We start from the raw sequence: 64,981 nt of genomic DNA on the forward strand, positions 1-64,981 counted from the left end.
AACTGTAGGCTTGAAGCTGGAGCAAGGTTAGAGGTAGGATGCAGAGTCAGGTCGGCCTGGCATTTAAGTACGGCTCCTTCCATTCCTCCCAGAAGGAGAATGGCAAGAGCAAAGGCTTAGCGGTGGGAATGGCACAAGGAGTTCTCGCCGGCCAAAGCACATGTCAGGCTCTGATGGTTTAACTTCTTAAAATGCAATACTGCCTCCCAGAACTTCCAGATCAAGGTCAAACTCCTCAGCTCTGCACAGGGGGACCTAGAGTCAACTTTCTAAGCTAGGAAAGTCATGGATCCCTTTGAGAATACAAAAGACAGTGGGCGCGGTGGCAGTGGCTCATGCCTGTAATCCCAACATTTTGGGAGGCTGAGGCAGGAGGATCACTTGAGCCCAGGAGTTCAAGACCTGCTTGGTCAACATAGTGAGACCCCTATTTCTACAAAAAATTTAGCTGAGCATGGTGGCATGTGCCTGTAGTCTCAGTTACTGGGGAGGCTGAAGTAGGATGATCCCTGAGCCTGGGAGGTCCAGGAAGCTGGAGTGAGCCGACATCTCGCCACTGCACTCCAGCCTGGGTGACAGTGACCCTGTCTCAAAAAAAAAAAAAGAATAAATATGTTATTGATCTACTCTTGACAAAAATGCTTGTGTGAACATGGACACACACACTCATCAACATTCACATTTCAAGGTTTTCATGGACCCTTTCCATGAGACTCTAGTGGTCCATGGACCCCCATGGCTGGAACACTTGCTCTTCCTCATCTCAACCCACATTTCCATGGAGTTGGACTGTCTGCTGCATGAGGACACAGGCCTCATTTGGTGTGTTCATTCACTGCTGTGTATCCCAGCACCCAGAACAGCACCTCACCTAAGGGGCACTCAGCACATGTGCAGTGAAGAGTCAGTCAGCTGGTTTCACACCTCCCAGTCTTTGCACCTGCTATTCCTTCTTGTGGGAATGACAGATTTCCTTCATTTCTTTTTTTTTTTTTTTTTTTTTTTTTTTTTTTTTTGACAGATTCCAGCTCTGTTGCCCGGGTTGGAGTACAGTGGCATGATCTCAGCTCACTGCAACCTCTGCCTCCCAGGTTCAAGCAATTCTCATGCCTCAGCCTCCCAAGTAGCTGGGATTACAGGTGCACACCACCACCTGTGGGCTGATATTTTTTTCTTTTCTTTTCTTTTTTCCTGAGACAGAGTCTCACTCTGTTGCCCAGGCTGGAGTGCAGTGGCGTGATCTCGGCTCACTGCAAGCTCCACCTCCCGGGTTCAAGTGATTCTCCTGCCTCAGCCTCCCAAGTAGCTGAGACTACAGGCGCACCCACCATGCCTGGCTAATTTTTGCATTTTTTAGTAGAGGTGGGGTTTCACCATATTGGACAGGCTGGTCTCGAACTCCTGACCTCGTGATCCGCCCATGTTGGCCTCCCAAGGTGCTGGGATTACAGGTGTGAGCCACTGCACTCGGCCATTTTTTGTATTTTTTTAGTAGAGATGGGGTTTCACCATGTTGGCCAGGCTGGTCTTGAACTCTTGGCCTCACGTGATCCACCCACCTTGGCCACCCAAAGTGTTGGGATTACAGGCATGAACCACTGCGTTCAGCCTCCTTCTTCATTTCTAATGTACTCATCCTTCACAACTCAGCTCAAGTTTCACTTCTCTCTGGAAGCTCTACTCTAGGCTGGATTCAGGGCCTTGTCCACATACCCCCCAAATACTCTGCTAACCTCTATGGAAGTCCCCACACTGATCTAGAATAATCAGCTTAGTTTTCTGCCCCCATCCCGCCCCATGAGATGTACATCTTGTGGAGGCAGGAACCACCACGTGGTAGGTGATTTGTGTGCCTGCTGCCTATCACAGGGCCTGGCGCCTAATAAGCTTGCGGCCAACATTTGTTGAATAAATGAAAAGGGAATGGTGGGAAAGGAAGCTGAAAAGGTAGGCTAAAATCAGTTTGGAATTACCTCTGGGAGGCCAAGGACTTTCAATCTTGCAGGGTAGGTAACAGGAAACTCCTGGATTTTGTTTTCTTTTGGTTTTGTTTGTTTTTAATGAAGGGTAGCGTTATCGTCAGGTTTTTGTGTTTAATTAATGGAGCATATATTGGAAAGGACAGAGACCTTAAAGCAGTTAGGAGACCACCATAATAGTTCACATTTTGCAGCCATAAAAAGGAATGAGGCCAGGCATGGTGGCTCACTCCTGTAATCTTATCACTTCGGGAGGTCGAGGCAGGCGGATCACCTGAGGTCAGGAGTTTGAGACCAGCCTTACCAACATGGAGAAACCCCGTCTCTACTAAAAATACAAAATTATCCGGGCATGGTGGTACATGCCTGTAATCCCAGCTACTCAGGAGGCTGAGGCAGGAGAATAGCTTGAATCTGGGAGGCAGAGGTTGCGGTGAGCCGAGATCGCGCCATTGCATTGCAGGTACATGGATGAAGCTGGAAGCCATCATCCTCAGCAAACTAACACAGGAACAGAAAACCAAACACCGCATGTTCTCACTCATAAGTAGGAGCTGAACATTGAAAACACATGGACACAGAGGGGAACATCACACACTAGGGCCTGTTGGGGAGTGGGGGTTGGGGGGTAAGGGGAGGGAACTTAGAGGACGGGACAATAGGTGCAGCAAACCACCATGACACACGTATACATATGTGACAAACCTGCACATTCTGCACATGGATCCTGTTTTGTTTTAAGAAGAAATAAAGAAAAAAAACAAGAAGAAACAAACAAACAAAAATAATTCCCATTTAAAATAATAAAAAATAGGCCAGGCATGGTGACTCAGGTCTACAATCCCAACACTTTGGGAGGCCAACGCGGGCAGATCTCTTGAGCCCAGGAGTTCAAGGCCAGCCTGGGCAACATGGCAAAACCCTGTCTCTACAAAAAATATAGAACAAACAAACAAAATAGCCAGGAGTGGTGGTGCATGCCTGTCATCCCAGCTACTCAGGAGGCTGAGGTGGGAGAATCACTTAAGCCTGGGAGGCGGAGGTAGCAGTGAGCTGAGATCGTGCCACTGCACTCCACCTGGAGCAACAGAGCAAGATTTTGTCTCTAAATAAATAAATAAAATAATAAAAAACAGAGAAGAGGACAGAGACCTAAGACATATTTCCATATCTGAATCAATAGGATTTATCAACCTTCTCCTCTGCTCCCAAAACTAATTCCTTCCTAAACTCTGTTCTCCTGACACTACTCATAGGTTAAGTATAACAGCATTATCACATTGGCTGTCATGTGGGCTCCTGGCTAGAGGCTGCTTCACAGCTTAATGGACAAGAGCACTGAGACAGGGTGGGTCTAAATCCTGGCTCTGCAGCTGATTATTTGTGTGATTTTGTCCAAATCACTCCATCTCATGAGCCTCACTCTTCTAGTCTGTTAAGTGCTGAAAATAAAAGTATCCAATTCAATTCATTATTTAATGAATTATTTAGCCTAACAAATAGCTATTATAAATATTTAGGCTGGGCACAGTGGCTCACGCCTGTAATCCCAGCACTTTGGGAGGCCAAGGTGGGCAGATCACCTGAGGTCATGAGTTTGAGACCAGCCTGACCAACATGGTGAAACCCCATCTCTACTAAAAATACAAAAATTAGCTGGGTGTGGTGGCATGTGCCTGTAATCCCAGCTACTCAGGAGGCTGAGGCAGGAGAAACGCTTGAACCCAGGAGACAGAGGCTGCAGTGAGCCAAGATCGTGCCACTGCACTCTAGCCTGAGCAACAGAGCAAGACTCTGTCTCAAAAAAAAAAAAAAAAAAAAATCTCTGCATGAAGAATGTACATAAAATGGTGCAGCCATTTCGGAAAACTGTTTGGCAGGTCCTCAAATAGTTAAACATAGAGTTACCACAATAGCCCAGCAATTCCACTCCTAAATATACTACACCCAAGAGAATTGAGAATATTTGTTAACACAAAAATGTGTATACAAGTGTTTATAGCTGTATTATTCATTACAGCTAAAAAGTGCAAACATCCCAGCAGTCCGTCAGCTGATGAACGGAGAAATAAAATGTGGTATACCCATACAATGTCATATTATTTGGCCATAAAAAGGAAGTACTGATACATGCTACAACATGGATGAACCTTGATAATGTTATGCTAAGTGAAAGAAACCAGACACAAAAGACCACATATTGTATGACTGCATTTATATGAAGTGCCCAGAATAGGCAAATCCACAGAGACAGAAAGTAGATTAGTGGTTGCCAGAGACTGGAGGGAGGAGATAATGGGAAATGTGGAATGACTGCTAATGGTATGGGGTTTCTTCTTGGGGTAATGAAAATGTTGTACAATTAGATAATGGTGATCATTGTAAAACTTTATGAATATACAACACACTGAATTGTATACTTTATTATATTTTTTTTTTTGAGACAAGGTCTCGCTCTGTCAACCAGGCTGGAGTGCAGTGGCACGATCTCAGCTCACTGCAACCTCCGCCTCCCAGGCTCAAGTAATCCTCCTGCCTCAGCCTCCCGAGTACCTGACACTACAGGCATGTGCTACCATGCCTGGATAATTTTTGTATTTTTAGTAGAGACAGGGTTTCACTATGTTGCCCAGGCTGATTTTGAACTCCTGGACTCAAGTGCTTCGCCCACCTCAGCCTCCCAAAGTGCTAGGATTACAGGTGTGAGCCACCACTCCCGGCCTAAATTGTATTCTTTAAAAGACTGAATTGTGTGGTGTGAGAATTATATCTCAATTAAAAAAAAAAAAAAAACCTTTGCGTGTGTCAGGCACTAGGGATTCAGTGCTGAATAAGACACAGACCCTATCCTCAGAGAACACAGAGCCCAGCAGGAGACAGCCACAGATGAATCAAGTGTTACATCATCTATAGGAAGTGCCATGGAAGAAAGACATGGTGCCATGAGAACATACGCTTAGAGAAGGGAATTTCATCTAGACTGGGGCTCAGGGAGGAATCTTTCAGGGTGATGCTTGTGCTCAGAGTTTTCCATGTCAGAATCAGTAGAATTTATCAGTCCTCCAGAGGAGGAAACAGCAAATGAAAAATCTTACAACAGGAGGATACAGAGACATTCCAAGAGCTGATCAAGGGCCGGTGTGAACAAAGCACATAGGATGCAGAGCCTGTGGTGTGAGGTTGCAGCTGGAAAGGTAAAACACTAATTACATTGGATCTTCTGAGACAATAAAGAGTATGCAATAATCTCAAATGACCGAAACTGACCTTCCTCCTCCCTAACTTGCTTGCTTCCACTGTTGCCCGTATCATAAAAGCACCACCCTCTTCTACCCAGTGGCTTAAGACATGAAACTCAAGTCATCCCAGGCTTTCTCCCCACCTCACTCTCCACATCCAGCCTATCAGCGAGCTTGTGGGTCCTACCACGTAAAGACTTCTCATCTCCAGCTACTACCATCCCCCAAGCCCAGATCACCATCAGCTCAGGCCTGGACTCCTGGAACCCTTCTAACCGGGTCTTCCCAATCCTACCCCCCGCACATGACCCCACTAGCCCATCAGAATGGACTAATCGAGTTGTAGATTTGATCAGGCCACATCCCTTGAAAGGCTTCCTGTGACCCTCGGGTCACAGGGGAAATGCACAAACTCCCAATGATGGCCCCTGAGTCCTGTGCCATCTGGGTCTGCCCTCTGCCCTCTGTGTTTTTGCCATGGTAACCTCCTTCACACCCATTAATACTCCATGCTCTCTCCTACCTCAAGTTCTTCCTGGGCTGGAACATTCTCTGCACTAGCCTAGCCAACTAACCCTTCAGATCTTTTGTTTGTTTGTTTGTTTTTGAGACAGTCTTGCTCTGTTGCCAGGCTGGAGTGCAATGGTGCAATCTATCTCGGCTCACTGCAACCTCTGCCTGCCGGGTTCAAGCAATTCTTCTGCCTTAGCATCCTGAGTAGCTGAGACTATAGGCACCTACCATCACGCCCGGCTAATTTTTGTATTTTCAGTGGAGGTGGGTTTTCACCATGTTGGCCAGGCTGGTCTCGAACTCCTGGCCTCAAATGACCACCCTCCTCGGCCTCCTAAAGTGCTGGGATTACAAGCATGAGCCACTGTGCCCAGGCAACACTTCAGATCTTAATGATCATTTCCTTTAAGTGCCTGACCTCTTGTAGTAACTAGCCTGACTCCAGCAATGAATCCTTTTGCAATGTAACCTATATAACATCTGAGTTTCCCTTTGATAAAACTCATCATATATTTGTTCCTCTGACAGTTCAGAGGGCAAGGGCCTTTGCCCACCTTCCTCACCACTATCCTCTCACCACTTAACACAGAACTCACCACCCACCATGCCTCCTGCCTGACAAATTCCTAACCATCCTTCAAATCTCACTCACCTGTTACTTTCTGGGAGGCAGTCTTCCCAGAGCACCAAGACAATGGGACACGTTCCTTTATACACCCTGCTGAACATCTCTTTTTTGAGGGGCGGGTAGAGATGAGTGTCTCACTATGCTGCCCAGGCTGACCTCAAACTCCTGGCCTCAAGCGATCCTCCTGCTTTGGCCTCCCAAAATGCTGGGATTACAGGCATGAGCCACTGTACCTGACTGCAACTGGTTTAGATTTTCTATCTTCTTTGCCCCAGCACCTAAAACAATGCTTGTCACAAGACTCCTCTTAGGTCAGCCCACAAGAGCTCTTATGAAAATCTCTAAAATTGTGGCTGGGCACAGTGGCTCACGCTTGTAATCCCCGCACTTTGGGAGGCTAAGGCAGGTGGATCATCTGAGGTCAGGAGTTTGAGACCAGCCTGACCAATAAGGTGAAACCCCGTCTCTACTAAAAATACAAAAATTAGCTAGGCATGGTGGCAGGCACCTGTAATACTAGCTACTTGGAAGGCTGGGACAGGAGAATTGCTTGAACCCGGGAGGCGGAGGATGCAGTAAGCTGAGATTGTACCACTGCACTCCAGCCTGGGTGACAGAGCAAGACTGTCTCAAAATAAAAAAGAAAAAAAAAAAAGAAAATCTCTAAAGTTGCATGCAAAATTCTACGTGCATTCAGGAGACAGGCTGTGACTTTTGTCAGATTTCCAGAGGCCTAAGATCTGAAAGAAGAACCTTTTCCCCAGATGCTGAAGGAGCTTTAAACAGCACTGTCAACACAGACTTCTACTATGAAAAACCATCCCCGTCTAGAATACAAGTTCCAAGAGGGCAAGAATCAAGGATCTTTACCTATTTTTTTCTTTCTTTCCATTTTTTTTTTTTTTTTTTTTAAATCGAGACAGGGTCTTGTTCTGTTGCTCAGGCTAGAGTGCAGTTTTGTGACCGTGGCTCACTGGAGCTTCCAACTCCCGGGCTCAAGTGATCTTCCCACCTCAGCCTCCTGAGCAGCTGGCACCACAGGCACGTGCCACTATGCCCAACTAATTTTTTTTTTTTTTAGTTGAGACAGTGTCTCACTATTTTACCCAGGCTGGTCTCAACTCCTGGGCTCAAGCAGTCCTCCCACCTGGGCCTCCTAAAGTGCTGGGATTATAGATGTGAGCCCTATGCCTGGCCTCTTTACCTATTCTGTTAATTGATGTATTCCAAGTACCTGGAATGGTGCCTGACACATTCTTGATGTAGGTGTAAAATGACTAAATATAGTCTCAGACAACCGAAACAGTTATGTAGATGGTATATGTATTGGTTATCTATTGCTGAGTAACAAATTATCCCAAAACATAGTAGCTTAAAACTACATATATTATACTCTATCTCAGGAGATAGGGTATAGCTTAGCTGAGTGTTCTGTCTCAGGGTCTCTCACAAGCCTGCAAAGCATCGGCCAGGGCTGCCGTCATCTGAAAGCTCAAGTGGGGAAGGATTTGTCTCCAAGCTCACCCATATGATGAGTGACTCAGTTCCTTGCTGGGTGGAGGCTGCCCTCAGTTCCTTACCACCACATGGGCCTCTTCATAGGTCAGCTCACAACACGGATGCTTGTTAGCTTGCTTCATCAGAGTAAACAAAGGGAAGGACAAGACAGTAAGAGAGTGAGAGAGAGGGAGAGAGAGAGAATGAGAGGAAGATCAAGAGAGGGAAACAAACAAGACAGACTTTACACTCTTGTAATTTAACCTTAGAAGTTGCATCCCATTACCCTTGCTGTGTTCTGTTTATTAGAAGCAAGTATCCAGGTGTAGTACACACTCAAGGGAGAGGATTATACACAGGCATGAATACCAGGAAGGAGGGATCATTGGAGGCCCCAGTGATCTTTGAGGTTGCCTACCACAAGACATTTACAGAATGTTTTCTCATATAGCATCCAATTCATCTGGGCACCCAGAGCAGAAGGCACACACCAAATGCCTACATGTCAAGCAGATCATGACAGCGAGGGAAGACATCAGTGATGGGAGGTTTGGCAGACAACTGAGCCTCTGCCCATCCACCATCAGGCTGATGCCGAGCAGGAATGCAGGTCAACTGTTGTCAGATCTTCCAAAGTTTCTTTTTCTTTTTTTCAAGGCAGGGTCTTGCTCTGTCTCCCAGGCTAGAGTGCAGTGGTGCAATCTCATTTCACTGTAACCCCTGCCTCCCGGGTTCAAGTGATTCTCATGCCTCAGCATCCTGAGTAGCTGGAATTAAAGGCATGCACCACCAGCCCAGCTAATTTTTGTATTTTTAGTAGATACGGGGTTTCGCCATGTTGGTCAGGCTGGTCTCCAACTCCTGACCTCGGGTGATCTACCCACTTCAGCCTCCCAAAGTGCTGGGATTACAGGCATGAGCCACCACTTCTGGCCCAAATTTTCAAAATAAGCTGACATCCTAATTCTTTGAGACATTCTCTGATTTTTAAAACTGATAAGCAAAAATGCACCTGAGGACTAGCAGTTTATGACTCCTCCCTATGGCAGAAAGTACCTACTTCATTGTTTTGTTTTCTTTTTTTGAGACAGGGTCATACTCTGTCTCCCAGGCTGGAGTACAGTGGTGCAATCTCAGTTCACTGTAACCTCTGCCTCCTGGGTTCAAGTGATTCTCGTGCCTCAGCCTCCCAAGTAGCTGGGATTACAGGCGTGCACCACCAGCCCAGCTAATTTTTGCATTTTTAGTAGAGATGGGGTTTTACTATGTTGGCCGGGCTGGTCTGAAACTCCTGGCCTCAAGTGATCCACCCTCCTCGGCCTCCCAAAGTGCTGGGATTAAAGGTGTGAGCCACCACCCCTGGCCGGCCTAATTGTTATTTCTTATACCCTTTTATGTGTGTTCCAGCCCTCCTACTGTCCACTCCACCCCCATCCCACTTGCTCATAGGGATCTAACTCACTTTGGGCACTTTCCACAGCTCTTCGCATGTAGCAGGCCAACAATATTGTTGAATGAAATATGAAACTCGACACATATCTCACTAGGGACCATTTCCCCAGTCCTAGAGCAGTGGTTAAAAGTGGCCTCTGGTGTCTAAGTTAGAATCCTGGCTGGACAACTTGCATGCTGCATGAACTTAGGCAAGTTACTAGCTTTTGAGAGCCTCAGCTTCTTCAGCTGGGAACGATTGTACCTGCCTTACAGAGTTGTTAGATGGATTAGCTGAAATAATACACGTGAAGAATTTAGCACAGAGCTTAGCACACAATAGCAACCCAACAAATGATTTACTGTCACTCACATCGTCCCCTTTCTCTCCTCACTGGCTTCCTGCCTCATCACCCTTCAGTGCTTTATCTTCCATCTTCTGCCACTGTCTACCTGGCTGGCAGCTCGAGTGAGCCACCAAAACGCAAACGGGTCATTGTCACTGAACGATTTAAACTCTTCAATAGTTTGCTGTTGTCCTTAGTAGGAGAAAATCCAAACTCCTTATCACAGCTCACCAAGCTCTTTTGGAGCGAAATCTGCCCAGCCTCCAAGCCTCATCTTCACCTCTCTTCACCTCACTCCAGCCACACTGAAGCTGAAGCTCTCCTTTCCTGAATGCTCCACCTCCACTTACTGCCACTTCAACAAAGCCTTTGCAAGTGCCATTGCCTCCAGCTGGAACATCTAATCCCCACTCCTGCCACCCCTTCTAGATGTTCTGGCTATGTGCTAACAGAGAATTCTTGATGTTTCTTGCTAAACCTGAGGGCATGAACAATATCGATTTTCCTCACCTGTCCTCTCTTTCAAGAACAAGGCCAGCAAAGAATAGGCAAATGATAAAATGTGCGGAATTGTCCACAGCAGTGCTGACCATGAGCAGACAGCGCCACCTGTTGACCAAAATCTGCACTTCAGTACCTGGAAAGGAGCTTTATTTCTTTCTACCCTAAAGACTAGAAATGGCTTTGAAGTTTTCCAGTACATCCGGTATCTTCACCTCCCACCAAACTTAGCAATGAAAAAAGCTAATGTTATTGGATACTCAGTGTATGCTAGGCACTCTCCTAAGTGTTTTGGTTATTAACACGTTTAATTTTTGCAACTACCTAATGAGGTGGGTAAACTTACTGTCATTTTATGATGGGGTAATTGAGGCACAGAGCAGTTAAAATGCCTTACTCAAGACCACACTGCTAGAAAATTTCAGTAGAAACTCAAAGTTAAGCAGTCTGGCTTGAACCTGCACTCACAAGCCCCAAACTCACTGCCTCTATTCTGTCTCCTTTACTCCAATGACCTAGTTACATCCCAGACACTTCTACCAGGAAGGCCCACTTTGAAGGTACTGCTGTCACAGTGGCACTGGTGTCAACCACAGTCCCATCTGGAGACAGCAAACGCAGCAGTCGGGTCTGGCCTCCATGTTATTGTTCTGCTTGTGTGACCTCCAGCAAGCTTGCTCCAGCAAGCAACTTAGTTCTTAAATCCTCAGCTTGCTCATCTGTAAAACAGGATTAGTCAGGGGGCTAACCCTATTTTACAGATGCGGAAGCTAAAGCACACAAAAGTGACAGGTGCAGGGCCACACAAAAAGCAGCAGACAGCAGGCAAACCTAAGCTGCCTTACTTTTTTTTGAGATGGAGTCTCACTCTGTTGCCCAGGCTGGAGTACAGTGGCACAATCTCAGCTCATGCAACCTCTGCCTCCTGGGTTCAAGCGATTCTCCTGCCTCAGCCTCCTGAGTAGCTGGGATTACAGGCACCCGCCATTACACCCAGATAATTTTTGTATTTTTAGTAGAGACGGGGTTTTGCCTTGTTGGCCAGGCTGGTCTTGAACTCCTGACCTCAAGTGATCCACCCACCTCAGCCTCCCAAAGTGCTGAGATTCCAGGCATGAGCCACCTTGCCCGGCCTGCCTTACTCTTAAACACTACATTAGTCTCCCTCTGCTGGTAGGGGCTGTGTCTGTTTTCTTTACTCTCAAATGCCAAGCACACTGCTTTGCACATAGTAGGTGTCAACAAACTTGTTTATATATATATATATATATATACACACATACATACACACACAGTCACATTCCAGTGTGACAAATACTCCTTCACCAGGAGACAGCACTACCACTCCGGGATCTTGAAGACTCTCTACAGAGGGCCTAGGCCTGGCAGTCTTCACAGATGACACCCAACAGGGAGCACATTTATTAAAGTGGGAAGGGGTGGGGTACACCCCAGGGTGTATACCGACAGGGACCTCATGCAGGCCCAGAGCTCTGCTGCACCCTCTTCATCAGCTCTTCATCCTGCATAGACAACTCTGTCAACTTTTTGCCCATCCGCTCATGGATGTCCAGGTACTTAGAGACACATCGGTCCAGGCACACAGACTCGCCCTTGGAGAGCTCTGCTTCCTTGTAGTGAGGAGGCACACACTTCCGGTGGCAGGCACTGGTCATTCTGGAGGGAGGGAGGGGCAAGGTCATGTCAGCAGCATCCTGTGACATCCCAGGAACCTTGACCATTCCAGCCCTGCTATATTGATTTCACCTTCCCCCAAGAAAGCACTGTAAATCCTCAGTTTACACCTCAACCACTGGAAGGTCCTTGCAAGTAGGAAACTTGTCTAAGTCCATGTATATGACTAACTAAGTAGAAACCATTTGTTAAGGACTGGCTACGTGCCAGGCATCATGCTAAGTGCTTTACCTGCATTCTGTTATGCAATGCTTACAATAACCCTAAGAGATATGTATCCCCATTTTACAGATGAGGAAATTAAGGCAAACAGAGGCTCAGTAATTTTCTAACGATCACACAGAGCTGGGTTACGAACCCAGGTCATCTGACGTCACAGTCTACACTTAAAAATCCTTCTAATTTATAGCCTTCAGGATAAACCAACCAATCAAGAGAGCTTAAGCCAATAAAAATAGCAGACATTTCACTAAATGTTGGGCTTGAGGCTAAGGGCTTTCATATATTTTTAGATTTAATATTTATGATGTCCTATGAGGTAGGTATCATTATGTCTTTTTCATAATGAGGAAACCAATTGTCGAAGAGTGCAAGTAACATGTCCAATTATACTGCTGGTGATTGGTGGAGCCAGGATTTGTTCCCAAATTTGCCAAATGGTTATGAGCACTAGTTGCAGAATCAGACTGAGGTGCTAGTTCTGGCATTGTTACTGACCAGCTGTGGACCCTAAGGAAGTTACTTAACCTCTAGAAGCATCAATTTCCTTATTTTAAGACGGGACTAATAAAATTAACCCACTGGATTATTTTGAAGATTAACAAGTGCCTGACACAGAATAAAGGGTTTTAAAATGTTAACTACTAAATGGGCTGGCTATGTGCTATTTGTCAAGAGGCAAATACTCAGCTTTTCTTGGAACCTAACCAGAGCCTGGATTGGAGTTTCTCTTCCTGCTTGGCTCCTGCATTGCCAGTTCCATCCCCATCTAAATGCCCAACTCATTCTAGTGACCCTTTACTGCATCTACATTAGGATCAACCTTGAAGGTGGGTGTGGGGAGGGTAAGTATGGGCCTCAGGCTCCCCTACATTCAGGAAGGAATTTGTCATAAGTCATTCACCTTCGATAAGGGTGACCAAGACTTATTTTCCAAGACAGGGTAGCACATAGTTCTCTTTACCTGTTGTACATGTCGGCCATCATCTCCACCTCCAGCTCCGCAGCCAGCTGTTGGGCCCTGAGAGGATCCATCTCAGCCTAGCACCGTGGAAGGGATCTCCTTCTGGCCTCCTAATCCTGGGAGCAGACATCACCATCAGCACCCACCGCCGCCGTTCACTCTCCTACCCCTGGGGCTAGAGAATACAGAGGACTCACAAGGCGCCAGACCACCACGGGCCACTAACCTCAGTGAGCTTAACCAACCCATTTCACGGATGTGGAAACTGAGGCCTAGCCCAAGGTCGCACAGGACGTCCATGGCGAGCCTGGAAATCGAGCCCCGGATCTCTGATGCCCCAGTCCCTGGAGGTCACCTCTATTCAGGAGATCGAGGAGCGGAGGAGAACGCTCTAACCCACGAACCTGAACCTCCAGGGCCCTGGGAATGGGATCATACGCTGAACAGAGGCGACCGGGACCCAGCCCAAAGGCTACACCTCTGAAATGGCGACGCCATCATCAGGGCCACATTGAATTCAGAGGTCATGTGTCACTTACCACTGCCTGGGACGGATCACAATGCCCACGGAGACCCCAACTTCTGACAAATACTATAACATTACCCGCCTCTCGAGAGGCTCCAGCGGAAGCACGTGGGTTACTTCCGGGAGGAAAGTCCCGCCTCTTCTTTGATTCAAACTCGCTTCCGGAATTAAATACCAACGAGACGGCGCCGGGAACTCGGCGATCATAGAGAGGGAGCGGCTGGCGCCGGGCGAAGAGGAAGGCGACTTGCCAGTGCTAGAGAGGACACCAAAGTACCATAGAGGCTTGGGCGGGGTGCAGAGCGTCTGCAGCCCGATCAGAATTCAAGTCCTTTGGGATGTCACCGAGCGGCTTCAGTTTATTGGTTCTGTAGGAAGAGGCGTGGCGACAGACACCTGTGAACCTCACCCCGGTTCCAGACAGCCGACTCCTGAGCGCAAATCAGGCGTGGAGAAGGAAGAACGCCCCCAAACAGCGGTTCTGTTTTTGTTTCGCGTTAAAATCACCTGGAACGTTTTTAAACATCCCAGTGCCCAGGACTCACCTCATTTCAATTAAATCAGAATCTCTGGGAGTACAGTTTAAAATTCCTCAGGGAGCAATACAATTTAAAATTCCCCAGGTGATTCGTATGTACAGCCAAATTTGAGAAGCAGTGCTCCACGGGACGTTGTGCGATTACTGCTGTGTGTAGGTCACACTAAGCCCCGTCTGGGGTTGCAAAGATAAGCGAGATAGGCTTCCTGCTCGCAGAAAGACAAGACGTGTAAAATATGTTTTCTTCAACAGTTAGAGGTCCTGAGCCACAAAGAGATTAATAAAAGCAATTTCGGCTACCACCAGGGCTAATATTGGGTGAGGAAAAGAACGGTACTGGTGAACTTTCCAACTTTCAAGACTTAATGTGTTCTTCAAACTGCACCATGCACTCATTCCCCACTAAAAAGAAGGAAACAAGGAAACAATACTCAGTGCCTTGATTTGTCACACAATTTCCTGGTAAAATAAATTTACAAGATGTAAATTAATGACGCAAGGGCACATTGCCCATTGGAAAAGGGGGGCTAGACATTTTATGTGTGGTCATCATAAGCTTCCCTAATTGTCCAAGACCATCCTAATTTTAAACAATTGACCTTTCTACTGCTTTGAAGACTCATCTTTGCCAAACTTGTGCCCTGATTTTTAAAGATTGGGGTATAACATTCATAAAGTGCATAAAATACACGAATGTTAAGCTTAATTAAATATATATGTATATATATGTACATTTGTATAACCGCCATCCAGATCAAGATATAAAATACTTCCTGCACCCCAAAAAGTGATCTTGTGTTCCTTCTCCATCAATACCCCCTCTCGAAGTTAACCACTATTCTGACCTCTATCACCATCAATTAGTTTTCCTTGTTCTTGAACTTAGTGTAAATGGAATTATACATTATTTTCTATTTTGTGCCTGACTTCTTTAGCTCAATGTACCTGTAAGATTTCCTCCATATTGTTGTGTGCATCTGTTATTCCTTCTGTTTTATTGCTGTCTAGTGTTTGATTGTATGAGTATGCCACAATTCATCTATCCATTCTCCTGTTGATGGATGTTTGGATTGTTTCCAGTTTTTGCCTATTATGCAATAATGCTGCTATGATACTCTTGTACAGATGGACATATCTTGCCTTGGTTTTTGCCTTTGAAAATATAGTCAACATTGGCCAGGTGCAGTGGCTCACGCCTGTAATCCCAGCACTTTGGGAGGCTGAGGTGGGTGGATCACCTGAGGTCAGGAGTTCGAGACCAGCCTGGCCAACTTGGTGAAACCCCATCTCTACTAAAAATACAAAAAAGTAGCCCGGTGTGGTGGCGGGTGCTTGTAATCCCAGCTACTCAGGAGGCTAAGCAGGAGGCTAAGGCAGGAGAATCACTTGAACCCGGGAGGCAGAGGTTGCAGTGAGCCAAGATCACACCATTGCACTCCAGCCTGGGCAACAAGAGTGAAACTCCGACTCCCCACTCCCCGCAAAAAAGAAACATTATGGAAAGTTAAGAAACTGCGTGGGGAAAGGAGATGGTTTCTTACAAGAGGAATCTTGCAATATCTACTGGGCCTGATGAAAGGTTGCATACTGTATGATTTCATTTAAGTAACATTCTCAAAATCACAAAATTATAGAGATGGAGAAGAGATTTCTGATTGTCTAGTGTTAGGGTTGATGGGGAGATAGAAGTGTACCTGTAAAGGGTACATAAGAGAGATCTTTGTGTTGATGGATAATTCTGTATCCTGATTGTGGTGGTGGTTACAAGAATCTACACAGGTGATAAGGTGTCATAGAACTGGCAGGGTGCGGTGGCTCACGCCTGTAATCCCAGCACTGTGGGAGGCCCAGGCGGTCGAATCACAAGGGTAGGAGTTCGAGACCAGCCTTGTTGGTGAAACTCCGTCTCTACTAAAAATACAAAAAATTAGCTGGGTGTAGTGGCGGGCACCTGTAACCCCAGCTACTCGGGAGCCTGAGGCAGGAGAATCGCTTGAACCCGGGAGGTGGAGGTTGCAGTGAGCCAAGATCGTGCCACTGCACTCCAGCCCAGGCGACAGAGTGAGACTCCGTCTCAAAAAAAAAAAAAACAAAAAGCCAGGCGCGGTGGCTCACGCCTGTAATCCCAACACTTTGGGAGGCCGAGGCGGGTGGATCACGAGGTAAGGAGATCGAGACCATCCTGGTTAACATGGTGAAACCCCGTCTCTACTAAAATAAAAAAAATCAGCCGGGTGTGGTGGCATGCACCTATAGTCCCAGCTACTCAGGAGGGCGAGACAGGAGAATCGCTTGAACCCGGGAGGCGGGAGGCAGAAGTTGCAGTGAGCCGAGATTGTGCCACTGCACTCCAGCTTGGGCGACAGAGCAAGACTCGGTCTAAAAAAAAAAAAAAAAAAAAAAAAGTCATAGAACTACTACACACACACATTGTACCAATATAAATTATCTGGCTTTGATATTGAATATAGTTATGTTAGATTTAACCTTTAGTGGAAGTTGGTAAAGGGTGTACAGGACCTCTCTGTACTATTAATGCAACTTCCTGTGAACCTATAATTATTTCTAAATAAAAACTTTTAAAAATCTCTACAAAAAAGAAAACAAATAAGATTATACAAGTATGAGTAAGAGCTGGCCATAAAGAAAGAAAGAAAAATATTTATATAAAAGATTGTGTAAGTAAAGTACCTAGTCCATGGTAGATGCTCAATAAAAATAAATCATTGTTTTCATTCTTTTTCATTTTTAGACTTTCATTGGGGCAAATTTATTTTTATTTTTACTTAGGATTTTTGAGGCAGGATCTTGCCTTGTCACCCAGGCTTGAGTGCAGTGGTATGATCAGTGCTCACTGCAATCGCGAACTCCTTGGCTCAAGCAATCCTCTTACCTCAGCCTCCTAAGTAGCTGGAACTAGAGGCGTGAGCCACCATGCCTGGCTAATTTTTTTTTTTTAAGAGATAGGGTCTCATTATGTTTCCCAGGCTGGTTTCAAACTCCTGGGCTCAAACAATCCTCCTGTCTTGGCCTCTCAAAGTGCTGGGATTACAGGCATGAGCCACCCCATGCCCAGATGGAATATTTAAAACATACAGAAAAGCAGAGAGAACAGGACATTGAGCTTCCATATATTCATCACCAGGACTTAGGAACTGTTAACATTTGTCCATATTTTCTTCATCTATTTTTATCTCTAACAGATAAAGCCCTTTTATTTATTTATTTTTTCCTTGAGACGGGGTCTCACTCTGTCGCTCAGGCTGGAGTGCAGAGACCCAATCATAGCTCACTGTTACCTTAAACTCCTGGGCTCAAGCAATCCTTCCATCTCAGCCTCCTGAATAGCTAGGACTACAGGCACAAGCCACCATGCCTGAGTGGTTTTTAAAATTTTTTGTAGAGATAGGGTCTTGCTATGTTGTCCAGGCTGGTTTCAAACTCCTGGCCTCAAGCGATCCTCCTTCCTCAGCCTCCCAAAGCACTGGCATTACAGGCATGAGTCACTGCACTGGGCCCTGCTTAACAAAATTTTTTTTTTTAAACGGAGTCTCGCTCTGTCACCAGACTGGAGGATAGTGGCACGATCTCCGCTCACTACAGCCTCTGCCTCCCAGGTTCAAGGGATTCTCCTGACTCAGCCTCCCAAGTAGCTGGGATTACAGGCGCATGCCACCACACCCAGCTAATTTTTGTGTTTTTAGTAGAGATGGGGTTTCACCATGTTGGCCAGGATGGTCTCAGTCTCCTGACCTCATGATCCACCTGCCTTGGCCTCCCAAAGTGCTTTATACACCGCGCCCGGCCAACAAATTTTTAAGTGCACAAAATAGTATTGTTAACTATATGTACCATATTGTACACAGATTTCTAGAACTTATTCATCTTGTATAACTGAAATTTTATACCCATTGAACAGCAACTCTCCATCTCCCCAGCTGCTCAGCCTCTGGAAAACCATTGCTCTTATTGATGATGATGCTATTGTTATGCTGATTATTTACTATGAGACTGTGTCTTTCCTCTATGTGGGGACCTACAGGTAGGAATCTCCAATGGTCCCAGTTGAATTGCTTCTTGTAGAAGACAGTTTAGATAGCCTCAGACTTTGAAGATATCCTTAGACTCCAGATATGTCATCCAAAGCTACTGATCTCCGTCAACACCATGCTGAAACTCTGGCTCCTCATTCTACCCTGCTGATCTCCGTCAACACCATGCTGAAACTCTGGCTCCTCATTCTACCCTGCATTCTACCCCTTCCCAACCTTGCAAAGGCGAGTTGTATATTTGTCATTCATCGTGGGTCAGTATTGTCCTCTTGGGTGGGACCCCAGCCCCAGAAGAAGAGATGCAGAGTTTTCATCTAGAATCACTTCAAGTGGGCCCTGACCACTCATGAGAGGTGCAGAGAATACAAAAACAGAGGTTTCCTGTAACCTCCCTTGTGATGAAATGGCTTACGTCATTCTATTCACTTGAAGAAAAAGCTGGCCCTGGCTTAATCACTGTCTGCACTATTACTGTTTCCCATCACTTCTTCTTACCTCCATGGCTGATACTGTGGTCCAAGCCACCACCATCCTGCACCAGGGTCACTGAGTTTGTCTCCTGACTGCTCTCCCCACTTCTATCCATGCTTCTTCACTTTATTCTCAAAACAGCATCCATCCAGAGTATATCTGCCCAAGATTGGCGAGTTTTTCCACATCTCTCTCTGGCTTGCTGGTTTTTTGTTTAAATTCATTTCTCTTATCCTACTGTCATTAGATATTGAAAAGAGCAAAATACTCTGGGCATGGTGGCTCATGCCTATAATCCCAGCCGGGTTTCAAGTATTACTAGAGCTGGCTGGCAACCATTAATATTGGACTATTTCATGACTAGTACCCAAACCTAGATGCACAGAAAGATCTCTCTTTCAGATCATCCCGGGCAAGACCTCCAAGTTCCTGTCATATTTCTGTTAATTAATTAGTTATTTCATTCAGTATGTATTTATCAAGTACCTAATATGAGCCAGGCAATTCTGCTAGGCTCTAGGCATACAGCCATGCGTATAGTAGATAAAATCCCTGCCCTCAGGGAGCTTAAAGCCTAGTGAGAGAGTCAGATAATAAGGAAATGAATAAGGTAATTTTAGATTTAGTATTATGAGGACAATAAAAACTGCTGAAATGATGGAAAGGAATTGAAGGTCATGGAAAACCTCTCTGAGGGAATGAAATTTCAGCTAAGTCCAGAAGAATGAGAGGGAGGCAGTCTTACAAAGAGTAGAAGGAAAAACCAGTCCTGAGTCTGAAAAGGGGTGGATTTATTTAAGGAATAGGAAGGAGGCCAGTGTGGCCCAGTGGTGGGGCTTGGGGTAGGAGGACTGCGGGGGCTCCCAAGCTTCGTAGGAGTGTCCTCTGCACCCATTCTCCAAAAGTAGTGCCTTTCTTAGACTGTAAAACACACAGAGAAAGTGAAGACTTTTTTTTGAGATGGAGTCTCTGTCACCCAAGCTGGAGTGCAGTGACTTGCTGCAACCTCTGCCTCCCAGGTTCAAGCGGTTCTCGTGCCTCAGCCTCCCAAGTAGCTGAGATTACAGGCATGCGCCACCAAGCCCAGCCAATTTTTGTATTGTTAGTAGAGACAGGGTTTCACCCTGTTGACCATGCTGTTCTTGAACTCCTGGCTTCAAGCAATCCACCCGCCTTGGCTGCCCAAAGTGCTGGGATTACAGGCATGAGCCACCATGCCCAGGCTTGTTTTGTTTTTTCTTAGCAAAATGTCAGTTCAGTATAAAAATGTGTTCAGAGCCTACTGTGTACCTGTCACTTCAGCTCAAAATAGAACTCAGGAGTTTTGTATTTTCCAGGCTCCGTCCAGTGATCCGTCAGCTTGTCCCATCACTTTTGCCCTCTCTGCCCCTCCCCCTCCAAATCTCTCAGTCAGCTGTGAGCCCCAAGACACATCCCCTGTGTTGGCAGCTGCCCTACTCGCCCCCTCCTTAGCCCAGCCTTAAGCAGCTGCTTTTGTCTGAGGACGAGGGAAAGGGGCTATGTAAGGAACGTGGCGGGGCGGGTGTGAAGGGAGCACAAGAGGCCTCGCCTGGGCTCTGGATGAGCAGTGGAGGCCAGGGCCATGCTCCAAATGGGTCCTGAAGATGGTTGTCAAGGTCCCTAGGGTTAGGAGAGTCCACTGGGGAGAAAGGTGACCACAGGACGGATGCTGCCAGGCTCAGGGCGGGAGGGACGTGCCGTGATTGAAAGGTGCCACCTGTCAGATCTTCCACGGGAAATCCGAGCCTCCCAGTCTAGGGTAAAGTGTTGTACCAACAGGCCAGTAAACAATGCTCTTCAGGCAGCCCAAGCCTCTTGAAGTGGGGGTGGGGTGGACGAGGGAGAGGAAGGGGGGAGGCGGGACCAAAGAGCTGGGGGCTAGAGGCCACTGGGGCTTAAAGGCAGCCTGGGAGTGAGGCCACTCAGCTGGAGGAAAGAGACAGCTCCCGAGCCACAGGCAGAAGCCCCACAGGTAGGAGAAGCCCTGGGACCCTTCCTAAGGGTCCCTCCCCATCTGCCAATTCTCACTCCCACCGTCCAAGGGCCAGAGCCTCCCAGGAGGGCCTCCCAGTTGGAGAAATCCAGGCTCCTTTCTAATTCTCTCCACCACAATGTCTACTCTCTTTAGATGCCTGGGGTCTCAGCCCTGCGCCAGAGCACCTACAGAGCAGACTGCAAGTGGCCATCCACGAGGAGGCCACAGAGCAGGGGAGGGGACCTTGGGAGTCTCAAGAGTCAAACTGGGTTGGGGGGTAGACTGTCTAAGCCAAGCCTGTCCAGCCCACAGGCTACCTGTGGCCCAGGATGGCTTTGAATGTGGCCCAACATGAATTCATAAACTTTCTTAAAACATTATGAGATTTTTTTTTTTTTTGCAATTTTTGTTTTAGCTCATCCACTATCATTAGTGTTAACGTATTTTACATGTGGCCCAAGACACTTCTACTTCTACCAGTGTGGCCCAAGGAAGCCAAAAGATTGGATACCCCTAGTCTAAGCAATTGAGGTCGGCCTCTCCAAGGGAGGGCCCCTGGCTGAGTGGTGTGAGCTCTGGAGTGGAAGTTGAGATACTTGGATTCTAGATAGAGCCAGGCCATTTGTCTTATAACTTTGGTCAAGGGACTTCAACTCCCTGAGCCTGAAATTCCCATTGGCTCCCTAATGGGGCCAATAACCTATTCTGAAGGGTCGGAGCAAGAAATGACCAAGAGAAAGCAGGGCCTCCGCAGCATAAGCTGTAAACTGCTGTAGGGCTGTGAATGCTGGGGGTGGGTGGTGGCGTCCTGGTTTCTCAGCATTCTGAGCATCTTCACTCCTTTTCTATTTGTGACAAGCCTGGAGGGTGGAAAGCTGAGGTGATAAACACGCAGGATAGCCGAGGTGTGTGTGCGCGTGCGTGCACCTACCCTTCCCCTCCACCACCCTAAGTATGCAGCGTGTAGACAGAAGGAAAGATGGTTAGAGCAGCCAGTCTCAGTGGCTCATACCTATAAACCCAGCACTTTAGGAGGCCGAGGCAGGAGGCTCACTTGAGGCCAAGAGTTTGAGACCAGCCTGGGAAACACAGCGAGACCCCATCTCTATAAAAAAAATAAAAAACAAAAAATTAGCCAGGTGTGATGGCGCACACCTGTGGTCACAGCTCCTCAGGAGGCTGAGGTGGGAAGATCCGTTGAGTCCAGGAGGTAGAGGTCACAGTGAGCTATGATTGAGCCACTGCACTCCAGCCTGGGCAACAGAGTAAGACCCTGTCTCTTAAAAATAAAAGATGACTGGAGCACTCAGCTATGTCTTAGCCAAATAGTGTCATACTTTGAGGTATAAAAAGGGCTTGTTATCATCCTACTGGCATTCAGTTCTCTCTGCCTTGACTCACTGATAAATGCCCTCAAGGCTGGGTCAGGACCTTGCCCTGGCACAGGGCTGGGCACAGCCAACCCACATCATACAAACTGATGGGTGCTGAGTACTCATTCATGCCAAGCATGCCTCTGAATCCTGTTTTGTTTTGTTTTTTTAAGAACTGAGGTCTCACTTTGTTGCCCAGGCTGGAGTGTAGTGGCTATTCATAGGCATCATTATAGTGCACTGCTTGACCTCCTGGCCTCAGGTGATCCTCCTGCCTCAGCCTCTTGAGTAGCTGGGACCACAGGCATGTGCCTCCATGCCTGGCTCCAAATATTTTCTAAGCATGGGCTTCCTTAATCCTCCACCATCCCTATGGGATGGGACCTATTGTTGTCTGCAGAAATCAAAACACAGAGAGGATGGATAGCTTGCTCAAGGTTAACACAATTAGTAACCCATGGGAGCTGAGATCCCATCACAGGAAGACACCAGAATCAATGATTTTCACCGCTAGTCCATATCACCTTCCAAACAAGAGCAGAGGGGAAGAGGGGAAGGGATTGTGTTAGACCAGCATTTGCCATGCTTTCTTCTGCTGCTAGAGAGAGTGGTAGATGCTCCTCAGGAAAAACAAAGCAAAAAGAAAAGAAAACAAAGGGACGAAAAAAAGTCATGGTCAAATAGGTTTGGAGAAAAGCAGGTTAAATGAAGTTTAAGCAAGGTTTACGTTTCTTGACTATCTGGTTTCTAAAATCTACTTAAATGCTAATGAAGTTGTATATCTGTTTTTGTTTTGTTTTGTTTTGTTTAATTTTATTTTCTTTACTATAGAGACAGAATTTAATATGTTGCCTAGGCTGGTCTTGAACTCTTGGGCCGAAGTAATCCTCCCACCTCTGCTTCCCAAAATGCTAAGATTATAGGCGTGAGCCACTATGCCTGGCTGAAACTGTATATCTCTAAGAGGGTAAAGAGTAGGCTTTTTTGTGGAGCAAACTTAGCCAGAGAATATCCTTTCTCCCAACCCCACAGAAAACCCTATCCATGTCACGGGAGACCCTAGTTTTCCACAGAACACAGTGTGGAGCACCTGATCCAGATGAACCCCATCATTGTCAGTGGAAACTGAGGCCCAGAGAGGGAAAACGACTTGCTCAGGTCTCAGTGGGGACTGGAAGAGGCAGGTCACAGCCAGCTCCACAACTTCACAGCTCCCGGCATCTCTGCTGATGTGTGTCCATTCCCCCGGCTCATCTTCCCTCTTTTTTTTTTTTTTTTTTTGAGACGGAGTCTCGCTTTGTTGCCCAGGCTGGAGTGCAGTGACGCGATCTCGGCTCACTGCAACCTCCACCTCCCGGGTTCAAGCAGTTCTCCTGCCTCAGCCTCCCAAGTAGCTGGGATTACAGGCGTCCACCACCACACCCAGCTAATTTTTGTATTTGTAGTAGAGATGGGGTTTCACCATATTGGCCAGGCTGGTCTCGAACTCCTGACCTTGTGATCTGCCCGCTACGGGCTCCCAGAGTGCTGGGATTACAGGCGTGAGCCACCATGACCGGCGTCATCTTCACTCTTACTTTAAGACATTGCTGGAGCCGCTGAACCAGGAAGGGGCTCTAGCAGGAATCAGAGGACAGTGTGAGCATCTTTACAAATCCCAGCCTACTTTTAGGAAATAGTGAGGGCATCGAATTCAGGAACCCCAGGACTCTGGGTAAGACCCCAGTGGGTGGTGGGAACAGAGCCCTGTTCCTGTCTTCTTGCCTCCTGTCCTCTGCCCAATTACCCAGGTGCCCCCGGTACTATCACTGAGAAAGATGGTACTGCCAAGGGCAGGGGGTATTTTTAGTGTGTGACAGGAGTGTCCACTTTTCTTACTGCCTGAGTCATGCCCTGAGCCCTATTTGGGGATTGTTTTCTTTGTAACTACACCCCCCAAGAAGGGCAGGAGCATGAAGGAGCTAACCCGGGGCCCCCACACACCTGTTTTTGTAGATCCTCCAGTATATACAGTATTTAAATAGGAAACTCCGAGTTAAGATGTCATAATCTACCCCCATGCTCCCGGGGGCAGTTGGAGAGTCAGATTGCCCAGCAGAGGCCAGGGAGAGTACGGCTCCATTCTTCACTCAAGGAAATGCTTCCTTGCCCAGGCCCACCTTTTCCAAAAACCACAGGCTGGCAGAGCTGGCAAAGCTCCAGAGACCAGTTGGCCCTGGGGTTCCCAAATTTCAGCCATTTTTATACACCACCTCTATAATTTTGCTACATCTGCACCGCCTATATTCCAGTTTCCTGAATTGCTTCCTTTGAATCAACTGATTTTTAAGTTCAGTAAATGTATTTTTAAAAGACACTGTATCACTGTTGGAAATGGAAACTCAATACCACTTACCAGAGATAGAAAGTAACTGTAAAAATAAATACAATGGAAACAAAATGGTGTTATTCAATTCTATCTAGATACTTCTGCTTGCCTAGGCTCTCAGGGGAGAGTAGCAATTGTTCCATAGGTGTTCTAGGATGCCAGTATAAAATTGTGACCAGGCGCTGCTCATGCCTGCAATCCCAGAACCTTGGGAGGCCGAGGCAGGTGGATTGCTTGAGCTCAGGAGTTTGAGACCAGCCTGGGCAACATGGCAAAACCCCATCTCTACAAAAAAAAAAAAAACACACACACACACACAAAAATTAGCCAGGTGTGGTGGTGAGCACCTGTAGTCCCAGCTACTCAGGAGGCTGAGGTTGGAGGATCACCTGACCCCAGGAGGCAGAGGTTGCAGTGACCTGAGATTGTGCTCCTGCACTCCAGCCTGGATGACAGAGCAAGACCCTGTCTCAAAAAATAAATAATACAATAAAATCGTGACCATCTCAGTGGCTTAATCAAAAAGAGGCAACATGACTGAAAAGGCATTATGTGATTCAATGTTCTTTAAAGCCAAAGCCAGAACCTACAGAGGGGCATCAGGTGAACACCATCCAACATCATGTCAATGTAGCCCAACCATCCCAGCTTTGAGGAAGCACTTCTCTCTCCTTCGTGATTGGGCCCCATGTCCAAGTAGGAGCCAAGACTGAACCACGGACTTCCTGACTCCCAGGCCAGAGCTCTCTGAGGGTGGGGTCTTCACCTCATGCTGGGCTGGGGCATGACCAGGTCTGCTTGTCTTCTCTTTCCAGAGATGGAGCAGAAGGAAGGGAAGCCCTCTGAGGATGGGACCACCATCTCCCCAGCTGCGGACAACCCTGAGATGTCAGGAGGTGGAGCCCCTGCAGAGGAGACCAAAGGCACAGCTGGAAAGGCCATCAATGAGGGGCCTCCCACTGAGTCAGGAAAGCAGGAAAAGGCACCAGCCGAGGATGGCATGTCAGCGGAACTCCAGGGGGAAGCAAATGGATTAGATGAGGTCAAAGTGGAATCTCAGAGGGAGGCTGGTGGGAAAGAGGATGCTGAGGCTGAACTTAAAAAGGAGGATGGTGAGAAGGAAGAGACCACTGTAGCTTCTCAGGAGATGACTGGCAGGAAAGAAGAGACCAAATCTGAACCCAAAGAAGCTGAGGAAAAGGAGAGCACACTGGCCTCTGAGAAGCAGAAGGCTGAGGAGAAAGAGGCCAAACCTGAATCTGGGCAGAAAGACGATGCCAATGACAGAGACAAGCCTGAACCTAAGGCAACAGTTGAGGAGGAGGAGGCCAAGACAGCCTCTCAGGAGGAGACAGGCCAGAGGAAAGAGTGCAGCACTGAACCCAAGGAGAAGGCTACTGATGAAGAGGCCAAGGCTGAATCGCAGAAGGCTGTTGTGGAGGATGAGGCTAAGGCTGAACCCAAGGAGCCCGATGGGAAAGAGGAGGCCAAACATGGTGCAAAAGAGGAGGCTGATGCAAAAGAGGAGGCGGAGGAGGCAGAGGAGGCAGTGAGTGAGGCAGGAAAGGAGCAAGGAGGCTCTGTCGTCTCCTGCTTCTGGAAGCAAGCCCCCTCTGCTTCAGTCAGTTGGGAAAGTCCAGTCTTCCTCCTGATGATTTCCAGAGCCCAGGGTGGGGGAGGGGGGACAAGGAGTGCAGCACCGTAGTCCCAGGCTGCCTTTCAGATCTTTCTGAAGTCCTCATGAAGCCAGGGCAGGTGCTGTGTGACCATGAGCTCACGCAGATCATGCTCATTCCAGGAGCCAGGCAGTCCCAGCGAAGAGCAGGAGCAGGACGTGGAAAAAGAGCCAGAGGGAGGGGCAGGGGTGATTCCCAGCTCCCCAGAGGAGTGGCCTGAGAGCCCCACTGGGGAGGGGCACAACCTCAGCACAGGTGAGTGAGAGCCCAGAGCCCATGGGATGCTGCAGAGGCCACCTGGGGGAGGGGCGCAAGGAGCATGTCATGGGTAGCCCCAGCTTCCCTCCCTCCTTTCACTTTCCTCCAGATGGGCTGGGTCCAGACTCTGTAGCTTCCGGACAGACCAGTCCTTCAGCCAGGTAATGTCAAACTCTGGGGCTCCAGCTCCAATTCCCCCTACCTCCTGCTTCCCTCAGCGTCCACCATCAACTGAGTCTGGGCTCCCCCAGCACCTGATTTCAAGATATTCGAGGATTCCTGGCATTCAGCTTCCTATCCCAGGGCAGAGCCCAGGAAACAAAAGAAGCCAGAGGCATGGTCGGCTGCAGTGGCTCACGCCTGTAATCCCGGCACTCTTGGAGGCCGAGGTGGGTGGATTACCTGAGGTCATGAGTTCGAGACCAGCCTGGCCAACATAGTGAAACCCCGTCTCTACCAAAAATACAAAAATTAGCTGAGCGTGGTGGTAGGCACCTGTACTCCCATCTACTCAGGAGGCTGAGGCAGGATAATTACTTGAACCCGGGAGGTGGAGGTTGCAGTGAGCCGAGATCGCGCCATTGCACTGCAGCCTGGGCGACAGAGCAAGACTCCCTCTCAAAACAACAACAACAACAGCAACAACAAAAAACCAGAGGCAGAAAGGAGCGCGAAGGATACCTGGTCCACTTCCCATGCCATGGCTGAAGTCTGCCCTGTGGCATCCCTGACACTTCCCAGGAGCTCCTTATCTTTCAGCTGAACATGTTTCCATGGTGCCAGTCATCCAAAAAGCATGATCAGAAAGCCTGAGTTGGGACAATGGTTCTGCCATGTACCAGCTGTGTGACCTTGGCCATGTCACTGAACCTCTTCTCTTCTGTGAAGTGGGCATAGCAATTGTATCTACCTCGTAGGATTATTCTCAGGCTTCAATGAGTAACAAGTGCAAAGCACTTTAGCCCAGTGCCTGGTCTGTGGCAGGTGCTGGATAAAATAAGAGGCTTATGCTTGCCATTGCACAACTTCAGTCATTAGAAGGATTATCTGGAGCTGAAATCTGCCTCCTTGTCCTCCCCCCATTTTTTTTTTTTTTTTTTTTTTTTGAGATGGAGTCTTGCTCTGTCGCCCAGGCTGGAGTGCAATAGTGCGATCTCAGGTCACTGCAACCTCTGCCTCCCAGGTTCAAGCGATTCTCCTGCCTCAGCCTTCCAAGTAGCTGGGATTATATGTGCGCGCCACCACGCCTGGCTAATTTTTGTATTTTTACTAGAGGCAGGGTTTCACCATGTTGGCCAGGCTGGTTTTGAACTGCTGACCTCAGGTGATCCACCCACCTTGGCCTCCCAAAGTGCTGGGATTACAGGCATGAGCCACTGTGCCTGGCCTCCTTGTCCCTTTCTTAGGGAAAGATAACCAGTGAATAGTCACCCAGCAGGCACAGCTGGATGCTTTACATTCACCTTCTTACGTAGGGCAGGTAGGTATTCTTGTCCTCATTTTACAGATGAGGAAGCTAAGGCTCAAACAATGTGACAGTCCCAAGATCACACAGCAAATAAGAGGCAAAGTCATGCCAAGCGCAGTGGCTCACACCTATAATCCCAGCACTTTGGGAGGCTGAGGCGGGTAGATCACCTGAGGTCAGGAGTTTGAGACCAGCCTGGCCAACATGGTGCAATCCCATCTCTACTAATAATACAAAAATTAGCTGGGTGTGGTGGCAGGCGCCTGTAATCCCAGCTACTCAGGAGGCTGAGGCAGGAGAATCGCTTGAACCCGGGAGGCGGAGGTTGCAATGAGCCAAGATCACGCCACTGCACTGCAGCCTGGGCAATAAGAGCAAAGCTCCGTCTCAAAAAAAAAAAAAGGAGAAGCAAAGCCATCTTCCAAACTCAGGTCAGACCTCAGAGGTGTCCTAGCTCTACCCACATGTCCTCACAAGACCACATTCTCCCCCAAGTTAGACTGAGACTCACGATTCCTTCTCAATGTCCTCCCAGTGCTGGGCACAGCTGCACACACCCCCTTAGACTGCAGTGCTGCCCACCCTCTGGCCCCACAGCCCCCTCCCTGTGTCCTGCAGTGCTGGTCCCAGCCTCTCTCACACGTCTTTGGACTTCTCCATATAGTGAGTCTTCACCCAGCGACGTGCCCCAGAGTCCCCCTGAGTCCCCTCCCTCAGGGGAGAAGAAGGAGAAGGCACCAGAGCGCAGGGTATCAGCCCCCGCTCGGCCCCGGGGGCCCCGGGCACAGAACCGCAAAGCCATCGTGGACAAATTTGGCGGGTAGGACACAGGCCAGGGGCTGGGCTGGGCTTTCCCGTAGGAACCCTGGGTTGGTGGGAGGGTGGCCTCAGGGGCAGTGGGAACAGCCCAGGCCAAGGCAGGAGGACTGACACCTGGGGGCTGGGGATCCTCCCAGTGGGGCCCTTCATGGCCTCCTGCCTCTCTGGCTTGGCCTTGCACCCCTCTCCCCTCACAGGGCAGCTTCCGGCCCCACGGCCTTGTTCCGGAACACTAAGGCAGCCGGGGCAGCCATTGGTGGTGTCAAGAACATGCTCTTGGAGTGGTGCCGAGCCATGACAAAAAAATATGAGGTGGGCATGGGGCAGAGCTGCGTGGGTGGGGCAGGGGTCCAGGGAGGGTCCGAGTGGTGCAAACCCCAAAAGGTGGGAGGGTGGGAAGGGGGCCAAGTCCAGGCCATCTGGCTGAGCCTCACTGAGGCCTCCTCTGTGCCCTGCCTGCCATAGCACGTGGACATCCAGAACTTCTCCTCCAGCTGGAGCAGTGGTATGGCCTTCTGTGCCCTCATCCACAAGTTCTTCCCTGACGCCTTTGACTACGCAGAGCTGGATCCCGCAAAGCGCCGGCACAACTTCACCCTGGCCTTCTCCACAGCAGAGTAAGCCACAGCCATGGGCTGGCAGAGCTGGATGGGAGCCTAGGCGAGGACTGGATTCACAGGGGTTGAGTAGTGAGGCAGTTACACCGATGCTGGTGCCACACATTCATGTATCCAACAGACATTTTTTGAGGGCCAGGCACTGTTTCAGGCCCTGGGGATACAGCAGTGGGTGAAAAAGACAAAAATCTCTGCTTGAGTCAAGCGCAGTGGCTCACTTGTATAATCCCAGCACTCTGGGAGGCCGAGGCAGGAGAATCGCTTGAGGCCAGGAGTTCAAGACCAGCCTAGGCAACATAGTGAGACCCCCATCTCTACAAAAAATCAAAAAATTAGCTGGGCATGGTGGTGGATACCTGTGGTCCCAGCTATTCGGGAGGCTGAGATGGGAGGATCACTTCGGCTCAGGAAGTCAAGGCTGCAGTGAGCCATGATTGAGTCACTGCACTCCAGCTTGGGTGACAGAGCAAAACTTTGTCTTAAAAAAAAAAAAATTACAATTTTAAAAAATGAAAGGGAAACTGGCAGTCTGGACTTACAGCTCTAAGTGAATATCAGAAGGGCAAGCAGCTCTGCTCTCACCAAGTGCTCCTGACCTGCAGGCTGTGAACCAACTGTCCTGCTCCTGCAGCTGCCTGGACTCTGGTTCTGAGTCAGGCAGAGCCACTGGAAGGTGGGAGGAGTCATCAGATGACAAAGACAGGCCGACAGGAGGCATCAGGCAGCTGAAAGCCCAGGAGGTTGTGGGGATGTGTGGAGAAAGAGAGAGGAGAATAGAAGCTGAGGTGCCTGGGTTTGAATCCTCCCTGCTTCTCCCTAGCTCTGTGACCCTCGCCAGCTGGCTTAACCTCTCTAGAGGCCCCACACCACAGGGCTTGTTGTGAAGATTAAGTGTGAAGAGGAAAGAGTGTCTGCCACAGCCATCACACCCTACTGCCCGTTCCAGAACTCTCCTCCGATTCCCATGGAGTCCGGGGATAAGGGGAGGGAGTGGCCAATGCCGAAGCCCCCAGTGGCGAAGCCCTTCCCCACCCACTCCCCAGGCTCAATGGGAATGAAGGTTTTGCCTCTCCCACGTAGAGGGACAGCACCCTAACCCAAAACCATGGGGCACTGCATTGGTTGCAGGGAGCTTGTCCCATTCTCCAAAATCCTCCAGTGTGTGTCCTTCCCACAGCTCCCAGTCTGGCGTGGATTTTGGCCCTGCAGTCTCAGCCCCAAGGGAGGATTTCCTCTGGGGCCCTGGTTTCTCCTATGCCAGCACCTATGGCTGGCTTTGGTAGGCAGGGACTGCTGAGACCCAGCTTCAGAGAAAGGGTGCCAGAGGTGTCAGACAGGCCCCTGGGGTTGTGTTGCTCACTTTGGCCTTGGGCAAACCACCAAAACACTCTGAGTCTCCGCTTCCTCTTCTGCTGGCTGAGGATGGAGGGGAGGAGTCTATGAGAACGTCCAAGGGGAAGCACCTGATAAAGCATGAGGTGGGCATGAGGTCCCAACACTGATTAGCTCAGATTATCGGCCTCAGCAAAGCCAGTGGTGTCACAGAGCCCCAAAGGGCAGCTGCGAAGTTAGAAAAAGAGGACTTGTTGCTAAGTGCCAGCAGCTCCTGAAACACACCAAGCTTTCCTGCCTTGGGGCCCTTGCACCTGCTGTTTCCTCTGCCTGGACTCCTTTCCCCAGATGTGCACATGACTTACTCTAAGAGGCCTACCCTGAGCACCCTATTAAAAAATACCACAGCTGGGTGCAGTGGCTCACACCTGTAATCCTAGCACTTTAGGAGACCAAGGCGTGGGGATCACTTGAGGTCAGGAGTTCAAGATCAGCCTGGCCAACATGGTGAAATCTTGTCTCTACTAAAAATACAAAAATTAGCTGGGCATGGTGGCACACACCTGTAATCCCAGCTACTTGGAAGGCTGAGGCAGGAGAATCGCTTGAATCCGGGAAGCAGAGGTTGCAGTGAGCCGAAATCACGCCACTGCATTCCAGCCTGGGCAACAGAGCAAGACTCCATCTCAAAAATAAATAAATACATTAAAAATCTATAAAAAATACCAGATCTCCTCCAACATAAGAACATACCCTGTCTCCCTTCCTGCCCTATTTTCCTCCTTAGCACCTCTCACCATCTGATGTACCATCTACTTTGTGTGTTGCTTACTGTCTCCTGCCACAAGAATTTCCATGCCATGAGAGTGCAGAAGTTTTGGTTTTATTCACTGATGAATTCTCAGAGCCTGGAAGAGGGCCTGGCACATAATAGGCTCCTGATAAGTACATAGAGACTGAATGAGTGATGCTCCTGGAGATGCTGCAGCTGCAAGCCAGGACTCTGGCTAGGATTTGGTTTCTGTCCTTTATCTTTTTTTATCTTTTTTTTTTTTGAGACAGAGTGTCACTCTGTTGCCCAGGCAGGAGTGCAGTGGTATGATTTCAGCTCACTGCAACCTCCACCTCCTGGGTTCGAGTGATTCTCATGCCTCAGCCTCCCGAGTAACTGGGATTACAGGTGCCTGCCACTATGCCCAGCTAATTTTTGTATTTTTAGTAGAGATGGAATTTCACCATGTTGGCCAGGCTGGTCTCAAACTCCTGACCTCAGGTGATCCAGCTGCTTCAGCCTCCCAAAGTGCTGGGACTACAGGCATGAGCCACCGCACCTGGCCCCTTTAAATTCTTCCTGAGGGGCCTGGTCTAACAGAAGCTCCCCGGTTCCAGAGGACAGATACACACGCATGTGAAAGTGGTGGGCTAATGTAGAACTAGAGACCAGAGGGTCCTGCTCCCATGTGAGGACAATAAGTGCAATGAAAATGTGGGCTTGGAATCAGACCCAGCTGGGTTTGAGTCTTTTTTTAATTTTTGTTTTTATTTTTTGGAGAAGCTCCCATTCTCTGAAAAGGTCTCACTAGGTTGTCCAGGCTGGTCTCGAACTACTGAGCTCAAGGGATCCTCCCGCCTTGGCCTCCCAAAGTGCTGGGATTACAGGTGTGAGCCACTGTGCCTGGCCTAAAACTCATTATTGAATTATTCACTGGTGTTGGCTTTGGGGTTACCTGTCTACATCCTGTGACCTACCTAAAGGAAGCCACAGCACCTGGCCTGGGTTTGTCTTAACTCTGTTGGGGCCTCAGTTATCTCATCTAGATATATAATGGGATGATTGGCTTAGATGATCTCCCAGCCCCAACATCCCAGCCCATCCTATGGGCTTCATCATTGCTGGGCTGCCTGCACCCATCCCCTTGGCTCCCATATCCTTCACCTTTGACTTTCTGCTCCTCATTCCACCCCATTCCTTAGGAAACTGGCTGACTGTGCTCAGCTGCTGGACGTGGATGACATGGTGCGGTTGGCTGTGCCCGACTCCAAGTGCGTCTACACATACATCCAGGAACTGTACCGCAGCCTCGTGCAGAAAGGACTGGTGAAGACCAAGAAGAAGTGAGGAGGTGACTGGCTCTGTGGGCAGAGATGGGCAGGGTGCCCAGCTCACCAGCCACAGCCCGGGGGCTCCCTTCTGCTCCATGGAGGCACCAGAGCCAGGGGCTTAGGCAAGGGTGTGTGGCGTTGGTTTTAACTGCATTAAAAGTACTTTTGTAAAATCCTGTCTGGCCCCTCAGTGCTCTCTCCATACTTGGCCCAGGAACCTCTGCACTCTGGGATAATAAACTCTGGCCATAGGGGATTCCTCACCTGCTGAGGTCTCAAAAACTGCGCAAGGTGTTTGGGAAAGGACAATGGCCTGGGTCCCACCACTAACCAGCTGTGTGACACATACAGTTAACCTCTCTGGGCCTCAGTTTACAGTCTGAAAGGGGATAATGAGATTTCCAACCTTATGAAGGTGTTGCGAGAGTTAAACGAGATAATGAAATGGGCAAAAAGCTTTGTCCAGTCCTGCTACTCAAGTGTTCAGTAAGTGGTCGCCAAAAATAAAAAACAAACTTACATTTTGACTCTGGTGGCACTTCTTCTGGTTATCTTCCCCTCTTTTCACACTTCTTCTCAGGTTAGGGGAGTCCAGGGCAGGAGCTGGAGAAGATTCTCTAGAAACTAGTGGGATCTGGGTGACTTCCTTGACTCAAATCACCCCATATTCTATCTCTGAAAAGCCAGCAGTATTCCAGGAGCTTACAACAATTGCAACCAGAAAGTTCTTCTTCTGGGTTAAGTTAATCCCTCTATCTGGCTGAAGTTTTGGCTTGTTTTTGTTTTTCCATTGCTCATGAGATACAAACCCCTGAGCTGATTACAATTTCCTGCTAACTATCCAGTCTGGCTTTATCAGCCATTTGGGGCATGTGTGCTGATGAAAGCAGCTCATGAAAAATACAGAAAACAAAACACACCCCAGCCATAACCCCGGCTCACCTGCAGAGGTGTGGATTGGCAGAGTGGACCCTAGCAATCCACTGAAGTGCTCTGTGCCTCGATTGCCTCATCTTTAAAATGGGGGTGTTGGCCGGGCATGGTGGCTCACACCTATAATCCCAGCACTTTAGGAGGCTGAGGCGGGTGGATCACCTGAGGTCAGGAGTTCGAGACCAGCCTGGCCAATATGGTGAAACCCCATCTTTACTAAAAATACAAAAATTAGCCAGGCGTGGTGGTGGGCATCTGTAATCCCAGCTACTCAAGAGACTGAGGCAGGAGAATCGCTTGAACTCAGGAGGCGGAGGTTGCAGTGAGCCGAGATTGCACTGCTGCACTCTAGTCTGGGCGACGGAGTGAGATTCTGTCTTAAATAAATAAATAAATTAAATAAAATGGGGACGTCATCCCTGTGGACCTTCTGAAAGCTCCTCTGTCCAAGGATGGCCTATTTTTCCATGGCCAACATTCCTTATGATGTTTAGGGAACATTCAAGGGAAGCAAGGTCAGAAATTTATGCTTAAATCCCTAGTCCTCTATGGTCCTGATGAAACCACCCCATCCCCTCATCAAAGACTCAGCTGCACTCCAGAATTCATCTCTGACTTTAATGGCTTAAGCAAGAACATGGTTTCCGTGGCTCCCCCTGGACTGAATGCTGGAGGATATATACTTCACAGTCTGAGGCCTGGTCCCAGGAACTGGCAATCTAACAGGATGGCAAGTGGTTTTGAAACATATAGATTTTCAGGATGGAAGTTTGATTCTTCAGATTGTGACTCATCCGTGGAAAATAAACGGTTTAGCACCTAAATCTGTATATTCCCATCAGTGGCTTGGCTGACTCAGTTGTAAATAGGGTACCCTCCATCTGTCTCCCACCCATATGCTCCACTGTCCCCAGGCCTTCAGTGCCTGAGCCCTAGGGGGATTCGAGTTGGCTGCTGGATTCATTTCCTGCAAGCAGGCCTGCAAGGTGACCTGTCTCTCTAAGATGGAGAGCTGGAGAACTGGCCTGTAACTGCAAACTTAAACTCCCTTGGCTCTGGGGAATGTAAAGGGTGTGGGAAGGGTGCACCTGTGGCCAGGTGAACCTGGGAGTGAGTCCATACACAACACACACACTCACAGCTCCCTTCCCTCCACCACACACACACACAAACTAATGACTAACAACCTAAGAAGGGAAAAATGAATGGGGAATGGGCCACAGGGGGCTCTGGCCTCTGTCCATGAGGTGTGTCCGTCCGCTGTGCCGAGGATCCAGTGCACAGAGGGTCAGAACATGAGTTAGGAGGGCCGGTCCACTCCGAATCGGAGGGTGAACTCTTCAGCATTCTTTCTGAACAGCTCCGGATTCTGTGTCAGCAGGTCAGCGAGGTCCATCCGCAGGGGCTCCCTGATATTCGGTCTATTCACCAGCACACTGAGGGCCTCCAGGACTGGGGAGAGACAGGCCAGATCAGGACATCAGGGCAGAGGGAAGGGAGTCATGGCTGCCCGCTCCCAGTGTCCTGACACTCCACACCCACTCCTTGGGGGAAAGGTTACATCGCTTAGGATTATTCTACGACCAAATCAAACGCCCCGCTCATTCTTGGTTGGTGACACCCAAGGCCTTGACTGATTACATCGGTGGTTTTCAAACAACTACATTCCATGGCTTCAGAGAAGCTCCTCATCACGGGGGCCACTGAGATAAGTGAGGTTTCTGGGTCTTATCCCCATTTCAACAAAAACTGCTCTGTTTTCCTCCATTATATTGGTAGTCCAAATAAACTTTTCCTTGGGCAAAAGGGGTCTAAGGCTAAAGACTGAAAACCACCACTGCCCCCTGGCTCTTCATCTTTCACAGATGCCTTTGGGAACCTAGTGAAGGCAGCAGCCCATCTCCCGAGACAGATGTGCACATCCACATGCAAAACAGACAGTTCCGAGACCCCCTGAAGCTCATCCAAGGACCACTCCTCTCCCTGCTCCCACTCCCACCAACCTAAGGACTTTCGTTTCCTGGGTTAAAAACTCCTGAGCTGGTCCAGGTGGAGGATTGCACACTGATTCAGCCACAGGCTCTAGAGCTGTGTTGTTCAATATGGTAGCCATTAGCCACATGCAGGCATCTAAATTTAAATGAATTAAAATCAGGCTGGGCACGGTGGCTCACGCCTGTAATCCCACCACTTTGGGAGGCCAAGATGGGTGGATGGTTTGAACTCACGAGTTTGAGACCAGCCTGGGCAATATGGCAAAACCTGGTCTCTACAAAGCATGCAAAAATTAGCCAGGTGTAGTGGCATGCTCCTGTAGTCCCAGTTACTCGGGAGGCTGAGGGGAGAGGATGGCTTGAGCCCAGGAGATGGAGGTTGCAGTGAGCCAAGATTGCACCACTGAACTAACTGCCTGGGCAATAGAGACAGACCGTGTCTCAACAGAAAAAACAAAAAGGATTAAAATTAAGTACAATTAAGAATTGAGTTCTGGCCAGGCGCAGTGACTCACACCTGTAATCCCAGCACTCTGGGAGGCCGAGGCAGGTGGAGCGCCTGAGGTCAGGAGTTCGAGACCAGCCTGGCTAACATGGCAAAACCCCTCTCTATTAAAAATACAAAATAGCTGGGTGTGGTGTCATACGCCTGTAATTCCAGCTATTCAAGAAGCTGAGGCCGGAGAATCACTTGAACCCGGGAGGTGGAGGTTGCAGTGAGCCAAGATCGCACCACTGCACTCCAGCCTAGGCGACAGAGTGAGACTCTGTCTTAAAAAAGAAAAAGAATTGAGTTCCTCAGTTGCAACAGCCACATGTGGCTTGCGAGTCAGCCAAGTGCTGCCGTTTGTCATCTGTATGACCTTAGGCAACCATTTCACCTCTCACATGCCTCAGATGTCCGGGTCTACTAAACAAGGCTAATAACAACACTACCTCACGGGCTTGTGGAGGAAATAAAAATGAAGTCGGCATGTGATGTTTTTAGCACAGTGCCGAAAGTGCTCAGTCAAGTGACAGGTATTATGATTATGAGGCCAGTTCCCTCCACTGTCATTTAGGACACCAAGTCCCAGAAAGGAACGAAAACTTGCCCAAAGTCCACAGAGGGAACAGCGGGCTTTCTTTTCCCGAGCCCTTCCCTGTGCAGCCAAGCTGCCTCTCCCATGAACCACAGCAACGTTCCTCTGTCACAACTGCACAGGTATAAGAAGAGAGGCAGGAGGAGGTCAGTCTGTCCAGGAAGCATCCCTTCTATCTCATAGTAAGTTCAGCCAAGACTCACAATTTTTATCTCCTCTCTTTGGGGCTTTTCAAGCTCAGAATAAGCTGTGAACTCCCTCTCCAGTAATCTCTACCCAGTATCAGTCCCTCCTCCAGGCAAAGCCCAGCCCCACCTTGGCAAGTCTTAGTGCAAGGCTTCCAGTTCTCACGGCTGATGATGGGCAGGCAAATCTGTCCGTTCTCGTCCACGTTGGGGTGGTAGATCTTGGTTGTGAATTTGATCATGGGAGGCTTGAACGGATACTCCGGCGGGAAGCTGATGCGCAGGTTGAAGGCTTTGAGGTGGTAGGGAGGTTGGTCCTGTGCAGACAGAAAAGGGGTCAAGCTCCAGTCTGGTTTTCCTCCCTTCCTGCCCCAATCCGAGGGTCCTAGGCATCCTCTGCTTCACTCCCAGGAGGAATCATGAGCCAGGACACACACAGCACCTGCATTCATTTGACAATTGAGTCATGGATTAGTGAAAATGTGAAATCACCAAAGGGCACTGGCCTGGGAGGCAGAGAAGTCTGATCCTGGCTTTTGCTGTGTGACCACGGGTGAGCCACTTCCCACCTCTAGGCCTCAGTTTCCTCATTTGAAAAGTGGATAAAGATGGACTAGATGAGCTCTAAGGACCATCTCAGCTTTCAAGACTTTCTGAGATTATGGAAGAAAAGGATGGAACATCCTTTCTTAAAACATTAGAACGGGGGTGAGGAAATGGAGAAAATGAGGAAATCCTAAGAACTCAGGAGCCTTAGGAAAATAAAATGGTGCAGCTGTGATGGAAAACAGTATGGCCATTTCTCAAAAGATTAGACACAGAATTACCATATGATCCAGCTGTTCTACTTCTGGGTAGACACCCAAAGAACTGAAAGCAAACAGGTATTTGTATACCAATGTTTCTAGCAGCCAAAAGGTGAAAGCAAACCAAGTGTCTACCAATGGATCAATCAACAAAACGTGGCATATACACACAATGGAGTATTATTTAGCCTTAAAAGGAATGAAATTCTGATATATGCTACAACGTGGATGAACCTTGAAGACACTATGCTACAGGAAATAAGCTAGACAAAAAAAGGACAGATTTGCAAGATACCACTTATGTGCAGTACCCAGAATAGTCAAATTCATAGAAACAAAATACAAAAGTGGTCACCAGGTGCTGGGGAAAGAAAGGAATGGGGAGTTAACTGAAGGGGTACAGAGTTTCAGTACAGGTAGACAAAAAGTTCTAGAGATGAACGGTGGTGATGGTTGTGCAACAATGTGTGTTTGTTTGTTTACTGAAGCAGGGTCTCGCTCTGTCACCCAGGCTGGAGTGCACTGGCATTATCATTGCTCACTGTAATCTCAAACTTCTGGGCTCAAGTGATCCTCCCATCTCAGCCTCCTGAGTAGCTGGTACTACAGGGGCCCACCACCATACCTGGCTAATTAAAAAAATTTTTTTGATGGGGTCTCACTATGTTGCCAGGGCTGGTCTTGAACTCTTGGCCTTGAGCAATCCTTTTGCTCTGGCCTCCAGATTACTGGGATTACGAGCGTGAGCCACCATGCCCAGCTGTAATCCTATTTAATCCTATTTAATGACACTGAACTATATACTTAAAAATGGTTAAGATAGTAAATTTTGTTATGTGTATTTTACTATGATTAAAAACAAACAAACTCAGGGGCTGGAGTGACCTAGGGGTTGGGAGCTGCAAGGAGCCAGCAGAAGACCCTCTAGACTTTGAGCCACCTGAACACTTTTCTGAGCACCTGTCTGTGCTGTCCTGTGCTAAGGCTTTGACATGCATTAGCCTGTGCAACAGAGTATGGGGGTCACACAGACTCCGGAGCCACCCTGCCTGGGTGTGATTCAACTCTGACACTCACTAGCCATGTGACTAGGTCAGGTGCGGTGGCTCACGTTTGTAATCCCAGCACTTGGAGCCACCCTGCCTGGGTGTGATTCGGCTCTGACACTCACTAGCCATGTGATCTAACTAGGCCGGGCACGGTGGCTCACGTTTGTAATCCCAGCACTTTGGGAGTCCAAAGTGGGCGGATCCCCTGAGGTCAGGAGTTCAAGACAAACCTGACCAACATGGAGAAACCCTGTCTCTATTAAAAATGCAAAATTAGCCGGGTGTGGTGGCGCATGCCTGTAATATCCGCTACAGGGGAGGCTGAGGCAAGAACCGAAAGGCAGAAGTTGAACCTGGGAGGCTGACGTTGTGGTGAGCAGAGATCACACCCTTGCACTCCAGCCTGGGCAACAAGAGCAAAACTCCGTCTCAAAAAAAAAAAAAAAAAAAAAAAAAGAGAGATGGAGTAAAAAAAAGTAGGAAGATAAACAAAATATCTCATTTTTTATGGTCTCAGTAAGGAGAAAAGGCTGTGCCTATCAGTCAGAGAAGGCCAAAGGCTGAGGCCTCAGAGCAGGATGGGAGGGTGCTGTGGTTGAATGTTTGTCTCCTCAAATCTCAGGTTGAAATTTGATCCCCAAGACCTGCGTGGCGGTGGCTCGCGCCTGTAATCCTAGCACTTTGGGAGGCTGAGGCAGATGGATTGCCTGGGCTCAGGAGTTTGAGATCAGCCTGGGCTACATGATGAAACCCCGCCTCCACTAAAATACAAAAAAGTAGCTGGGCGTGGTAGCGTGCGCCTGTAGTCCCAGCTACTTAGGAGGCTGAGGCATGAGAATTGCTTGAATCCGGGAGGCAGAGGTTGCAGTGAGTCTTGCTCTGCACTCCAGAGTGAGACTCTGTCACCAAAAAAAAAAAAAAAAGGAAAGAAAAGAAAAGAATTTGATCCCCAATGTTGGAGGTGGGGCCTACCAGGAGGCGTATGGGTCCTGGGGGCAGACCTCCCACGAATGGCTCCGTGCCAACCTCACAGTCATAAGAGAGTTCTTACTCTATTACTTACTGAAAAAGCTGGTTGTTTAGAAGATCCTGGCACCTGCTCGCTCTCTCTCTCTCTTTCACTTCTTCTCTTGCATGTGATCTGTACACGTGGCTCCCCTTTGCCTGCCACCATGAGTGGAAGCTTCCTGAGGCCTCATCAGAAGGAGATGCTGGTGCCATGCTTCTTTTTTTTTTTTTTTTTTGAGATGGAGTTTCACTTTGCTGCCCAGGCTAGAGTGCAATGGCGTGATCTCGGCTCACCGCAACCTCTGCCTCCTAGGTTCAAGCGATTCTCCTGCCTCAGCCTCCCAACTAGTTGGGATTATAGGCATGCGCCACCACACCCAGCTAATTTTGTATTTTTGGTAGAGACAGGGTTTCTCCATGTTGGTCAGGCTGGTCTTGAACTTCTGACCTCAGGTGATCCGCCCTCCTCGGCCTCCCAAAGAGATGGGATTATAGACGTGAACCACCATGCCCAGCGCCATGCTTCTTGTACAGCCTGCAGAAGCTTGAGCCAAATTAACCTCTTTTCTTTATATATTACTCAGCCTCGGGTATTCCTTTACAGCAACACGAATGGACTAAGACAGGGGTATCAGTGTGTCCTGCCTGAAGGGGCTTCTTTCTGGGCTTCGTAGGACTTAACAGAGGAAGGAGGTAGCAGAGTCATGGAGCTGAGAGCTCCGGGGACCTGTCCCAGCTCTGCCTCGGGCTTGCTGTATGACTGAGCTTTCTCTGAGGATCAGTTTCCTCGTTTGTAAAATGGAGAAGCTGGACCAGAGGATTCCATGCTGTATCTTACAGTCAGTTGAGAAAGTCCCACTACCTTCTAAGTTCTAGGTTAAATAAAGTATTTTGCTACTTTATTTTGTTTTGTTTTTTTGAGATAGAGTTTTGCTCTTGTCATCCAGGCTGGAGTGCGATGGCCCAATCTCAGCTCACTACAACCTCCAACTCCCGGGTTCAAGTGATTCTCGTGCCTCAGCCTCCTGAGTAGCCGGGATTATAGGTGCCCACAACCATGCCCAGCTAATTTTTGTATTTTTACTAGAGACAGGGTTTCACCATGTTGGCCAGGCTGGTCTCAAACTTCTGACCTCCAGTGATCCACCCACCTCAGCCTCTCAAAGTGCTGGGATTACAGGTGTAAGCCACCGTGCCCGGCCTGCTACTTTTTAAAAAATTTTGAAAACTATTCATTTTTCATGGAGTGGTTAAAAGAGAAGACCCTGGAGTCCGCTGAATTCCACTCCTGCCACCTTATTCTGAGTGACCACAGACCAGTTACTTAACCTCCTTGGTTTCCATCTCTGCAATTTTAAGAGGAAGACAACCTTCCTCACTGGATGGTTGAGAGGATTCAATATGACCTCATATGTCGTGTACTTAAAACAGCACTTGGTCCACAGGAAACTCTCAAGGAATGAGAATTTTACTATTAGCTTCGAAAGACTCATCGAGCTGAATCCTTCCATGACCGAGATGTGACAAGTGGGGCCACTTTGGTGAACACATAAACTGAGACTGAGCCTTTGAGGAGGAATTTGTGTGCTATTCCAAAAGACCTTTCCTGGTTCTCCTTCCTCTGCCAGTCAACCATCCCCTCCTTTATGGCCTCACCAGGCACCTTCAGGCCCCCTTAGCTGATGACTTACATCAAGCTTTGGTCCTCCAGCTCTGGGATTCCTCCCAAGTATCATGTTTCTTCAGGACTCCTATATGGCTGGAAGGTCTGTGGCCAGTTCCTGGGGCACACTTAACCACCTTGGTCTTGCCAACTATTGAGGTCCTCTGATTTCATAGTACTCTGCCAAACGAGACCTTTCCTAAGTTTTCCTATCACCCCTGCTTTCATCATCTCAAAGTTGGTCTCCTTGGAGATATAATCAGTCCCTGGAGCTCCTTTGAGCATCTTCTCCCGGCACCTGAGGCCTAGAACAGCTGTCCTCACTCTAAGCCAGGTAAGTGGATCGTTTCAACACAGTAACCCAAGGGACTTGACAGAGGTTCCCATGTTGACCTGACTCAGGCCTTTCTCTACTTTTCTGGACTATAGGTCAGTTTAAAGAGAAGACGACACAACCTAGGCCACTGCATTGTCAATAAAAAGTAAATCCTGCCGGGTGTGGTGGCTCCACCTGTAATCCCAGCACTTTGGGAGGCCGAGGTGGGCAGATCACTTGAGGTCAGGAGTTTGAGACCAGCCTGGCCAACATGGCAAAATCCTGTCTCCACTAAAAATACAAAAATTAGCCAGGCATAGTGGCACGTGCCTGTAGTCGCAGCTACTCAGGAGGCTGAGGCAGGAGAATCGCTTGAACCCCAGAGGTGGAGGTTGCAGGAAACCAACATTGTATCACTGCACTCCAGCCTGGGTGACACAGTAAGACTCTGTCTCAAAAAAAAAAAAAAAAGTCCAAATCCTAAATGATAAGATGAATTGTTCCTTTGATATTCCAAAGAGCTTTGACTAACAAAAAGTTCAATGTCTTAAATTTTATTTCCAAGTAATGAAAAGTGTAGATTAATTTCTCAAAGTATCTTTAGTCACTAATAATTGGATGAAAAAAAGAGAGATCTTGCACTCTGAAAACTATTTTGGAATACTGCTTTCAGAGAGACTTTATCAAGAAAATACCAAATAATAAACAGAGAAAAATAAGAACAGTAGAAATGAGCTATTTGTGTTTTCATATGTAACAATTTTCTGAAATAAGACTAAAGAAAAACAAAATACAATTTAGGTTTGCGGGAGCAAATTCTACCAACTGTGAGAGCCTGGAAGTTTATCCCTACCCCTTGACAAAGGACCAAGAAATCTTTATTTCTTCTTCTTTTTGATGCTGTTTGTCTCCTGAAGTTCTGTGGTGGGCTTGGTGGCTACTGGTTTAAGGAAGGGGTCTCCTACTAAGTCAAAAGTCCTTTGGCATCTTTATCAGAAGATGAACCTCAGAAGTATCTGGATCTCAGAAGCAATCAATTCAGAGAGAAGCCCCCTCCAGCAATGATAACCTCCAGTAAAAGGATTTCAAGCAGGGAAAATTCTTGCCTAGTCCTAACCCTCCCTGCCCATGTCCCTGGCCTAAGCTGGCCCCAATCCAAAGCCATGGTCCCCATGGATACTCACGGGTAGGAGGAGAGCGTGCCACACCAGGACATTGGCATCATCGCTGGACAGGTTCCGCAGGTATGGGGGAGGCTTCTTCTGAAGATCCTCCAGCTCCTGCAGGGGACACAAGTGAGTGGGCAGTTGGCCTAGTCCTCCTTATTTCAGCCCCCTCCCCCTGCCCCAGCAGCAAGCTGCCCCAAGTTCAAAAGTGGCCATCTTAGGGGCAGAAGCCGGTAAAGTCAGAGCCTACATTTACTGAGCACTTAGTATGTATCAGGCATGGTGCTGGTGCTTTTTCTTTTTTCTTTTTTTTTTTTGAGACAGAGTCTCGCTCTGTTGCCCAGGCTGGAATGCAGTGGCGCAATCTCAGCTCCCTGCAAGCTCCGCCTCCTGGGTTCATGCCATTCTCCTGCCTCAGCCTCCCGAGTAGCTGGGACTACAGACGCCCGCCACCACGCCCCGTTAATTTTTTGTATTTTTAGTAGAGACGGGGTTTCACCGTGTTATCCAGGATGGTCTTGATCTCCTGACCTCGTGATCTGCCCGCTTCAGCCTCCCAAAGTGCTGGGATTACAGACGTGAGCCACCACGCCCAGCCGGTGCTGGTGCTTTAAGTGAATTTTCTGACTGTGGCCTCACCACAACTCTGGTACACCAAGGTACTAGGTGCAGGGAAAAATAGATCACGTCTCCCAGATATTAAAACTTGGGAGTAAGTGCTCTTAGGAGGCTTTTCTCCTGAAAGAAGGGTACTTAACCTCTGCTCTCTAGCCTTCTTCCTAGAAAGTCACTAGGTTCTAATTCCCTTCCTCTCTTCCTTTCTTCCTTCCGTTAGCATCGACTGAGCATCTACAGCAAAGACATGACCCCACCGCTTCAAACTCTGCCAGATCAGGGCTGGAGAAGGGAAACGACTCCGGAAGACCATAGCAGAGAAGAACTCTACACACCAAGCGGGGAAACAAGGGGGCAAGGAGTGACTCATCTTCCCAAAACTGTGGCCCAAACACCTGAATATCCCTTTTGAATTCTCCCAACAGCCATTACTGAGCATCTTCTACTGACATTTAACTGAGACAGGACCCAGTCCTCAAGAATTTCAATAGAGTAATGGACGAAACATGGATGTGATTATGTGAATGTGTATGGATATACAGTAGGGAAGGAGATGAGAGGGGAGAAGGAAGGCTTCACAGAGGGTGCACTCTGTGAGCTGGGCCATGCAGAATGAACACGAATCCATAAAGCAGAGAAGGGGAGAAGCACCAGGGCAGAGGGCCCACATGGGGCACATAAGTACATACAGTATGTCCTGCAGAAGGTTAATAGGTAGTACAGGAAAAGGGTTCCAAGGTCAAGTACATTTGGGAAATCTCGGCTAAAGAGGTTTCTTCACTGGAGAACTTCCCACAGCCTTTAATATGCTATTGTGTGTGGTGATTGACCAAGCTGTGGGCCCACGGCATGCAGTACTTCTCAAATGTATTTGACAAAGGAATGCTGCCCCTCTTTTAGGGTCCATCTTGTGGGACTACAGGCCTTTTCTTGTTGGGGAAGATAAAAAGACACTCAAGGGCAGGTCACATTTCTCTGGAACAATGAATTGGTACAAACCAGTGGTTCTCAACCAGGGGCGATTTTACCCAGCCAGGGACATTCGGTAATATCTGGGAACATTGTTCCGTTGTCATAAATCGGGAGAGTGGATAGAGGCCAGAGATGCTGATAAACATCCTAACAAAGAATTATCTGGCCCAACAAGAGGGGAGACCGCTGCCCTGCAGGGTGAGTCTCAGGCCTGGTCACATTCACCACAAGCTGACTGAAGGGCCTTTGGGCCTTAGGCGAACATCGGCAGTAGTACCCTGGCAGTACTCCTCATAGACCCGTGGTGGTGGTAGACAAGGGGAGAGACTCCTATATCTGGGGAAAAGGGAGGCAAGAGTAGGAAGGACTGTGTCCTGTGGTTTCAGTGCCAGCTTAGCTGCAGTAGCACAGAGCACTAGACAGATTTCTAAGGTTTCCGACTCCAGGCCCTGGCCCATGGACAGCAACTGTGGACCTCTCTGGGGCCCAGCAGTGAACTAACCACCCTAAAGGGAAGAACACAAGCCTGGCTGGCTTCACCACCTGCTGATTGCAGAGCCCTAGGGCCTTGAGCGAACGTAGGGCATAGCCAGGTAGTGATTACAGTGGGCCTTGAGCAAAACCCAGTCTTGTGCTGGCTTCAGGCCTGACCCAGTGCAGTCCCAATTCTGGTGACCATGGGGATGCTTGTGTCACACCTCACCCAGCTCCAGGGAGCTCAGCACGGAGAGTAAGACTCCATTTGTTTGGGAGAAAGTAAGGGAAGAAAATGAGAGTCTCTACCTGGTAATCCAGAGAATTCTTCCTGATGTTATCCAAAACCACAAAGGTACTAACCTCTAAGAGTCTGCAAGAATTACAGTGTTACTAGGCTTGGAGTGCCCCCTTATGTAGACATGGCTGCAGTGACCAAAACTTAGATCACAACAGCCAAGCCCCTTCCAGTACCTCGAAAGCCTTCCCAAGAAGGATGAGTACAAACAAGCCCAGACTACAAAGACTATAATAAATACCTAACTCCTCAGTGCCCAGACACCAACAAACATCCACAAGCTTCAAGATGATCCAGGAAAACATAGCCTCACCAAACGAACTAAATAAGGCACATGGGGCCAATTCCAGAGAAACAGAGATATGTGACCTTTCAGACAGAGAAATCAAAATAGCTGTTTTGAGGAAACTCAAAGAAATTCAATATTTCCTCCACAGAGAAGGAATTCAGAATCCCATCAACAAATTTAACACAGAAATTGAAATAATTAAAAAGAATCAAGCAGAAATTCTGGAGTCGAAAAATGCAATTGAGGCCAGGTGCAGTGGCTCATGCCTATAATCCCAGCACTTTGGGAGGCCGAGGCAGTCAGATCACCTGAGGTTAGGAGTGCGAGACCAGCCTGGCCAACGTGGTGAGGCCCTGTTTCTACTAAAAATACAAAAATTAGCTGGGCATGGTGGTGCATGCCTGTAATCCCAGCTACTTGGGAGGCTCAGGCAGGAGAATTGGAGAGGCAGAGGTTGCAGTGAGCTGAGAGCATGCCATTGCACTCCAGCCTGGGCAACAAGAGTGGAACTCTGTCTCAAAAAAAAAAAAAAAAAGAAAAAAATGCAATTAACATACTGAAACGCATCAGTCTTTTAACAGCAGAATTGATCAAGCAGAAGAACTAGAGTGTTTAAAGACAGGGTATTTGAAAATACAGTCAGATGAAGCAAAAGAATAAAAGAATAAACAAAGACTTTGGGAGGCCGAGGCGGGTGGATCACGAGATCAGGAGATCGAGACCATCCTGGCTAACACGGTGAAACCTCATCTCTACTAAAAATACAAAAAAAAAATTAGCCGGGCGTGGTGGTGGGCGCCTGTAGTCCCAGCTACTCAGGAGGTTGAGGCAGGAGAATGGTATGAACCCAGGAGACAGAGCTTGCAGTGAGCCAAGATTGTGACACTGCACTCCATCCTGGGCAACAGAGCGAGACTCTGTCTCAAAAATAAAAAAAAAGAATAAACAAAGAATGAAGTATGCCTACAGGATCTAGACAACGGCCTCAAAAGGGCAAATCTAAGAGTTACTGGCCTTAAATAGGAGGTAGGGAGAGAGACAGGGCTAGAAAGTTTATTCAAACGGATAGTAGCAGAGAATTTCCCAAATCTAGAGAAAGATATCAATATCCAAACATGAGAAGGTTATAGAACACCAAGCAGACTTAACCCAAAGAAGACTACCTCAAGGCATTTAATAATCAATCTCCCAGATGTCAGGGATTAAAGAAAGGGTCCTAATAGCAGCAAGAGAAAATAAACACATAACATACAATGGAGCTCCAATATGTCCAGCAGCAGACTTTTCAGTGGAAATCTTACAGGCCAAGAGAGAGTGGCATGACATATTTAAATGAAATACGGCCGAGGGAAAAAATCTTTTACCCTAGAATAGTATATCCAGTGAAAATATCCTTCAAACATGAAGGAGAAATAAAGACTTTCCCAGACAAACAAAAGCTGAGAGATACCATTGACACCAGACCTGTCCTACAAGAAATGCTAAAAAGGAGTTCTTCAATCAGAAATTTAAAAAAATTTTAATGAGCAATAAAAAATCATCTGGGCTGGGCATGGTGGCTCACGCCTGTAATCCCAGCACTTTGGGAGGCCAAAGCCGGTGGATCACCTGAGGTCAGGAGTTCGAGACCAGCCTGGCTAACATGGTGAAACCACATCTCTACTAAAAATACAAAAATTAGCTGGGCGTGGTGGCGGGTGCCTGTAACCCCAGCTACTCGGGAGGCTGAGGTAAGAGAATCACTTGAACCCAGGAGGCGGAGGTTGCAGTGAGCTGAGATCGTGCCATTGCACTCCAGCCTCGGCAACAAGAGCGAAACTCCATCTCAAAAAAAAAAAAGAAAGAAAAACACAGATTAGTATAACACTGTATTTATGGTGTATACACTACTCATATCTTAAGTAGAAAGAGGAAAAGATGACCAATTAAATATTATAACTACAACAATTTTTCAAGAGGTAGACAGTACAATAAGAAAGAAATAGAAATGGCCGGGCACAGTGGCTCATGTAATCCCAGCACTTTGGGAGGCTGAGGTGGGTGGATCACCTGAGGTCAGGAGTTCGAGACTAGCCTGACCAACATGGAGAAACCCCATCTCTACTAAAAATACAAAAAATACAAAATTAGCCAGGCGTGATGGTGCCTGCCTGTAATCCCAGCTACTCAGGAGGCTGAGGCAGGAGAATCACTTGAACCTGGGAGGCGGAGGTTGCGGTGAGCTGAGATGGCACCATTGCACTCCAGCCTGGGCAACAAGAGTGAAACTCCATCTTAAGGAAGGAAGGAAGGAAAGAAAGGGAGAGAGAGAAAGAAAGAAGGAAAGAAATAGAAACAACAAAAAGTTAATAAGCGGAAAGACGAAGTTAAAGTATACAGTTTGTATTCTTTTTTTTTTTTTTTTTTTTGAGACAATGTCTCACTCTGTCACCCAGATTGGAGTCCAGTGGCACAATCACAGCTCACTGCAGCCTCAACCTCCTGGGCTCAGGTGATCCTGCTACCTCAGCCTCCCAAGTAGCTAGGACTACAGCAGTGTGCTACCATGCCCGGCTAATTTTGGTACTTTTTGTAGAGATGGGGTTTGGCTGTGTTACCCAGGCTGGTCTCGAACTCCTAGGCTCAAGCAGTCCGCGAACCTCAGCCTCCCAAAGTGCTGATATTACAGGAGTGGGACACCACGCCTGGCCTTCATTAGTTTTCATTTTGCTTGTTTGTTTATGTAATCAGTGTTAACTTGTCATCAGTTTAAAATAACAGGTTATAAGATATTATTTACAAACCTTGTAGTAACCTCAAATCTAAAAACATACAATGGATACATAAGAGTTATGTGACCCAAAATGTCAGTAGTGATGAGGTTGAGAAACTGAAGCTCTCTAAACCCAGTCCACAAGTGGGGAGAGGTCCTTTAACACTGTGGACCATTTGAACTTTCTCTGCCTTACCCCCACCCCCAACATATAATATAAACACATCCCATGTCCCCCTCCTATCTCTCAGCCTATGTTCTATTTCTGTTCAACAAATAAGCTGCTTCTGGTGCCTTCCACCCAAAGTCAATGGCCCTTCATTTATCTTTACCCCAAACTAGAAGCATCTGCACTTGTAAGAGTTTCTCTATCATCTGTGACTCTTTGGCAAGAACAAAGCCCAGGGCTGACCGGAGAAGATCTGGAATAGACATTTTCCAGGTCTTGCAAAGATAAAGACACTTGGACTTTATCTGTTTAGGATGAGTTCTGCCAAAACTTTCCCAAAGCCTGAGGAAGTTGAAACCCAACCTAAAACACAGTTCTTTCCTACTGCCTACTAGAAAATCACCTGACTTAGAGGAACAGAAAATGAAAGTAGAAAGGCCATTAAGAGAGCCTGCAGGCTGGAGGCCTGTGGACCTGGTTTCATATTCCAGTCCCATTGCTCCTTACTGAAAGACTCTGGACAAGCAAGTTATTTTCTCTGCGCCTCAATTTCCTCATTTGTAAAATGCGGGTATATATTACTTATCTCACAGAACTGCTGTGCGAATTAGATGAAATAACCATGTAAACCGTTTGGCATGTAATGGTTCCAACGCAATAAATTCTGGCTCCCATCTCTCTTCCACTTGGCTGGAAAGACCCTCTGCCTCATTTTGCTGCCAACCTCCAGATTTAGTATCTAGGCCAAGCCTGCTCTGGGCATCCCAGTCTGAGGCCATTTTCTTCTCAGAGGCTGAGGGTAGCAGGCACCCTCTTCCTAGAGCCTGCCCCTCCACCCTGCAGACTGGAAGGGGCACTTCTGAAAGACTTGGGGTGCCAGACTCACTTCACCAGGATCACCTTCCTCCCTAATCCATCTCCAAACACCCTGGGTTTTCCCACCTTCTGGAGGAAACTGCCCCCTCCCCATCCTTCCAGATCTTATTTCAAATTGTGTCCCTGATAGGAATAAAATTCAACAAGGGCCGGATTTGTGTTCATCTCTGCCCGCCCCCCCCCCCCCCGAACAGGGCCAGCACATGTAGGCATTCAACACTTGTAGAACTCACGAACGCAAGCCACCTACTCCAGGAGGCCTTCCAGGTCCACCTCCGCATCTTTTCCTCCAGAGAATACCCAGGGAACTTTGTCCCAAATTCTAATCAGCATTCCGTGTTTCTCAGGACTCTAGTAATACAGGCATCAAATTATGGGATGAGCTATGGGCTTATTCCAAGGCAAGGACTTCATCCTGGTCATCTGTGTTCATAACCCACCACCAGCAGTAGCAGAATGCCTGGCACCAAGATACCAAGGACTTTTCCTGCACTGGAGATGCACCCAGTTGTTATCACAAGTTTCAGGCAGGAAAAGCGAAATTGAAACCAGTTTTGGGGGAGCCGGCTCATCTTCACCACGCGAACGGCTCAAGCAGAGGCCTCCAAACCCCCAAAACCCCAGCTCTGGCCACTCTTGCAGGCCAGTCCTCCTCTGAGTAGAGGGCGGGGAGGACAGGGATTCAGCCAGCCCTGGTGCCCAGACAAATAAATAAATGTGCTCGGAGAGCCGCGGAGGGAATGGAGGGAGGAGGGAATGCGGGGGGCGAGGGGAGCCAAGAGAAAGGGGTCATCCTATACGCGGTTACCTTCACCACTCGCATGCTCGCCATCATGTCGGGACCGAGTGTGTGGCACCCGTGGCCTCCAGCAGGACCGAGCTCCGACCCGCCACACAGCGCGCCCCGCCCCGCCCCGGGGACCCCACCCCCGGCAGTCCCGCCCACCCCTCCTCCCGCCGTCGCTGCGTGGGCCTCCCCGCACCCGCTCCGGCGAGGCCAGGAGGCCGCCGAAGGACGACCCGCCGGGCAACCGCCCGATCCCCGCGCGGAAGGCTCGGACCCGGGACTCACGGTCTTTGTGCGGAGACGGGGGCGGGCCTCGGGGCGCACGGCTTTGCTGATCCCTGCCTCCGGCGGGGTGGGCCGTGCACTGGCGGCGAGCGCTCAGGGGCGCTGGGGGGCGCTCATACGGGTTCCAGTCTTCGCTCCGCCGGCGGCCGCACCGGGAGCTCTCCGGTCTTTGTCAGCCCCCTGCACGCCGCCCCAAATACACACTCGCCTGAATAAATAAGGGATGCTCGCTGTACAGACGCAGCTCCGTGACAGTTCTCAGCAGCCTCCACTATCGGACCGCCGCCTTGAGCCCCTGCCCCAGCGAGCTTCCGGAGCCGCCGAGCCTGCCGCCTTCCCTCCATGGGCCCAGCGCTCCATCTCCGAAACTGCGTGGGGGATGGCGTAGACCTGTGCCCTCCGAGCACCGCTCCCCGGCAGTCGGGGATCCTTTGTGCTGCCCGGCGTTCGGCGCGGGCTGCAACGTTTCTCACCGTGGCTTGGGGCAGAGCACCGCAAGGAGGCGGTGTTGGACCCTTTCTCTTTTGCTTTGGGGGTTCGGTCTACCATCATTCAGTCCTTTACTAGGTTTAGTATTTACTAAGTGCCTACTGTATGCTGGTTTGGGAAACAGTTGGTGGGGGAAGCCCCAAGACGGACTCAGGAGCCTCCTTTCCAAGAGAGAGTCTGCTTCCCCTCCTTTACTTTACTACTGGTCCATTACAAGCTGTGGGCCTAATGTGTGCCCCCATGCACAGCTGGAGTCCCCAACCCTCTGTGCAAGGACAGAGTACTTGCAGCCCCTGAGCACCAAGCAGCATCTGGGGAAGATGAGACTTGCTGGGAGGGCCGATCCTCTCCTTCTCACCCTTCCCTACCCCCGTTTAGTCCAGACGAGAAAGGAAATCAGTATATTTTGAGCACCAGTTTGTGATCTCAGTACCTCACAGTTTTTTTGTTTCTTGTTTTTCTGACAGAGTTTCACTGTCGCCCTGACTGGAGTTCAGTGGCGATATCGGCTCACTGCAACCTCCGCCTCCCGGTTCAAGCTGTTCTCGTGCCTCAGCCTCCTGAGTAGCTGAGATTTACAGGCGCGCGCCACCACGACCGGCTCATTTTTGTATTTTTAGTAGAGTCAGGGTCTCGAGCTCCTGGTTTCAAGTAATCCACCCGCCTTGGCCTTCCAAAGTGTTGGAATTACAGGCGTGAGCCACCGTAATGTTTTTATCCAAGTATTTTGAAACCAAATGACTTCTCTGCTCAGATTTTGCAGAACGATTGTTTCATTCAATTCAATAAACTTTAACAGCATTTTCTATATGCCCGAAATGAATAGGACACTCCGTAATCCCTTAACAGGGGTAGAGATGAGGGAACAAAGACATTCGAACCTGCCTGTGATCAATAGTCTCAGTCAACAAGCGCCTACTACTGAGTGGCAGGCATTGCCATTAGGAAACACCAGGATGAGAAAGGGGAGTCCCTGCTCCTGAGCAGTTAGTTCCCAGACTACTGGGACAGAGGGAGAGAATGCAGCCCCTGATTTTTAATGATAATGCTATAGAGAATCACCTGGTACTCTGGGAGTATGAGGAGGGTCACTTTATCCCTCTTCAGGGAAGGGCAGAGGTTTCCCGGAAGAGAGAAAAATCCAAGTGTATTGTGAAACATGATGAGTCAGCGAGAAGTAAGAGCGTGGGATGAAGATGTTCTAACAAGAGGGAACAGCATGAGCAAACGGGGCAGTGTCTATGGAAACTGGAGCAAAAGCCTCTGTCCACGTATCGTAGCTCTCCTTTTCTTTTCTTACAGGAACGCTGCATCCCGAGGTGAATTCACAGTCATGGATATAGCTGGATCCTAAGTCCCCACACAGTGGGGCAGCCCACTGGTGTGCCTTTCATGTCCTTTCACAATGCAGACCTTTGTGTGTCAGAACAAGCCCCAGGGAGACCTGGGTTCTAGTTCCACATCTGCCCCCACGTGCAGTTATGGCCTTGGGTGGTCGGCGGAAACTCCTATCTGCTTGCCAGGACCATTGTGAGGCTAAGCTGAGGGAAGTGGAGGAACTTTGAATATTGTAAGTCGCCGGGCGCAGTGGCTCACGTGTGTAATCCCAGCACTTTGGGAGGCCGAGGCAGGCGGATCACCTGAGGTCAGGAGTTCGAGACCAGCCTGACCAATATGGTGAAACCTTGTCTCTACTAAAAATACAAAAATTAGCCGGGCATGGTGGTGGGTGCCTGTAATCTCAGCTAGTCAGGAGGCTGAGGCAGGAGAATCGCTTGAACCCAGGAGGCAGAGGTTGCAGTGAGCCAAGATCACGCCATTGCACTCCAGCCTGGGGGACAGAGCAAGACTCCGCTCAAAGAAAAAAAGAAAAGAAAATTCTAAGTCCAAGGCCGGGCATGGTGGCTCATGCCTATAATCCCAGCACTCTGGGAGGCCGAGGCAGGCGGATTACCTGAGGTCAGGAGTTCGAGACCAGCCTGGCTAACATGGCGATACCTTGTCTCTACTAAAAATACAAAAATTAGCCGGGTGTAATGGCGTGCGCCTGTAATCCCAGCTACTGGGGAGGCTGAGGCAGGAGAATCACTTGAACCTGGGAGGCAGAGGTTGCAGTGAGCCGAGACTGGGCCATTGCACTCCAGCCTGGGCGACAAGAGCGAAACTCCATCTCCAAAAGCAAAACAAGAAAATTGTAAGTCCAGGATATAAATAATCAGGTTTGAATCCCAGCTCCACTATTTTTGGCTAAATAACCTTGGGCACATTACTTAACCTGTCTGTGCCTCCATTTCCTCATCCGTTAAATGGAGCTCATAATAGTGGATGTGAGAAACAATGAGTTGATATTTGCAAAGAACTTAACTTTGAATGGTGGACAATAAGTGACAGTTATGATAATGATAGCATAATAAATATTAAAATGATGTCAGGTGCCTGCCTAGGAGTGAATGTACCAGGCTGTAGGAACAGATGCCTGAGCTTGCTCCCTTAGAACAATAGCAACACTATCTTCTCCAATAGGAGACCCTGTTTTACTTCTCCTTGATCTGGTCACTGGCATTTATTCATCCATCTACAAAATTTATTGAGCACCTACTTATACAAGGCCCTGTATGGGGTACTCGATGGGATTCAGGCATTGGTTAGGCTGGCTCGTCTTCACCATTGAGAGGAAGAGACACACATCTGTGTGATGACAAAAGGTGGTAGGAGAAAGGCCTCTTAAGTGACGTGCACATATGAGGTATGTCTCTTCCAAGACTGAGCTCTGCCAGCTGTAAGGCTTGCCAGTCTCTTATGAGGATAAAATGAGATGGTGTATGTGAGGAGACACCTTGTAGGTGTGAAAGTATGTTATCTATTTATAATGCCTCTAGAGTTCTGGGCAAGAGGTTCAGATTTTTCAAATGTCTCCAAGAACCTTCAGTGCATCTTCAAGGGAAGAACTTGGATCAGGAAGGATCAGTTGATTTCCTTCCATGCCCATTCCTTGGGCTTGTTCCTATTTGGAGTAGGGACGGTTAATCTCAGAACTACCCCAGCTCTCCCCATCTTCCTAGAGCTTAAAGAAGTTCCTGGGCCAGGTGCGGTGGCTCGTGCCTATAATCCCAGCACTTTGGGAGGCCAAGGCAGGCGGATCATCTGAGGTGGGGAGTTCGAGACCAGCCTGACCAATATGGAGAAACCCCTGTCTCTACTAAAAATACAAAATTAGCCAGGTGTGGTAGTGCATGCATGTGATCCCAGCTACTCGGGAGGCTGAGGCAGGAGAATTACTTGAACCTGGGAGGTGGAGGTTGCAGTGAGCTGAGATCGAGCCATTGCACTCCAGCCTGGGCAACAAGAGCAGGCAAAAAAAAAAGAAGAAAAAGTTCCCAGGAACCAGAGACAGAAGAGAATTTCCTGCTTCTTTTGATCAGGGAAGGAAACTCCTCGTGCTTACCCCACAACCTCCCTTCCTCTGGGTTAGTCTCACACACACACACACACACACACACACACACACACACACACCCCTCCTGTACCATGAGCCCTGCCCTTGTGGTTGAGGTGGAGGGATGGATAGAGGCAATCATGGAGTCAGGGAGTCCCAGGAGAGGAGCTGGGGGTATTCTTGCCACAAGAGCAGGAAGGTGGCCTGATGAGTGAAGACCTGCTTCCTCAGTGGGGCTCAACCACTCACTGACTTCCTTGTTTTGGGACTTTGGACATGAGAAGTAACAGTTAACAACAGATAACAACAATAACTAATGTATATTGGATGTGCAAGGATGTATCAGCAGCTTGGGCTGCCATCACAAAATACCACAGGCCAAATGGCTTTAACAACAGGTTTTATTTTCTCACAGTTCTGGAGGCTGGAAGTCCAAGATAAAGATTCTAACTGATTTGATTTCTGATGAGGGCTCTCTTCCCAGCTTGTGGACGGCTGCCTTCTTGCTATGTCCTCACATGGCCTTTCCTCAGGTGCTTGTGCAGGCAATGTGGGTATTAGAGAAAGTGAGCTCTCCAGTGTCGCTTCTTACATGGACATGAATTCTGTCCGATCGGGGCCCCACCCTGATGACTTCATTTAATCTTAATTACTCTTTAGAGGCCCCATGTCCAAATACAACCACACTGGAGGTTACAGCTTCAACATGTGAATTTTGAGGGACACAAACATTTATTCCATAACATAGGTTTGTGCTAAGTGCTTGACATGCAGTATCATAATTGATCCATTCAATAATGCTTGCTTAATTTTCTCTCTAACTTCCTAAAATAGGTTCTTTTATTGTTACCAGATTTTTTTTTTTTTGAAACTGTCACCCAGGCTGGAGTGCAGTGACATGATCACTACTCTCCACAGCCCCAACCTCACAGGCTTAAGCAATCCTTACAGCTCAGTCCCCCAAGTAGCTGGGACTACAGGCATGTACCACCATGCCTGGCTAATTTTTGTATTTTTGTAGGCACAGAGTTTCACCGTGTTGCTCAGGCTGTTCTCAAACCCCTGGACTCAATTGATCCTCCTGCCTTGGCCTCCCAAAGTGCTGGGATTACAGGCATGAGCTACTGTACCCAGCCTTGTCTCCATTTTATAGGTAAGGAAACTGAGGCTAGGTGACTACTGGCCCAAGGTCACACACTCTCTAAGATGGAACTTAAACCCAGAACTACTGACTTCCTGCTTATTAACTGCCACGTCTGTCTGGGCCTTAAGTTCTTCATGTTAAAAATGAGGGTGAGAAGGCCGGATGCAGTGGCTCACACCTGTAATCCCAGCATTTTGGGAGGCCAAGGCGGGCAGATCATCTGAGGTCGAGAGTTTGAGACCAGCCTGGCCAACATGGTGAAACCCTGTTTCTACTAAAAATACAAAAAAATTAGCCAGTCGTGGGGGCGCCTACCTGTAGTCCTAGCTACTTGGGAGGCTGAGGCAGGAGAATCGCCTGAACCTGGGAGGTGGAGGTTGCAGCGAGCCAAGATTGCACCATTTCACTCACGCTTGGGCAACAAGAATGAAACTGCATCTCAAAAAAAAAAAAAAACAAAAAACAAAAAACTGGTGAGAATCTCTGCCCTGTCTACTTCATGTGGGGTTTTACCTGGAAGACTTTGATTCGTGCAAAGTGAGATGTGCACATATAAGTTGTTTTCCTTAAGCAGAAAATATCCAATGATAGAAGTGTTCTAAAATGTGGCTGTCCCAGGACATTCAAATTAGCCCCCCTTAATCTCAGAACTGGAAGGGAGCTTTGAGATCATCTACAGTTGATGCTTGAACAATGCAGGGGTTAGGGGCATTGACCCCCGTGCTCAGTTGAAAATCCACAGATAACTTTTCACTCCCCCAGAACTTAACTACTAATAGCCTACTGTTGAACAGAAGCCTTACTGAGAACAGAAAGTTGATTGACATATATTTTGTATGTTATAGAGATTATATACTGTATTCTTAAAGTAAGCTAGAGAAAAGAAAATGTTATTAAGGAAATTACAGGGAAGATGAAATACATTTACTATTCATTAAGTGGAAGTGGATCATCATGTTTTCCATGTTTGTTGTCTTCATGCTGAGAAGGCTCAGGAGGAGGCGGAAAAGGAAGGGTTGGTCTTGCAGTCTCAGGAGTGGCAGAGGCAGAAAGAAATCTACCTGTAAGTGAACCTGCACAGTTCGAGCCCATGTTCAAGGGTCAACTGCAGTGTTATATAACCACTCCCCACCACATCCCACCGGGTGGGATAAGAAAACAGGTGCCCAGATAGAGGAAATGCCTTGCCCCAGTTCGTGGATTAGAACTCAGGGGAGCTTAGTCCTGGTCTACTTACTGCTCTACAGGTTCTTCCCAACAGGCTCAGCCTCAGTCTCGTCCATGAATTTTTCCAAATTGGGCCATTTGGTGGGAGCAGCGGGGTTCCACCTCACTGCTGGATTGCCATCAGGAACAGCTGGTATTCAGGAAGCATCCCCTTGTCCTGAACCAGGATATGGTGAGTTCCATGGTCACAGCTGCATGACTCTGGCCCATGCAATTTGTAGCCTCCCTACCTTGGTTTTCCCATCCATTTTCCTACGATTAGCAAGTACAGGTGGCAAACTGGTGGCTCAGAAACAAGTTTGATTTTGCAGGCTCTATGTGGCTTATACATGTTTTAAAATATGATGTCATAGGGGAACAAAAGTACCTTTTTCACTACCCGTGATCGTTCTTATTTGAGGCAGACCCCTGTAACAAAAGACAGATTAAGAGAAAAACAAGTTTATTAACATATACACCTCATGAATATATGGGAGATACTGAGGGAAATGAGTAAATCTCCAAGAGGTGCCCTAAATACCTTTGCCTGCTGAAGCAAAGAAGAAAAGTGAGGTGGCCAGGAAAAACAAGATAAACAAGGGTAAGATTTGTTATGCAGATTTGAGTCCCTGCTTTTTCTCTTCATGAGAGTTTCCAGTGATAGAAGCGTATTTTGGGATGACATATTCTGGTCATATTAGAGTAGCATATCCTTAACCCCATAAATGCAACATTTTTAAAAATTAGAGAACTGGTCAGGCATAGTGGCTCATGCTTGTAATCCTAGCTCTACAAAAATTTCTTTTAAAAATTTGGCCGGTTGCAGCAGCTCACGCCTGTAATCCCAGCACTTTGGGAGGCCGAGGTGGGTGGATCACTTAAGGTCAGGAGTTTGAGACCAGCCTGGGCAACACGGTGAAACCCCGTCTCTACTGAAAATACAAAAATTAGCCGGGCATGCTGGCAAACACCTGTAATCCCAGCTACTCAAGAGGCTGAGGCACGAAACTCACTTGAACCCAGGAGGCAGAGGTTGCAGTGAGCCGAGATCATGCCTCTGCACTCCAGCCTGGGCAACAGAGTGAGACTCCATCTCAAAAAAAAAAAAAAAAAATTAGCCATGAGCAATGGTGCATACCTGTAGTCCTAGCTATTCTGGAGGCTAACATGAGAGGATTGCTTGAGCCTGGGAGGTTGAGACTGCAGTGACCCATGATCACGCTACCTCACTCTAGCCTCAGTGACAAAGTGAAACCACATCTCTTTAAAAAAAAAAAAAAATAGCAACTGAAGTACCAAACTAGGAAACTTATTCCAAGCAAAGGATTAATCTCCGTAATATATAAAGAGCACCTACAAATGAATAAAAATATCAACAGCTCTTGGGAGGCCAAGGTGGGTGGATCATCTGAGGTCAGGAGTTTGAAACCAGCTTGGCCAACATGGTAAAACCCCGTCTCTACTAAAAATACAAAAATTAGCTGGGTGTGGTGACACATGCCTGTATTCCCACCTACTCAGGAGGCTGAGGCAGGGGAATTGCTTGAAACCAGAAGGCAGAGGTTGCAGTGAGCCGAAATCACACCACTGCACTCCAGCCTGGAGACAGAGCAAGACTCTGTCTCAAAAAAAAAAAAAAAAAAGAAGGGCCGTGGATGGTGGCTCACGCCTGTAATCCCAGCACTTTGGGAGGCCGAGGTGGGCAGATCACCTGAGGTCAGGAGTTCAAGACCAGCCTGGCCAACATGGCAAAACCCCATCTCTACTAAAAATACAAAAATTAGCTGGGTGTGGTAGCACATGCCTGTAGTCCCAGCTACTTGGGAGGCTGAGGCAGGAGAATTGCTTGAACCCAGGGGGTAGAGGTTGTACTGAGCTGAGATCACGCCACTGCACTCCAGCCTGGACAACAGAGCAAGATTCCATCTCAAAAAAAAAAAAAAATAGAAAACAAAGCATGTAAAAATAATTCAATGAAAAGAACATATTAATTGTTCCTAAATGCGTGAAAAGATCAACTATGCTCATAATAGGAGAAATACACATGAAAAACACACCAAAGTACCATTTTTCACCAGATTGACCAAAAAATGTTAATTAATCATGCCACATTGTTTTTAATTACATACAAAGATCTAACATGTCACTCAGGGACCATTTCACCCACTGCTCTGTTTGGCCACCAGTCTCTTGTCTCTCTCTTCAGCAATGGTGAGGCGGATACCCTTTCCTCAGGGAAGAGAAATCCATGGTTTGTTGCCCTTGCCAATAACAAAAATGTTGAAAGGTCGAGTGGCAAAGCTCTTGCCACTGGCATCTTTCACATGAACCACGTCAAAAGATCCAGGGTGCCTCTCTCTGTTGGTGATCACACCAACTCTTCATACACAGGTTAGCACCTCCAGTCACCATACACAGGTTACCAGTTGTTGAACTTGATGAAATCAGTAATCTTGCCAGTCTCCAAATCAATCTGAATGGTATCATTCACCTTGATGAGGGGATCAGGGTAGCAGATGGTGCGAGCATCATGAGTCCCCAGATGAGGGATTCCTTTGGTGTCCACAAAGATTTTTCTCACTTTGCACCACTTGTACTTGGCCTCCTCAGGTGTAATATGATGTACAGCAAAGCAACCCTTGGTGTCATAGATCAGACAGAAATTCCCTCCTGTCTTGCCAATGCTGATGACATCCATGAATCCAGCAGGGTAGTTATATCAGTTCTGACCTTGCCATCGATCTTAATGAACGGCTGCATGCAAATCTTTACTTCATCTCCTGTCAGGGCATACTTAAGTCTGTTCCTTAGGAAAATGATGAAGGGGAGACACTCTCTCAACTTGTGGACACTGGTGGATAGACAAGGAGCAAACACACTGATCAATTTATGCAGCATCCAATGTTTTGGAGTTGCTGTAGTGGTTCAGATGCTTCTTGGGACCATGAGCCATGGCTGCATTAGGCACGGAAAGAAGAAAAAGAATTTTTTTTAAGTTTGATAATGCATGTCTTTGGGACAGTGTGGGAAAACAGTCACTCTCATATATTACTGATAGAAATGTAAATGAGATTGCGCCATTGCACTCCAGCCTGGGTGACAGAGCCAGACTCCGTCTCAAAAAAAACAAAAGAAAGAAAGAAATGTAAATGTGTACAATCTCTATGATGAGTAAATTGTCAGTATCTATCAAAATCATAAATATGAATTCCTTTGACCTATCAGTTTTGCCTCTAGGCATTTTATCCAATAGATATATTATCAATGTGTGAAATACTATAAATATAGGCTTGTTTATTATAGCAAAACTTTGGAAGCAATCTCTACATCTAACGAAAAGGGTCTGGCTAAATAATGATGGTACATTCATACAAAGAAATATCAGGCATGCCAGCGGTGGCTCAAGCCTGTAATTCCAGCACTTTGGGAGTCCGAGGCAAGAGGATTCCTTGAGCCCAGAAGTTAAAGGCCAGCTTAAGCAACATAGTGAGACCCTGCATCTATTTATTTTATTTTTATTTTTTCTATTTTTTTAAATAAAATAAAAATAAATAAATATCAGGCAGCTGTAAACAAGAATGAGGAATCTGTTTACGTATTGATAGAGAAGGCTCTTAAGATAAATTTTAAGGGGGAAAGACAAAATATAGTATCCTGTGAAAAGTACATTATAATCTGTGTGAATAAAGGAAAAATAACATTTGCCTCATATGCTTAGAACATTTCTGGAAGAATACAAGATACTAGTGACAGTGATGGTCCCTGGAGAGGGTAACGTGCTGATCAGTTGGAGGAGATAGAGGGGATTTTTTACTTTATATCCTATTTCCTTTCATTTTTGGAATGATGTGAATGAACTACCTCTTTAAAAATGAATAACATTTCGGTCAGGCGCGGTGGCTCACACCTGTAATCCCAGCACTTTGAGAGGCCAAGGCGGATGGATTTAAGGTCAGATGTTCGAGACCAGCCTGACCAACATGGTGAAACCCCGTCTCTACTAAAAATACAAAAATTAGCCGGGTGGTAGTGGTGCGTGACTGTAATTCCAACTACGCGGGAGGCTGAGGCAGGAGAGTCGCTTGAGCCTGGGAGGCAGAGGTTGCAGTGAGCAGAGATCATGCTGAGCGAGAGACTGAGACTCTGTCTCAAAAAAAAAAAAAAAAAAAAGATAACATTTCAATTAAATAATAAAGATTCTCTCTTTTTTAACCCAAAAGATTTTTGCATTAAAATGTTTATTTCTTTGCTATCCTAAAAAGAAAAACATTTTTTAAAAGAAAGTAAAATATTTATTTCTGGCTTCTCTTGCAAAATTAAGTCAAGGTGTGGTGGTTCATGCCAATCTATATTCCCAGTGCTTTGGGAGGCCAAGGCGGGAAGATGGCTTGAGGCTAGGAGTTTGAGACCAGCCTGGGTAATATAGGGAGACCCTGTCTCTACAAAATAAATTAAAAAATTAGCCAGGCATGGAGGCACATGCCTATATTTCTAGCTACTTGAGAGGCTGAGGTGGGAGGATTGCTTGAGCCCAGGAGTTGCAGGCTGCAGTGAGCCACGATTGTGCCACTGCACACCAGCCTGGAGAACAGATCAAAATCCTGTCTCAAAAACATACAAACAAACAAACAAAAAGAAACATGAAGCTCTTAGCAATACAAGGCCAACATTCCCTCAGGGCAGAGCTTGGCTGGAGCTCAGCAGGGCTGCCCCTCTACACCAGGAATGCATACCCCTGTATGCCACAGTCTTCATCACCTCCTATTTTTCCTGGCCTGGCCAGCATCACCTGCTTTTTTTAGTCATTTGGTCTTGTAAGGTAACAGGTGTTCTGGAGTCTCTTTTCACTGGTTAACCTCCTACCTCTGATTCTTTCCTTTCGTTAGGATCAGGGTTTCTTATGCTCCACAACATCTGTGGCCTTTGCAGGCATAGTTGTGCACCTGTCCTAGAAGGTGTGGCAGTGCCTGGTTGCTGCTCAAGTCTCTCTCAGGTACTTCATGGCGGATAATTATTGTCATCTACCACCCTTGAATGAGACAAACTTTTTTTTTGAGGTGGGGTCTCACTGTGTTGCCCAGGGTGGAGTGCAGCAGCTATTCACAGGCACACAGGCATAACCAAAGCACCCTACAGCCTTGAACTCTTGGCCTCAAGCAATCCTCCTGCCTTAGCCTCCAGGGTAACTGGGACTACAAGTGTGGGCCACTGTGCCTGGCTATAAACATCTTTTTTGACAGCCCTGTCTGGGTTGGAGGAGGCTCAATTACAGAGTTGGAGAGGATCTTAGAGACTTTCTAACAAAGTCAAGAAATATATTAATAAATGGGGGGAAAAAGGCTTTTCAGACACTGTAGATGGCATGGCACCATACCTGTGTGTTTAAAGACAACAGCATAGGCTGGGCACAATGGCTCATGCCTATAATCCCAGCACTTTGAGAGGTCAAGGCAGGAGGATTGCTTGAGGCCAAGAGTTCCAGACCAGCCTAGGCAACACAGTGAGACCCTAGCTCTAAAAAAATTTAAAATTTAGCCAGGTACAGTGGCACGTACTTATAGTCCCAGCTATTTGAGAGGCTGAGGTGAGAAGATCACTTGATCCTGGGAGGTTGAGGCTGCAGTCTGCTGTAATCGTGTCACCGTACTCCAGCCTGGGTGACAGAGCAGGACCTTGTCTCAAAAAACAGAACAAGTCTGGGCGCAGTGGCTCACGCTTGTAATCCCAGCACTTTGGGAGGCCGAGGCGGGCAGATCATGAGTTCAGGAGTTCAAGACCAGCCTGGCCAACATGGTGAAACCCATCTCTACTAAAAATACAAAAATTAGCTGGGTGTGGTGGCACGTGCCTGTAATCCCAGCTACTCAGGAGGCTGAGGCAGGAGAACTGCTTGAACTGGGACCCAGGAGGTAGAGGTTGCAGTGAGCCGAGATTGCCCCACTGCACTCCAGCCTGGCGACAGAGCGAGACTCCATCTCAAAAAAACAAAAAACAAACAACAACAACAACAACAAAAACCCTACCATATATACATTTATGTTTGCATGTTAGAGACTAACCTGGAAAGATACCTAAACATCTGATAGAGTGGTTATCGATTTGGGAGGAAAACAGTTTTGTCTACATACAACATATCCTTTCACTTTGTCTGCCTTTCACTGTCTTTGAGTTATTACAGAGGCTTCATTGACTTCCTTCCCCTCACCCCATGGAAGAACCAGTTTGCCTTTATTTATGTATTCATTTCAATACTCTTGATCTATAAATGTGTCTGTTTTCAGAATCTCTTTTGATTCTAACATCTCTTTGATTCTAACATTTGTCTGGTTCTCTCATTGATAAAAGAGTAGAATGAAATCTTTAACGCGTGTCCATATTGTATCTATATGAGAGTCATTATTTTACCTTTTTCTGAAACTTATCTTTGAACAATTATAGTCTAACTTGGAAGGATGCTTGAGAAATGGATAAGAGTGATTTATCAGTTTGAAGAGATGTCTAGGGATGGAGTAGAAAGGAGACTTACTTTCTACTGTAAATTTTTCATACTACAAAATTTAAATAGAAATTTTTTTTTCTTTTCTTTTCTTTTTTTTTTTTTGAGAAGGAGTCTCGCTCTGTCACCCAGGCTGGAAGACAGTGGTGCCATCTCAGCTCACTGCAACTTCTGCCTCCCAGATTCAAGTGATTCAAGCAATTCTCCCACCTCAGCCTCCTGAGTAGCTGGGATTAGAGGCCCATGCCACTACGCCCAGCTAATTTTTGTATTTTTAGTAGAGACAGGGTTTTACCACGTTGGCCAGGCTGATCTCAAACTCCTGAGCTCAAGTGATCTGCCTGCCTTGGCCTCCCAAAGTGCTGGGATTACAGGTATAAGCCACCCCGCCGGGCAAAAATTTGAATAGAAATTTTCAATAGAATAAGTATCCATTCAAAACTATAAACAAGTACAATTTTTGTATTCTTTTTTTCAAAGAAGTAATTGAAAAGAAAACTAATTGAAAAGAGGAAACTAAAAATAGGAATTATAACCTAGTGAGTAAAAACATGGGATTTAAGGTCAACCAAAGTTGGATTTAAGGTTCTGACATTTTCTTTCTTTTTTGGTGGGGGACAGAGTTTTGCTCTTGTTGCCCAGGCTGCAGTGCAGTGGGCAATCTCAGCTCACTGCAGCCTCCACCTCCCAGGTTCAAGCAGTTCTCCTGCCTCAGCCTCCCAGGTAACTGGGATTACAGGCACCCACCACCACGGCAGGCTAATTTTTTTATTTTTAGTAGAGATGGGGTTTCACCATGTTGTCCAGGCTGGTCTCGAACTCCTAACCTCAGGTGATCCACCTGCTTTGGCCTCCCAAAGTGCTGGGATTACAGGTGTGAGCCATCGTGCCTGGCCCTAAAGGTCTGACATTCTCTAAGTGACTTTGGGCAAGTTACTTAACCTCTTTAAGCTGTAGTTTATTTGTTAAGTAGAGATAATGGTACCTTGTTTCCAATGTCACTGTGAGGATAAAATGAGATTTGCATATTAAATTTTTCAACCCAGGGCCTGGCATATAGTAAACACTCACATCAAACCTGGACCACAATCATATAATAGACATAATTGTCACTGTCAACATCATCAAATCCTGTGTCTCCCAAGTACGGGATGGATCCACCAAAGGGGTATCAAGCAATTTTAGGTGGTATTAAATAACAACGAAATCAAAGATTGAGAACATTTTTTCTTTTTCAGTTTCTTTTGATCCTCTTTGATTTCTCAAGGACTGTCAGTTTAATGCTCTTCATTCTTTAATACCTAACACATGCTAATTCCATTTTTAACACGGAAGGAGGAAGCTTGACTACAGAGATGTCAGCAGGCAGAATCAGCTAGAATTTAGTAACACCATTCTGTTTTCGCTGCGTTTATTTTACAGGTGCATTCATTCCAGGGCTGCATTTGAACTTTCATGGGCCCTAAGCACTTTCGCCTTGGTGTATCTCTTTCTCCATAGTGAGACCCTATCTCTAAAAAAAAAAATTTAAAAACTAACCATGTGTGGTGGCATGTGCCTGTAGTCTCAGCTACTCAGGAGGCTGAGGCAAGAGGATTGCTTGAGCCCAGGAGGTCGAGGCTGCAGTAAGCTGTGATTGTGCTACTGCACTCCAGCCTGAGCAACAGAGTGAGACCCTGCCTAAAAAGAAAAATTTTTTTTTGAGATGGAGTCTCACTCTGTTGCCCAGTCTGGAGTGCAGTGGTGTGATCTCAGCTTGCTGCAACCTCCGTCTCCTGGGTCCAAGCGATTCTCCTGCCTCAGCCAACTATCCTGAGTAGCTGAGATTACAGGCGTGCATCACCACCCTCAGCTAATTTTTGTATTTTTAGTAGAGACGAG

At 47.7% G+C, this 64,981-nt stretch overlaps 3 protein-coding genes and 1 pseudogene across 5 annotated transcripts; 1 reads left to right on the forward strand and 3 right to left on the reverse strand.

Annotated features, from left to right (window-relative positions):
• Positions 1–11,526: 11,526 nt before the first annotated feature.
• Positions 11,527–16,344, reverse strand: TIMM10 (translocase of inner mitochondrial membrane 10). Of its 2 annotated transcripts, none has more exons than XM_004051165.4 (3): positions 13,553–16,344; positions 13,014–13,188; positions 11,527–11,812 (listed from the first exon to the last, which is right to left on the reverse strand). In XM_004051165.4, the coding sequence occupies exons 2-3, from the start codon at positions 13,082–13,084 to the stop codon at positions 11,611–11,613; spliced, it is 273 nt and encodes a 90-aa protein (XP_004051213.1). In that variant the 5' UTR covers positions 13,085–13,188; positions 13,553–16,344; the 3' UTR covers positions 11,527–11,610. The 2 variants fall into 2 exon arrangements, with proteins under 2 accessions (XP_004051213.1, XP_004051212.1); XM_004051164.5 differs by having other exon boundaries at positions 13,014–13,129; positions 13,553–13,678.
• A 4,197-nt stretch (positions 16,345–20,541) lies between these two features.
• Positions 20,542–32,758, forward strand: SMTNL1 (smoothelin like 1). Its single transcript, XM_004051174.4, has 8 exons — positions 20,542–20,593; positions 25,153–25,886; positions 26,136–26,268; positions 26,381–26,432; positions 28,404–28,559; positions 28,756–28,870; positions 29,024–29,175; positions 32,482–32,758. The coding sequence occupies exons 2-8, from the start codon at positions 25,155–25,157 to the stop codon at positions 32,624–32,626; spliced, it is 1,485 nt and encodes a 494-aa protein (XP_004051222.1). The 5' UTR covers positions 20,542–20,593; positions 25,153–25,154; the 3' UTR covers positions 32,627–32,758.
• A 1,382-nt stretch (positions 32,759–34,140) lies between these two features.
• On the reverse strand, positions 34,141–50,547 carry UBE2L6 (ubiquitin conjugating enzyme E2 L6). Of its 2 annotated transcripts, none has more exons than XM_004051168.4 (4): positions 50,330–50,547; positions 42,831–42,926; positions 36,935–37,121; positions 34,141–34,995 (listed from the first exon to the last, which is right to left on the reverse strand). In XM_004051168.4, exons 3-4 carry the CDS (start codon positions 37,044–37,046, stop codon positions 34,844–34,846), a joined length of 264 nt encoding a protein of 87 aa, XP_004051216.1. In that variant the 5' UTR covers positions 37,047–37,121; positions 42,831–42,926; positions 50,330–50,547; the 3' UTR covers positions 34,141–34,843. The 2 variants fall into 2 exon arrangements, with proteins under 2 accessions (XP_004051216.1, XP_004051215.1); XM_004051167.4 differs by lacking the exon at positions 50,330–50,547 and adding an exon at positions 50,066–50,202.
• An 8,216-nt stretch (positions 50,548–58,763) lies between these two features.
• On the reverse strand, positions 58,764–59,557 carry LOC101135240 (small ribosomal subunit protein eS4, X isoform-like; annotated as a pseudogene).
• Positions 59,558–64,981: the final 5,424 nt, after the last annotated feature.

The sequence above is a fragment of the Gorilla gorilla genome, chromosome 9 (genome assembly GCF_029281585.2).
Source record: "Gorilla gorilla gorilla isolate KB3781 chromosome 9, NHGRI_mGorGor1-v2.1_pri, whole genome shotgun sequence".
Lineage (NCBI taxonomy): Eukaryota > Metazoa > Chordata > Mammalia > Primates > Hominidae > Gorilla > Gorilla gorilla.

Bases quoted from the DNA above. Each gene is read 5' to 3' on its own strand.
- SMTNL1 (XM_004051174.4), top strand. From the start codon at position 25,155: ATGGAGCAGAAGGAAGGGAAGCCCTCTGAGGATGGGACCACCATCTCC. The intron at 26,433-28,403 runs GTAATGTCAAAC...TTCTCCATATAG, and splicing joins CAGACCAGTCCTTCAGCCAG to TGAGTCTTCACCCAGCGACG. The intron at 29,176-32,481 runs GTAAGCCACAGC...CCCATTCCTTAG, and splicing joins CTGGCCTTCTCCACAGCAGA to GAAACTGGCTGACTGTGCTC.
- UBE2L6 (XM_004051167.4), bottom strand. From the start codon at position 50,092: ATGATGGCGAGCATGCGAGTGGTGAAG. The intron at 42,927-50,065 runs GTAACCGCGTAT...TGTCCCCTGCAG, and splicing joins CGAGCATGCGAGTGGTGAAG to GAGCTGGAGGATCTTCAGAA. The intron at 34,996-36,934 runs GTGGGGCTGGGC...GTCTCTCCCCAG, and splicing joins TTGCACTAAGACTTGCCAAG to TCCTGGAGGCCCTCAGTGTG.
- TIMM10 (XM_004051165.4), bottom strand. From the start codon at position 13,084: ATGGATCCTCTCAGGGCCCAACAGCTGGCTGCGGAGCTGGAGGTGGAG. The intron at 11,813-13,013 runs GTAAAGAGAACT...CCCTCCCTCCAG, and splicing joins ATGGCCGACATGTACAACAG to AATGACCAGTGCCTGCCACC.